At 42.8% G+C, this 69,847-nt stretch overlaps 8 protein-coding genes across 8 annotated transcripts; 3 read left to right on the top strand and 5 right to left on the bottom strand.

Annotated features, from left to right (window-relative positions):
- Positions 1–3,683: 3,683 nt before the first annotated feature.
- LOC115249829 (immunoglobulin lambda-1 light chain-like) lies at positions 3,684–5,841 on the bottom strand. The gene is made up of 4 exons (XM_029836189.1): positions 5,732–5,841; positions 5,317–5,639; positions 4,624–4,657; positions 3,684–4,003 (listed from the first exon to the last, which is right to left on the bottom strand). The coding sequence occupies exons 1-4, from the start codon at positions 5,769–5,771 to the stop codon at positions 3,684–3,686; spliced, it is 717 nt and encodes a 238-aa protein (XP_029692049.1). The 5' UTR covers positions 5,772–5,841.
- Positions 5,842–14,608: 8,767 nt separating this feature from the next.
- LOC115249831 (immunoglobulin lambda-1 light chain-like) lies at positions 14,609–16,908 on the bottom strand. The gene is made up of 4 exons (XM_029836192.1): positions 16,869–16,908; positions 16,454–16,776; positions 15,559–15,595; positions 14,609–14,928 (listed from the first exon to the last, which is right to left on the bottom strand). The coding sequence occupies exons 1-4, from the start codon at positions 16,906–16,908 to the stop codon at positions 14,609–14,611; spliced, it is 720 nt and encodes a 239-aa protein (XP_029692052.1).
- A 4,183-nt stretch (positions 16,909–21,091) lies between these two features.
- On the top strand, positions 21,092–23,731 carry LOC115249830 (immunoglobulin lambda-1 light chain-like). The gene is made up of 4 exons (XM_029836190.1): positions 21,092–21,131; positions 21,224–21,548; positions 22,747–22,781; positions 23,412–23,731. The coding sequence occupies exons 1-4, from the start codon at positions 21,092–21,094 to the stop codon at positions 23,729–23,731; spliced, it is 720 nt and encodes a 239-aa protein (XP_029692050.1).
- Positions 23,732–28,298: 4,567 nt separating this feature from the next.
- Positions 28,299–30,459, bottom strand: LOC115249835 (immunoglobulin lambda-1 light chain). Its single transcript, XM_029836197.1, has 4 exons — positions 30,348–30,459; positions 29,934–30,255; positions 29,253–29,287; positions 28,299–28,618 (listed from the first exon to the last, which is right to left on the bottom strand). The coding sequence occupies exons 1-4, from the start codon at positions 30,385–30,387 to the stop codon at positions 28,299–28,301; spliced, it is 717 nt and encodes a 238-aa protein (XP_029692057.1). The 5' UTR covers positions 30,388–30,459.
- A 10,707-nt stretch (positions 30,460–41,166) lies between these two features.
- LOC115249832 (immunoglobulin lambda-1 light chain-like) lies at positions 41,167–43,498 on the top strand. The gene is made up of 4 exons (XM_029836193.1): positions 41,167–41,206; positions 41,299–41,620; positions 42,508–42,545; positions 43,179–43,498. Exons 1-4 carry the CDS (start codon positions 41,167–41,169, stop codon positions 43,496–43,498), a joined length of 720 nt encoding a protein of 239 aa, XP_029692053.1.
- Positions 43,499–47,717: 4,219 nt separating this feature from the next.
- Positions 47,718–49,757, bottom strand: LOC101079480 (immunoglobulin lambda-1 light chain). The gene is made up of 4 exons (XM_029836195.1): positions 49,718–49,757; positions 49,302–49,625; positions 48,658–48,690; positions 47,718–48,037 (listed from the first exon to the last, which is right to left on the bottom strand). Exons 1-4 carry the CDS (start codon positions 49,755–49,757, stop codon positions 47,718–47,720), a joined length of 717 nt encoding a protein of 238 aa, XP_029692055.1.
- Positions 49,758–55,229: 5,472 nt separating this feature from the next.
- LOC115249833 (immunoglobulin lambda-1 light chain-like) lies at positions 55,230–57,390 on the bottom strand. Its single transcript, XM_029836194.1, has 4 exons — positions 57,351–57,390; positions 56,939–57,258; positions 56,176–56,212; positions 55,230–55,549 (listed from the first exon to the last, which is right to left on the bottom strand). The coding sequence occupies exons 1-4, from the start codon at positions 57,388–57,390 to the stop codon at positions 55,230–55,232; spliced, it is 717 nt and encodes a 238-aa protein (XP_029692054.1).
- A 9,697-nt stretch (positions 57,391–67,087) lies between these two features.
- On the top strand, positions 67,088–69,449 carry LOC115249836 (immunoglobulin lambda-1 light chain-like). Its single transcript, XM_029836199.1, has 4 exons — positions 67,088–67,127; positions 67,220–67,542; positions 68,463–68,499; positions 69,130–69,449. The coding sequence occupies exons 1-4, from the start codon at positions 67,088–67,090 to the stop codon at positions 69,447–69,449; spliced, it is 720 nt and encodes a 239-aa protein (XP_029692059.1).
- The last annotated feature ends 398 nt before the right edge of the window (positions 69,450–69,847 follow it).

Raw genomic sequence — 69,847 nt, forward strand, 5'->3', positions numbered from 1 at the left:
GTCTCTGACTGTCCCAATCTTAATGTTTCTCACGTGTCTCACCTGTGTCTAATTATGTCCTCCAGTATTTAAATCTGCTCCTCCTTCCCTCCTGGGCTGGACTGGTGTTCCTGGAAGCATCAAGTGTCCTCCTCCTCCTCCTCCTCCTCCTCCTCCTCCTCCTCCTGTCTTGTCTTGTTTCAAAGAGAACAGTTTAGACTTTGGAAGAGCGGAGTGTTGGAGGACCAGAGCAGGATGTAGAGTGTTGAGAAGGAAACTCCTCATACACGTGAAGATTTCTTGGTCATAACTATTGAACACATTTAATATTTTGGATTTTTAGGCTGCAACTGATTTTGGAGCCAAATATGGGGACAAATTCCCTCCTGGTACACCTCAGACTACAGGATTATCTTCTAGGATGATCTAGAGACAAGATATTTGGTCGTTCTTCCCTGATAAGGAAGGGAATCCGGGACAAAAACAGCCTGATTATCAATAATATGTGTGAATTACTCATGATAATGTCAATATGTAAACAGGGCAGAGGGTGCAATGCAGACTAGGTGCCTTGCTAATGGGAACACCAACCCATGACCCATCAGAGGATCTGAACCAATGCCCCGCTGGTTGCAAGACCAATTCCTTTCCTCTGAGGGACAAGCTTCCCAGGTCATGGGCTGCTTCAAGCGTGTCCAACATGGTGTCCACCTGCTGAGACCGTGTCCTCCAGAGGTCCAGGACACTGATGTGATCATCTCCTGTGGGAGCACAGGTGCCACCTTCTTTGCTGCAGCTGCTTATGGAAGCAGTGAGAGAGCTGAAGGCTGAGGCCTGAACTGCCTTCTGTTCTCCACTACGGAGGTGGTTGAGTAGAGAATTTAGCTGAGCCAAAGTCCATCATCAACAACCCCCTTCACCCCACGTGCAGGTGTAGCCGTTTGTTGATAACATATAGCACATCTGAGAGGAAAATAGACATCACAACACAAGCAGATTGTGAATTCTGAGAGTCGTTGCAGAGTCTGATGAGTGTGACGAGTCTGACGCTTTAATACCAGCAGGAATTACATGTGGTGGGCCTGGTCACCTGTCACTGTCTTGTCTTAGTGCAGCGTATTTATAGATGATCTCTAGTATCTGTGAGTAGAAATCATGTGCGTAGTTCAACAAAGGGTCGAGTCTGCAGGTTTGATGAAACCAATCAAGACACAGTTTGACCAATCAGCTGTCTGAAGACTCAGATCAGGTGATTAAATGAGTCAAGGCTGCTCTGCTGTTGATGTTACAACACAAACCTGCAGCCACACAAACCTTTGTGGAAGAGTTTGAACGTTCCTGCCCTGAGACATTCACCAACATCAGGAAAAAATATTAAAGCTGCTCTTTAAATGTTTGGAGCTAAAAACACATCAGTCTCAACTCAGTGACTATTTAATTTTCGATGAAGTCAATGTTATTTAGTCTGCTTGTTGTGAAGGATCTGATCTTTATTCAAACTACTGTATATTTGCTATAGTTCATCATTGAGAACTGAAGTCATGGTGAATGAAAAATCAATAAATGCACAAATCTATGTGGTAAAAATACATTTAGATGTCATAGTGGGGACTTGACATATTCTTGGGCTGTAACAAAGCATGTAAAGGAAGGATATTAAAGCTGAGCTTTATTTAGAGAAGAACAGAGACTCTGTGTGGAAGTCGAAAAATTTAAAATGCAAATAATTGGGAGAGAAAAGACACAGTGGCAGGAAACACTGATGGTGAAGCAGCAGATTGAAGAGAAGCTCCTCCTCCTGTCAGTCCCTCTCAGCTCCAGTGGGCTATTAAATTGCTCCTCCAGCACCTCCTCTCCTCATCCTCCAAAGCCTGAATCTGTCAGCAGTAAAGTCACTTTCCAGGTTGATAGTCAGCACACAGTGGCAACATGCTGGAGAGCCTCTGCACTCTCATCACTGCTCTAACATGTGAGGAGGCTGACTTACTGCAGCTCTGAGCTCATGCTGGATTCATCAGTCTGTGTCTTTCTCTTGACTTCATGTCCTCTTGTTGTTTCCAGGTGTGAGTGCTGTGACGGTGCTGACACAGAAGCCCACTGTTGTGTCTCTGAGCAGAGGAGAGTCAGTCACCATGGACTGTAACCTGGGAACTGTGACCAATTATGATGCTAGCTGGTATAAACAGGTTCCAGGAGGAGTTCCTCAGTTTGTACTCAGGTGGTATCACGGCTGGAGTTCTGTCAAATATGGTTCTGGTTTCTCATCTCCAAGATTCACTTCTACTCATCAGTCAACATCAGATTATCGTTTGATGATCAATAATCTGGAGGAGGGAGACTCAGCAGTCTATTACTGTGGAACATGGGACGGCTCTGCTAAAGAGAACGTATCACAGTGATTCAGACTGTGACAAAAACCTCCTCACTCAATACTTCTGCTTTTTAGTGTCTGATACATCAGCTCATGTTGAGTCTCACTAAATTACAAATCAACTCATGTTCACACTCAGTTTCTCAGAGAAACTTTCAGATTGTTGGAAACTTTCTGCTGTTTCATCACTGAAAATAACAAGAACCAAAACCAACTCCCTCACTCATCCTTCATCCTCCATCATCACCATTAAAATACACCTTTAAGTCATCAAAACGACTTTATGGGGAATATGATGAAGAGTTTGTTGATTAAAGTTCTAACAGAGAATCTGTTGTGATGATGATGATGGTGATGATGATGTGATGATGATGATGATGATGGTGATGATGATGTGATGTTGATGATGATGATGATGATGATGGTGATGATAATGATGATAATGATGATGGTGATTGTGATGATGATAACAATTGCTCACTGAGAACTTCCTGCTAGAGCTTCAACATCAGACTCAACAGGGTCTCCTTCTACACAAGGGTGACGTGTCTGAGCTCTAACTACACTGGTTACATCACTCAAGCACATTATCGTCATAACAACGCTCCGTTTAGGCATCAGCAGCCATCGATACATTTATGCACTGTTGCTCAGTGTAACTGCAGAGAATAAAATCAATCCAACCCAGATTGTTGATCGCTGGATCGATGTGTGTTGATCGTATCATCATCGTGGATCACATCATGAATTATCTGGAACATCGAGTCTTTCACCCTTGATGATCCTGTTGTGACATTTAAACACATAAATATCCTCCACATATTAAACAACAAAATCATTGTTCTTCAAATATAATATTTTTTAAAATGATAAAATGGTTCCCTCTGTTTTTAGACAGCTGACATTTGAGCTCCATTTAGATGCAGCTATAAATGAGTGAGGAGGCCTGCAGGTGCATCCTGGGAAAGTACTGAGGCGTCCAGAGGCCACGCTTCACAGATGAAGCATGAAAACTCAGTTTCACTTTATTATAGATCTGATTTTTCTGTTGTCCTGAGACAAGACACTAAAATCACTGAACTTTTATTGATTATTGTTGAAAACAACATTTGGAAGAGTCCAAATAAACAGAAAGAGTTCTTTTTCTTCAACTTGATGAGTTTTTATTGAAAGATTGTAAAAACAGAGCAGCTGCAAAGCTGCTCCAAGAGCAGCAGCTCAGCGTGACAACATTGATTCCAAGCATGCAGACTGGTCTCCTCTGACATGTGAAGCTGCTGATGCAGCACAAAGACTAAAGAAGCAGATGTGAAATGGTGCTGCTGCTCCTCCACTATTCTTCACACTCGGACTTCTTGATGCTTTTCTCTGCAGTCTGGGAGCCCACAGACACTTTACAGGTGTAAACCTTCTGCGCGTCCCAGGCTGACGTCAGGATGGACAGATGGCTGCTGATTTGGAAAGTCTGGTCTGCTTGTTGGACAGGAGTGCTGGTGGAGATCCCGCTGCTCACTGAAGTGTCACCAAGCAACCAGCTCACCTCTGCAAAAGGTGCAGAGAGTCTGGACAGACAGACCAGAGTGGCTTTGTTGGACTGGAGCTCAGCTCTGGACGGAGGGAAGACTGTCAGGACAGGAGGAGGGAGGCTGGAGCCTGAAAATACATGAAGAAGAAATTCACACACTCACACAAAGTTCAACAGGAACTAATGAATTTAGGAGTTTGGTTGAAAACATCACAAACACACTGAGCAAATAAAATCTTCAACCTTCAGCAACAATATGAGGAAAATTTCACTAAAGCAGATATTTTACACCATTTCAGAGTCATTTTGAATATAAACAGCATCAATTCAAAAGTAAAATGATGACCAGCAAATGATACAAAAATATAAAGTTATATAATTATGAGAATTTCAGCAACTGAATTAATTTGGGTGAATTTTCCAAAACCTTTTTCACTCACTTCCATCAAACACGAGCCAAGAAACCAAAGTCAATTTAAAATACATTTAGGTAGAAAATCTGTTCTGCAGTTATTAAAAACAGGTGAAAATGAAGAAAACTCAACAATATTTGGTGAGAAACTGATTGAAATGATGTAATCTTTGGAGATGTTTCCTTTAGCTGACAGATAAAGTATCAAAGCAGGTCAAAGACTAACAGAAGAATATTTCAAATCATTTCCACACTCCACATTTCTATGAAAAAGCTTCTAGTTTGTATCAAAAGCATCAAATCTTTGTTGTTTCTGCTGAGTGTAAAAGTACTTACTGGTGACAATCAGCTTGGTTCCTGGTCCGAATACCACAGTGATTCAGTTTGTACACACAGCTGTACAAAAACCTGCTGAGAGTCACTGATGAGTGGAGACACTGAGACATGAGAACAGCCTTCACTGGTGACACCACCATCATCATCATCATCATCATCACCACCATCATCATCACCATCATCATCATCATCATCACAATCACCACCATCATCATCACCATCATCATCATCACCATCACCATCATCATCACCATCATCATCACCATCATCATCACCATCATCATCACCATCACATCATTATCATCATCATCATCATCATCATCACCACCACCACTATCATCATCATCATTATCATCATCATCATCATCATCACCACATATTCTCTGTTAGAACTTTAATCAACAAACTCTTCATCATATTCCCCATAAAGTCGTTTTGATGACTTAAAGGTGTATTTTAATGGTGATGATGGAGGATGAAGGATGAGTGAGGGAGTTGGTTTTGGTTCTTGTTATTTTCAGTGATGAAACGGCAGAAAGTTTCCAACAATCTGAAAGTTTCTCTGAGAAACTGAGTGTGAACATGAGTTGATTTGTAATTTAGTGAGACTGAACATGAGCTGATGTATCAGACACTAAAAAGCAGAAGTATTGAGTGAGGAGGTTTTTGTCACAGTCTGAATCACTGTGATACATACTCGCCAGCAGAGCTGTCCCATGTTTGACAGTAATAAACTGCTGAGTCTCCCTCCCCCAGATTATTGATCATCAAACGATAATCTGATGTTGACTGATGAGTAGAAGTGAATCTTGGAGATGAGAAACCAGAACCATAATCAACAGAACTCCAGCCGTGATACCAGCTCAGCACATACTGAGGAACTCCTCCTGGAACCTGTTTATACCAGCGACCAGCATCAGTACTAGTTCCCAGGTTACAGTCCATGGTGACTGACTCTCCTCTGCTCAGAGACACAACAGTGGGCTTCTGTGTCAGCACCGTCACAGCACTCACACCTGGAAACAACAAGAGGACATGAAGTCAAGAGAAAGACACAGACTGATGAATCCAGCATGAGCTCAGAGCTGCAGTAAGTCAGCCTCCTCACATGTTAGAGCAGTGATGAGAGTGCAGAGGCTCTCCAGCATGTTGCCACTGTGTGCTGACTATCAACCTGGAAAGTGACTTTACTGCTGACAGATTCAGGCTTTGGAGGATGAGGAGAGGAGGTGCTGGAGGAGCAATTTAATAGCCCACTGGAGCTGAGAGGGACTGACAGGAGGAGGAGCTTCTCTTCAATCTGCAGCTTTTCTCCTGTGTGTGATGTGGAAAAGAGCAGATTGGAGCTCCAACGTTTCATTTACATGAAGTTAAATAAAGACCATCAGAGCTGCAGGTGCTTCCTGCTGATGGAGGAGCTGAGTCAGGTCACAGCTGAAGGAGCTGTTTTCTCTGTTTCTATGGTGATGCAGTGCTCCTCTCTGGTGGATTTGAGCAGAACAACATCCTTCATGCACAAAATGTCTCTGGTGTTTCATATGTTTACACATGTAATCATTTGATCATAAAAATATAAGGGGATAAAACCCAATTGATGTCGAGATGTTTTTCTTTTCTTCTTTCTACCTTGCTTTTCCTCCTCTATTCTTTCCTTCTTTACCCTTTTCTCATCAAATGGAGCCCATACCCACCATATCATCTTGGTCCTGCTCAAGATTTCTTCCATTTTAAAGAACCTTTTGACCTGCCACTGTTGACTCAGTGATCAGCCTCTGGGATCCCGTGAAGCTACTTGACTGAAACTTTTGTTAATGAAATAAATATTGATCTGAATCAGTTTCTCCAGATTAGACTGGGACAGAACTGGTTTAATCTGGATATTGTTGAGAGTCCAATCAGAGGTTGTGATCTTCGATCTGTCAATCATTGAAGGGCAGGTTTAAGTACAAAGATTTCAGCTAAATCAAACGTGAAGCGAGCAGAACTTGTGGTGCTCTCATGTTCCAGAACTACAACATAACCGAAGTGTCCAGAACAGTCCAAAGTGCTCAGAGACATGATGGACGGGCCTGTAACTGGATCAGTACTGGTGTTGGCTGGAGCCAGTAAAGTTCAGTCAGACACCAACTGACATGGAGCAGCACAGCAGTTACAGATTATTAGGTAAACGGGGAATTGAAATAACCCGTTTTATCACATTTTTGTCCCACTGAGCACCACTGACTCAAACTATCACACCGTTACCTACTAGGCTGTTTGTTTATACTTTGTGAAACTTTGAGCTGTTGGGATGAACAAATCTGATATTCTGCAGTAATTTAAGACAGACACATTATTTGCCAACAGAATGGAGTTCAAAAAAGTCTTTAGAGAAATTCTCCAGGAATGACTCCGTCCCTTTGTAGCCGAGTCACTGAACAATAAATTTGGGAAAATAGTCCTCGGTCCTGTGTTACAATCTTTCCAGATTAGACCCAAAATTAAATGTGTCTTTGCTAAATTAGTGCTTGGATATGGTTCAATCTGTGCTGAGCTAGTAAATTTTGGAGCCACGCTGACCATCAACTCACTGATGTCATCCATGCTGTCCATTGTTTACCTCACAATGATCAGGCGCACAAAATGGTGTAATAATAACATCGATGTAATGACAACATTGATGTAATGACTCATGAGATGAGAGGAAACCAGCAGCCACGCCCCTCTCAGCAGGAGGTCACATCCGCTACTGCTGCCAATGTGACAATGCTCAAATGCTGAGCAAAGGTGGGTCCATCTGCTCTACACACGATCCACATTCACACCAGTCCTGTCCCAGTCTGATCTGGAGGGACTGATCCAGGTCAAACCAAGGCAGCTCGGCTCAATTCACCTTTATCTACGAAGCATTAATTACAATCAAGAAGCTTCAAAGGAATTCAGAGGCTGATCATTGAGACAGCAACAGCTGCAGGGCTAAAGTCCAGTTTAACAGGAAGAAACCCTGAGCAGGACCAGACTCATATGAGGGGACCCTCTTGCTGATGACAAAGAAGGTAAGAAGTGGGAGAAGAGCAGGAAAAAGAAAAAAGAACAGATCCATACATCCCCCATGCAAATACGTGTGTAACTAAAATAAAGATTTTTTGTATGTCATAATCAATACATATCAATACGTACACACATACATGTGATCAGAAGAGCCTGTAAGTATTCTTGACATCACTGTACATCTGACCAGTAGCTCAGTTATTGATACTATACAACATTAAAATAAAAGCAAGAAACACTGAAACAAGTAAAAGTGAAGTTAATATAACCAGACTGAATTAAAGAGGTGTCTAATGAGTCTAGATTTGAAGATGAGGAGTGATTCATTGTTACGGAAGATTGACAGACGTGAACTGAGCCCCCAAATGCAGACACAGACGACAAGATCAGCTTCAGCTCTGACTGAAAATGAACAGCGTGTGTGCCAGCAATTCTCAGCAGAGATGAGACCACAGCGAGGCAGGAAGCAGGCTGGGCGAAACAGGCAGGAACAGGTCGCAGTGTTGGAGCACTGCAGGCAAAAGACCGGCAAAATGAGCAGAAAGCAAGTTAGAAAGTTAGGAAGAGAGACACAGGAGGGTGGTGAGAGGGAAACACTCGGGTATGGAGGAGGTGGATGGACATTAATGTGGTGGAGGAGGAGGGTTGGTTATGATGCCAGCAGCAGAGTTCTGGACCTGGAGGAGTTTATTGAGGTGACTTAAGAGGAGAAAGCTGCAATCATCTAAACAGGTGACAAAGATGAGGAAAAGAATGAAAGCAGCAGGAGAGAGATGGAGGGACGGAGATGGTTGAGGTTACACAGGTGAATGTCATGATCCTGTTCATGTCTGTTTTGTAATTGCTGTTTGTCTCCACCAGGGGGAGGCGTTGACTTGTTTCCCGTCTCGTGCTGCCTGCTTCCACAACTGCAGCTGATCAGCTTGATTGGAAGTCTTTTTAAGCAGCTGGCACGAGTCGATCAGAGTCTGGTAGTTTCTTCTGTCCTGTTGGTAACTGAGTGTTTATAGATTTGAAACCTTCCCTGTTCCTGTTTGGATTATCCTTGTGTCTGTTGAAGAGCACCGTTCTGAGTTGGGTTTCTCTGTTCAGAATTCACCAACGCACATTTCGGTGTCACCAGCACTTTAATAAATGTTTCACTTTGAGATTTCCTGCCTCCTGTCTGCATTCTGGGTTCCACCTTCGTGTACCAGTCATAGTGAAAGTATAATGACGAGTGATGTCACCGATTTGTGATTGAAGTTGGAGATAAATTTACAACATTCTTTGTCAAATTGCAAGAACTGAGTGAAGCCTATGAGATATGAATGGAAGCAGTTAGGGGGGCGTGGGGGACACCAATGGAGGAGTCTATTGAGGAGGATGGGCTGTGAGATGGTGTAGAAGTGCCACTTAGATCAAAGATCAAGAAGGTCCAGGAGGGAGAGGAAGCTGGAGCCAGCTGCACAGAGGAGATGCTTGGATATTTAAAATAGAGCGATCTCAGTGCTGTGATGTTGAGGGAGACCAGACTGGAAACATTAATGGGTGTGGAGTTGGAAGACAAATGATTTTTCAAAAATGTTGTAAATTTATGCTAAATTAGAAATGGGGAAAGATGACTGTAATTATTGGGATCAGAACCAGGTTTTTTAGAATGTAACAAAATGCTGTAGTTGGAAAATGGACGGAACAATTCTAGTGGTGAGTGAGGACTTGATGATGGCAATAATCAGAGGGAGCATTAAACTGAGCGATTAGAAAGAGTCTTTAGGGTGGTAAATTCATACTTTTATTTCTCTACATGAGGATAATCAAACCCTTAAAGAGAAATTACATGTATAAACCTGTGACACAGAGACATTTTGTCCATGAAGGATGTTGTTCTATTCAAGTCCACCAGAGAGGAGCACTGCATCACCATAGAAACAGAGAAAGCAGCTCCTTCAGATGTGACCTGACTCAGCTCCTCCATCAGCAGGAAGCACCTGCAGCTCTGATGGTCTTTATTTAACTTCATGTAAATGAAACGTTGGAGCTCCAATCTGCTCTTTTCCACATCACACACAGGAGAAAAGCAGCAGATTGAAGAGAAGCTCCTCCTCCTGTCAGTCCCACTCAGCTCCAGTGGGCTATTAAATTGCTCCTCCAGCACCTCCTCTCCTCATCCTCCAAAGCCTGAATCTGTCAGCAGTAAAGTCACTTTCCAGGTTGATAGTCAGCACACAGTGGCAACATGCTGGAGAGCCTCTGCACTCTCATCACTGCTCTAACATGTGAGGAGGCTGACTTACTGCAGCTCTGAGCTCATGCTGGATTCATCAGTCTGTGTCTTTCTCTTGACTTCATGTCCTCTTGTTGTTTCCAGGTGTGAGTGCTGTGACGGTGCTGACACAGAAGCCCACTGTTGTGTCTCTGAGCAGAGGAGAGTCAGTCACCATGGACTGTAACCTGGGAACTGTTACTAACAGGGCTGCTCGCTGGTATAAACAGGTTCCAGGAGGAGTTCCTCAGTTCGTACTGAGCTGGCAGAGCGGCTGGAGCTCTGTCACGTATGGTTCTGGTTTCTCGTCTCCAAGATTCACTTCTACTCATCAGTCCAAATCAGATTATCGTTTGATGATCAATAATCTGGAGGAGGGAGACTCAGCAGTCTATTACTGTCAAACATGGGACGACTCTGCTGAAGAGCACGTATCACAGTGATTCAGACTGTGACAAAAACCTCCTCACTCAATACTTCTGCTTTCTGCAGCAAACTGACAAGGAGAGGAACCCGTCTCTCGCTCCTACCTGCTTCCGTCAGACTGTCAAATCAAAATGTCTGAGACACTGTATATGGAGATATGTGAATATGTATATTTGGAAACATATGTAGCTACATTGATGGGTGTAGCTGTTTATATATTCCTTTTGTGCTGTATGCGGTCATCTCAATTTTGTTGCAATGACTTTGTCCTCCTCATGTACAGCCCCCTCCCAAATATTTAGTTATATTTTTATATTATACACATTGCATGTGTGTGGTGGTACTATCATTTTACGCTGCTGTAAACAGCACAATTATCCATTGTAAGACTATTAAAGGTTTATTTGACCTTATTTTATATTATGTCCTATAATCTAACACCTCTTTGATAAATCATGAGGAGTAAGCCTGCTATTTAATGAGCTAAACCATCCTGAACTCACTTAGACTGATGATGAACTGCCTGTGGGCTGAGTTAGGACAGGAAATGTGATCCATATGAATGAACAGGTGTTTGAATCGCCAACCCTCCACACACCTTTACACAGTTCCACTGTGAGGCTGCTTCACTTGTCTGTTCACATGTGTCTGTTGAGGTTCACTCCAGTTTCAGCTTTGTCTTTGTCTCGTCCTGTCCTCCCTGTCTCTGACTGTCCCAATCTTAATGTTTCTCACGTGTCTCACCTGTGTCTAATTGTGTCCTCCGGTATTTAAATCTGCTCCTCCTTCCCTCCTGGGCTGGACTGGTGTTCCTGGAAGCATCAAGTGTCCTCCTCCTCCTCCTCCTCCTGTCTTGTCTTGTTTCAAAGAGAACAGTTTAGACTTTGGAAGAGCGGAGTGTTGGAGGACCAGAGCAGGATGTAGAGTGTTGAGAAGGAAACTCCTCATACACGTGAAGATTTCTTGGTCATAACTATTGAACACATTTAATATTTTGGATTTTTAGGCTGCAACTGATTTTGGAGCCAAATATGGGGACAAATTCCCTCCTGGTACACCTCAGACTACAGGATTATCTTCTAGGATGATCTAGAGACAAGATATTTGGTCGTTCTTCCCTGATCAGGAAGGGAATCCGGGACAAAAACAGCCTGATTATCAATAATATATGTGTGAACTACTCATGATCATGTCAATATGTAAACAGGGCAGAGGGTGCAATGAAGACTAGGTGCCTTGCTAATGGGAACACCAACCCGTGACCCATCAGAGGATTTGAACCAATTCCCCGCTGGTTACAAGACCAATTGCGTTCCTCTGAGAGACAAGCTTCCCAGGTCATGGGCTGCTTCAAGCGTGTCCAACATGGTGTCCACCTGCTGAGACCGTGTCCTCCAGAGGTCCAGGACACTGATGTGATCATCTCCTGTGGGAGCACAGGTGCCACCTTCTTTGCTGCAGCTGCTTATGGAAGCAGTGAGAGAGCTGAAGGCTGAGGCCTGAACTGCCTTCTGTTCTCCACTACGGAGGTGGTTGAGTAGAGAATTTAGCTGAGTCAAAGTCCATCATCAACAACCCCCTTCACCCCATGTGCAGGTGGAGCCGTTTGTTGATAACATATAGCACATCTGAGAGGAAAATAGACATCACAACACAAGCAGATTGTGAATTCTGAGAGTCGTTGCAGAGTCTGATGAGTGTGACGAGTCTGACGCTTTAATACCAGCAGGAATTACATGTGGTGGGCCTGGTCACCTGTCACTGTCTTGTCTTAGTGCAGCGTATTTATAGAGGATCTCTAGTATCTGTGGGTAGAAATCATGTGTGTAGTTCAACAAAGGGTCGAGTCTGCAGGTTTGATGAAACCAATCAAGACACAGTTTGACCAATCAGCTGTCTGAAGACTCAGATCAGGTGATTAAATGAGTCAAGGCTGCTCTGCTGTTGATGTTACAACACAAACCTGCAGCCACACAAACCTTTGTGGAAGAGTTTGAACGTTCCTGCTCTGAGACATTCACCAACATCAGGAAAAAATATTAAAGCTGCTCTTTAAATGTTTGGAGCTAAAAACACATCAGTCTCAACTCAGTGACTTTTTTAGTTTTCAATGAAGTCAATGATATTTAGACTGCTTGTTGTGAAGGATCTGATCTTTATTCAAACTACTGTATATTTGCTATAGTTCATCATTGAGAACTGAAGTCACGGTGAATGAAAAATCAATAAATGCACAAATCTATCTGGTAAAAATACATTTAGATGTCATCGTGGGGACTTGACACATTGTTGGGCTGTAACAAAGCATGTAAAGGAAGGATATTAAAGTTGAGCTTTATTTAGAGAACACAGAGACTCTGTGTGGAAGTCGAAAAATTCAAAATGCAAATAATTGGGAGAGAAAAGACACAGTGGCAGGAAACACTGATGGTGAAGCAGCAGATTGAAGAGAAGCTCCTCCTCCTGTCAGTCCCTCTCAGCTCCAGTGGGCTATTAAATTGCTCCTCCAGCACCTCCTCTCCTCATCCTCCAAAGCCTGAATCTGTCAGCAGTAAAGTCACTTTCCAGGTTGATAGTCAGCACACAGTGGCAACATGCTGGAGAGCCTCTGCACTCTCATCACTGCTCTAACATGTGAGGAGGCTGACTTACTGCAGCTCTGAGCTCATGCTGGATTCATCAGTCTGTGTCTTTCTCTTGACTTCATGTCCTCTTGTTGTTTCCAGGTGTGAGTGCTGTGACGGTGCTGACACAGAAGCCCACTGTTGTGTCTCTGAGCAGAGGAGAGTCAGTCACCATGGACTGTAACCTGGGAACTGTTACTGATGACAGTGGTCGCTGGTATAAACAGGTTCCAGGAGGAGTTCCTCAGTTTGTACTCAGCTGGTATCACGTCTGGAGTTCTGTCATATATGGTTCTGGTTTCTCATCTCCAAGATTCACTTCTACTCATCAGTCAACATCAGATTATCGTTTGATGATCAATAATCTGGAGGAGGGAGACTCAGCAGTTTATTACTGTGGAACATGGGACGGCTCTGCTAAAGAGTACGTATCACAGTGATTCAGACTGTGACAAAAACCTCCTCACTCAATACTTCTGCTTTTTAGTGTCTGATACATCAGCTCATGTTCAGTCTCACTAAATTACAAATTAAATCATGTTCACACTCAAGTTTCTCAGAGAAACTTTCAGAATGTTGGAAACTTTCTGCTGTTTCATCACTGAAAATAATAAGAACCAAAACCAACTCCCTCACTCATCCTTCATCCTCCATCATCACCATTAAAATACACCTTTAAGTCATCAAAACGACTTTATGGGGAACATGATGAAGAGTTTGTTGATTAAAGTTCTAACAGAGAATCTGTTGTGATGATGATGATGATAATGATGATGGTCATGATAATGATGACAATGAAGATGATGATGATGGTGATGATGATGATGGTGATGATTATGACAATGACGATGATGATGAAGAAGATGAAGAGGATGATGATGATGGTAATGATGGTGATGATGATGATGGTGATGATGATGGTGATGATGACGATGGTGATGACGATGATAATGATGATGATGGTGATGATGATGATGATAATGATAATGGTAAATGATGATGATGATGATGATGATGATGATGATGATGATGATGATGATGATGGTGATGATGATGGTGATGATGACGATGATGATGATGGTGATGATAATGATGATGATGGTGATGATGGTGATGATGATGATGATGATGATGATGATGGTGATGATGATGATGATAATGATGATGATGGTGATGATGGTGATGATGGTGATGGTGATGATGATGGTGATGGTGTCAGAGACAGCTGACATTTGAGCTCCATTTAGATGCAGCTATAAATGAGTGAGGAGGCCTGCAGGTGCATCCTGGGAAAGTACTGAGGTGTCCAGAGGCCACGCTTCACAGATGAAGCATGAAAACTCAGTTTCACTTTATTATAGATCTGATTTTTCTGTTGTCCTGAGACAAGACACTAAAATCACTGAACTTTTATTGATTATTGTTGAGAACAACACTTGGAAGAGTCCAAATAAACAGAAAGAGTTCTTTTTCTTCAACTTGATGAGTTTTTATTGAAAGACTGTAAAAACAGAGCAGCTGCAAAGCTGCTCCAAGAGCAGCAGCTCAGCGTGACAACATTGATTCCAAGCATGCAGACTGGTCTCCTCTGACATGTGAAGCTGCTGATGCAGCACAAAGACTAAAGAAGCAGATGTGAAATGGTGCTGCTGCTCCTCCACTATTCTTCACACTCGGACTTCTTGATGCTTTTCTCTGCAGTCTGGGAGCCCACAGACACTTTACAGGTGTAAACCTTCTGCGCGTCCCAGTCTGACGTCAGGATGGACAGATGGCTGCTGATTTGGAAAGTCTGGTCTGCTTGTTGGACAGGAGTGCTGGTGGAGATCCCGCTGCTCACTGAAGTGTCACCAAGCAACCAGCTCACCTCTGCAAAAGGTGCAGAGAGTCTGGACAGACAGACCAGAGTGGCTTTGTTGGACTGGAGCTCAGCTCTGGACGGAGGGAAGACTGTCAGGACAGGAGGAGGGAGGCTGGAGCCTGAAAATACATGAAGAAGAAATTTACACACTCACACAAAGTTCAACAGGAACTAATGAATTTAGGAGTTTGGTTGAAAACATCACAAACACACTGAGCAAATAAAACCTTCAATCTTCAGCAACAATATGAGGAAGATCTCACTAAACCAGATATTTTACACCATTTCAGAGTCATTTTGAACATGAACAGCATCAATTAAATATTTGACCAAAGTAAAATTATAACCAGCAAATGATAAAAAAATATGAAGTTACATAATTAAAATGAGAATTTCAGCAGAATTAATTTGGGTGAATTTTACAAAACCTTTTTCACTCACTTCCATCTAACACGAGCCAAGAAACCAAAGTCAATTTAAAATACGTTTAGGTAGAAAATCTGTTCTGCAGTTATTAAAAACAGGTGAAACTGAAGAAAACTCAACAATATTTGGTGAGAAACTGATTGAAATGATGTAATCTTTGGAGATGTTTCCTTTAGCTGACAGATAAAGTATCAAAGCAGGTCAAAGACTAACAGAAGAATATTTCAAATCATTTCCACACTCCACATTTCTATGAAAAAGCTTCTAGTTTGTATCAAAAGCATCAAATCTTTGTTGTTTCTGCTGAGTGTAAAAGTACTTACTGGTGACAATCAGCTTGGTTCCTGGTCCGAATACCACAGTGATTCAGTTTGTACACACAGCTGTACAAAAACCTGCTGAGAGTGACTGATGAGTGGAGACACTGAGACATGAGAACAGCCTTCACTGGTGACACCATCATCACCATCATCATCATTATCATTATCATCATCATCATCACCATCATCATCATCAATATCATCATTATCATCATCATCATCATCATCATCACCATCACCATCATCATCATCATCACCATCATCATCATCACCATCATCAATATCATCAATATCATCACCATCATCATCATCATCACCATCATCATCATCATCATTATCATCATCACCATCATCATCATCACCATCATCATCATCACCATCATCATCACCATCATCATAATCACCATCGACACCATCATCATCACCATCATCATCGTCATCGTCACCTTCATCATCATCATCATTACCATCATCATCATCCTCTTCATCTTCTTCATCATCATCGTCATTGTCATAATCATCACCATCATCACCATCATCACCATCATCATCATCGTCATCATCATCATCATCACAACAGATTCTCTGTTAGAACTTTAATCAACAAACTCTTCATCATATTCCCCATAAAGTCGTTTTGATGACTTAAAGGTGTGTTTTAATGGTGATGATGGAGGATGAAGGATGAGTGAGGGAGTTGGTTTTGGTTCTTGTTATTTTCAGTGATGAAACAGCAGAAAGTTTCCAACAATCTGAATTTTTCTCTGAGAAACTGAGTGTGAACATGAGTTGATTTGTAATTTAGTGAGACTGAACATGAGCTGATGTATCAGACACTAAAAAGCAGAAGTATTGAGTGAGGAGGTTTTTGTCACAGTCTGAATCACTGTGATACGCCCTCGCCAGCAGAGCTGTCCCATGTTAGACAGTAATAGACTGCTGAGTCTCCCTCCTCCAGATTATTGATCATCAAACGATAATCTGTTGTTGACTGATGAGTAGAAGTGAATCTTGGAGATGAGAAACCAGAACCATATTTGACAGAACTCCAGCCGTGATACCAGCTGAGTACAAACTGAGGAACTCCTCCTGGAACCTGTTTATACCAGCTAGCAGGATAATTGGTCACAGTTCCCAGGTTACAGTCCATGGTGACTGACTCTCCTCTGCTCAGAGACACAACAGTGGGCTTCTGTGTCAGCACCGTCACAGCACTCACACCTGGAAACAACAAGAGGACATGAAGTCAAGAGAAAGACACAGACTGATGAATCCAGCATGAGCTCAGAGCTGCAGTAAGTCAGCCTCCTCACATGTTAGAGCAGTGATGAGAGTGCAGAGGCTCTCCAGCATGTTGCCACTGTGTGCTGACTATCAACCTGGAAAGTGACTTTACTGCTGACAGATTCAGGCTTTGGAGGATGAGGAGAGGAGGTGCTGGAGGAGCAATTTAATAGCCCACTGGAGCTGAGAGGGACTGACAGGAGGAGGAGCTTCTCTTCAATCTGCAGCTTTTCTCCTGTGTGTGATGTGGAAAAGAGCAGATTGGAGCTCCAACGTTTCATTTACATGAAGTTAAATAAAGACCATCAGAGCTGCAGGTGCTTCCTGCTGATGGAGGAGCTGAGTCAGGTCACAGCTGAAGGAGCTGCTTTCTCTGTTTCTATGGTGATGCAGTGCTCCTCTCTGGTGGACTTGAATAGAACAACATCCTTCATGGACAAAATGTCTCTGTGTCACAGGTTTATAAATGTAATTTCTCTTTAAGGGTTTGATTATCCTCATGTAGAGAAATAAAAGTATGGATTTACCACCCTAAAGACTCTTTCTAATTGCTCAGTTTAATGCTCCCTCTGATTATTGCCATCATCAAGTCCTCACTCACCACTAGAATTGTTCCATCCATTTTCCAGCTACAGCATTTTGTCACATTTTAAAAAAACCTGGTTCAGATCCCAATAATTACAGTCATCTTTCCCCATTTCTAAATCAGCAACAAAAACAGTCTTGAAAATTCATTTGTCTACCAACTACACACACATTAATGTTTCCAGTCTGGTCTCCCTCAACATCACAGTACTTAGATCGCTCTATTTAAAATATCCAAGCATCTCCTCTGTGCAGCTGGCTCCAGCTTCCTCTCCCTCCTGGACCTTCTTGATCTAAGTGGCACTTCTACACCATCTCACAGCCCATCCTCCTCAATAGACTCCTCCATTGGTGTCCCCCACGCCCCCCTAACTGCTTCCATTTATATCTCATAGGCTTCACTCAGTTCTTGCAATTTGACAAAGAATGTTGTAAATTTATCTCCAATTTCGATCACAAATCGGTGACATCACTCATCATCATACTTTCACTACAACTGGTACACGAAGGTGGAACCCAGAATGCAGACAGGGGGCAGGAAATCTCAAAGTGAAACATTTATTAAAGTGCTGGTGACACCAAAATGTGCGTTGGTGAACCGTGAACAGAGAAACCCAACTCAGAAAGGTGCTCTTCAACAGAGACACCGATAATCCAAACAGGAACAGTGAAGGTTTAAAGTCTATAAACACTCAGTTACCAACAGGACAGAAGAAACTTCCAGACTCCGAAGCGCGTGCCAGCTGCTTAAAAAGACTTCCAATCAAGCTGATCAGCTGCAGGTGTGGAAGCAGGCAGCACGAGCCGGTTAACAGGTCAACCCCGCCCCCTGGTGGAAACAAACAGCAATTACAAAACAGACATGAACAGGATCATGACATTCACCTGTGTAACCTCAACCATCTCCGTCCCTCCATCTCTCTCCTGCTGCTTTCATTCTTTTCCTCATCTTTGTCACCTGTTTAGATGATTGCAGCTTTCTCCTCTTAAGTCACCTCAATAAACTCCTCCAGGTCCAGAACTCTGCTGCTGGCATCATAACCAACCCTCCTCCTCCACCACATTAATGTCCATCCACCTCCTCCATACCCGAGTGTTTCCCTCTCACCACCCTCCTGTGTCTCTCTTCCTAACTTTCTCACTTGCTTTCTGCTCATTTTGCCGGTCTTTTGCCTGCAGTGCTCCAACACTGCGACCTGTTCCTGCCTGTTTCGCCCAGCCTGCTTCCTGCCTCGCTGTGGTCTCATCTCTGCTGAGAATTGCTGGCACACGCTGTTCATTTTCAGTAAGAGCTGAAGCTGATCTTGTCGTCTGTGTCTGCATTTGGGGGCTCAGTTCACGTCTGTCAATCTTCCGTAACAATGAATCACTCCTCATCTTCAAATCTAGACTCATTACACACCTCTTTAATTCAGTCTGGTTATATTAACTTCACTTTTACTTGTTTCAGTGTTTCTTGCTTTTATTTTAATGTTGTATAGTATCAATAACTGAGCTACTGGTCAGATGTACAGTGATGTCAAGAATACTTACAGGCTCTTCTGATCACATGTATGTGTGTAGGTATTGATATGTATTGATTATGACATACAAAAAATCTTTATTTTAGTTCCACATGTATTTGCATGAGGGATGTATGGATCTGTTCTTTTATCTTTTTCCTGCTCTTCTCCCACTTCTTACCTTCTTTGTCATCAGCAAGAGGGTCCCCTCATATGAGCCTGGTCCTGCTCAGGGTTTCTTCCTGTTAAACTGGACTTTAGCCCTGCAGCTGTTGCTGTCTCAATGATCAGCCTCTGAATTCCTCTGAAGCTTCTTGATTTTAATTAATGCTTCGTTGATTAAGTTGAGTTGAGCCGAGCTGCCTTGGTTTGACCTGGATCAGTCCCTCCAGATCAGACTGGGACAGGACTGGTGTGAATGTGGATCGTGTGTAGAGCAGGTGGACCCGCCTTTGCTCAGCATTTGAGCATTGTCACATTGGCAGCAGTAGCAGATGTGACCTCCTGCTGAGAGGGGCGTGGCTGCTGGTTTCCTCTCATCTCATGAGTCGTTACATCAATGTTGTCATTACATCAATGTTGTCATTACATCGATGTTATTATTACACCTTTTTGTGCGCCTGATCATTGTGAGGTAAACAATGGACAGCATGGACGACATCAGTGAGTTGATGGTCAGTGTGGCTCCAAAATTTACTAGCTCAGCACAGATTGAACCATATCCAAGCACTAATTTAGCAAAGACACATTTAACTTTGGGTCTAATCTGGAAAGATTGTAACACAGGACCGAGGACTATTTTCCCAAATTTATTGTTCAGTGACTCGGCTACAAAGGGACGGAGTCATTCCTGGAGAATTTCTCTAAAGACTTTTTTGAACTGGCAAATAATGTGTCTGTCTTAAATTACTGCAGAATATCAGATTTGTTCATCCCAACAGCTCAAGGTTTCACAAAGTATAAACAAACAGCCTATTAGGTAACGGTGTGATAGTTTGAGTCAGTGGTGCTCAGTGGGACAAAGATGTGATAAAACGTTTTATTTCAATTCCCCGTTTACGTGATAATCTGTAACTGCTGTGCTGCTCCATGTCAGTCGGTGTCTGACTGAACTTTACTGGCTCCAGCCAACACCAGTACTGATCCAGTTACAGGCCCGTCCATCATGTCTCTGAGCACTTTGGACTGTACTGGACACTTCAGTTATGTTGGAGTTCTGGAATATGAGAGCACCACAAGATAACGGGTTTCTGCTCGCTTCACGTTTGATTCAGCTGAAATCTTTGTACTTAAATATAAATATTTCTAATATTTCAGCTTCATTGATTTGAACTAATTCACAATGGTTCTTAAAGTGACAGATGTCAATCAAAACCTGCCCTTCAATGATTGACAGATCAAAGATCACAACCTCTGATTGGACTCTCAACAATATCCAGATTAAACCAGTTCTGTCCCAGTCTAATCTGGAGAAACTGATTCAGATCAACATTCATTTCTTAAACAAAAGTTTCAGTCAAGTAGCTTCACGGGATCCCAGAGGCTGATCACTGAGTCAACAGTGGCAGGTCAAAAGGTTCTTTAAAATGGAAGAAATCTTGAGCAGGACCAAGATGATATGGTGGGAATGGGCTCCATTTGATGAGAAAAGGGTAAAGAAGGAAATAATAGAAGAGGAAAAGCAAGGTAGAAAGAAGAGAAGAAAAACATTTGGACATCAATTGGGTTTTATCCCCTTATATTTTTATGATCAAATGATTACATGTGTAAACATGTGACACATCCAGAGACATTTTATCCATGAAGGATGTTGTTCTGTTCAAGTCCACCAGAGAGGAGCACTGCATCACCATAGAAACAGAGAAAGCAGCTCCTTCAGCTGTGACCTGACTCAGCTCCTCCATCAGCAGGAAACACCTGCAGCTCTGATGGTCTTTATTTAACTTCATGTAAATGAAACGTTGGAGCTCCAATCTGCTCTTTTCCACATCACACACAGGAGAAAAGCTGCAGATTGAAGAGAAGCTCCTCCTCCTGTCAGTCCCTCTCAGCTCCAGTGGGCTATTAAATTGCTCCTCCAGCACCTCCTCTCCTCATCCTCCAAAGCCTGAATCTGTCAGCAGTAAAGTCACTTTCCAGGTTGATAGTCAGCACACAGTGGCAACATGCTGGAGAGCCTCTGCACTCTCATCACTGCTCTAACATGTGAGGAGGCTGACTTACTGCAGCTCTGAGCTCATGCTGGATTCATCAGTCTGTGTCTTTCTCTTGACTTCATGTCCTCTTGTTGTTTCCAGGTGTGAGTGCTGTGACGGTGCTGACACAGAAGCCCACTGTTGTGTCTCTGAGCAGAGGAGAGTCAGTCACCATGGACTGTAACCTGGGAACTGTTACTGATTCCAGTGCTCGCTGGTATAAACAGGTTCCAGGAGGAGTTCCTCAGTTTGTACTGAGATTTCATCAAAGCTGGAGTTCTGTCAAATATGGTTCTGGTTTCTCATCTCCAAGATTCACTTCTACTCATCAGTCAACAACAGATTATCGTTTGATGATCAATAATCTGGAGGAGGGAGACTCAGCAGTCTATTACTGTCAAACATGGGACGACTCTGCTAAAGAGTGGGTATCACAGTGATTCAGACTGTGACAAAAACCTCCTCACTCAATACTTCTGCTTTTTAGTGTCTGATACATCAGCTCATGTTCAGTCTCACTAAATTACAAATCAACTCATGTTCACACTCAGATTCTCAGAGAAACTTTCAAATTGTTGGAAACTTTCTGCTGTTTCATCACTGAAAATAACAAGAACCAAAACCAACTCCCTCACTCATCCTTCATCCTCCATCATCACCATTAAAATACACCTTTAAGTCATCAAAACGACTTTATGGGGAATATGATGGAGAGTTTGTTGATTAAAGTTCTAACAGAGAATCTGTTGTGATGATGATAATGATGATGATAATGATGATGATGATGATAATGATGATGAAGATGATGGTAATGATTGTTATGATGACGCTAAAGATGATGATGGTGATGAGGATGATAACAATGATGATTGTGACTATGATGATGAAGATGATGGTGGTGCCAATCAGGATGATGATGATGTTAATGATGACAACGATGATGATGATGAATTGTGATGATGGTGGTGGTACCGATGATGATAATGATGATGAAGATGATGGTAATGATGATGGTGATGAGGATGGTGATGATGATGGTGATGATGATGATGATGATGGTGATGATGATGATGATGATGATGATGATGGTGATGATGATGATAATGGTGATGATGATGATGATGATGATGTGATGGTGATGATGATGATGATGATGGTGATGATGTTGATGATGATGATGATGGTGATGATGATGATGGTGATGATGATGATGATGTGGTGATGATGATGATGATGATGATGATGATGGTGATGATGATGATGATGATGATGATGGTGATGATGGTGATGGTGATGTGATGGTGATGTTGATGGTGATGGTGATGATGATGATGATGATGATGATGATGGTGATGATGATGATGATGGTGATGATGATGATGGTGATGATGGTGATGATGATGATGGTGATGATGATGATGATGGTGATGATGATGATGATGATGATGATGATGGTGATGATGATGGTGATGATGATGATGATGATGATGATGATGATGATGATGATGGTAATGATGGTGATGATGGTGTCACCAGTGAAGGCTGTTCTCATGTCTCAGTGTCTCCACTCATCAGTGACTCTCAGCAGGTTTTTGTACAGCTGTGTGTACAAACTGAATCACTGTGGTATTCGGACCAGGAACCAAGCTGATTGTCACCAGTAAGTACTTTTACACTCAGCAGAAACAACAAAGATTTGATGCTTTTGATACAAACTAGAAGCTTTTTCATAGAAATGTGGAGTGTGGAAATGATTTGAAATATTCTTTTGTTAGTCTTTGACCTGCTTTGATACTTTATCTGTCAGCTAAAGGAAACATCTCCAAAGATTACATCATTTCAATCAGTTTCTCACCAAATATTGTTGAGTTTTCTTCATTTTCACCTGTTTTTAATAACTGCAGGACAGATTTTCTACCTAAACGTATTTTAAATTGACTTTGGTTCCTTGGGTCGTGTTTGATGGAAGTGAGTGAAAAAGGTTTTGTAAAATTCACCCAAATTAATTGAGCTTAAATTATCATTTTAAATGTATAACTTTATATTTTTGTATCATTTGCTGGTTATAATTTTACTTTGGTCAAATATTTAATTGATGCTGTTTATGTTCAAAATGACTCTGAAATGGTGTAAAATATCTGGTTTAGTGAGATTTTCCTCATATTGTTGCTGAAGATTGAAGGTTTTATTTGCTCAGTGTGTTTGTGATGTTTTCAACCAAACTCCTAAATTCATTAGTTCCTGTTGAACTTTGTGTGAGTGTGTGAATTTCTTCTTCATGTATTTTCAGGCTCCAGCCTCCCTCCTCCTGTCCTGACAGTCTTCCCTCCATCCAGAGCTGAGCTCCAGTCCAACAAAGCCACTCTGGTCTGTCTGTCCAGACTCTCTGCACCTTTTGCAGAGGTGAGCTGGTTGCTTGGTGACACTTCAGTGAGCAGCGGGATCTCCACCAGCACTCCTGTCCAACAAGCAGACCAGACTTTCCAAATCAGCAGCCATCTGTCCATCCTGACGTCAGACTGGGACGCGCAGAAGGTTTACACCTGTAAAGTGTCTGTGGGCTCCCAGACTGCAGAGAAAAGCATCAAGAAGTCCGAGTGTGAAGAATAGTGGAGGAGCAGCAGCACCATTTCACATCTGCTTCTTTAGTCTTTGTGCTGCATCAGCAGCTTCACATGTCAGAGGAGACCAGTCTGCATGCTTGGAATCAATGTTGTCACGCTGAGCTGCTGCTCTTGGAGCAGCTTTGCAGCTGCTCTGTTTTTACAATCTTTCAATAAAAACTCATCAAGTTGAAGAAAAAGAACTCTTTCTGTTTATTTGGACTCTTCCAAATGTTGTTTTCAACAATAATCAATAAAAGTTCAGTGATTTTAGTGTCTTGTCTCAGGACAACAGAAAAATCAGATCTATAATAAAGTGAAACTGAGTTTTCATGCTTCATCAGTGAAGCGTGGCCTCTGGACGCCTCAGTACTTTCCCAGGATGCACCTGCAGGCCTCCTCACTCATTTATAGCTGCAAATGGAGCTAAATGGAGCTCAAATGTCAGCTGTGTAAAAACAGAGGGAACCGTCTCATAAAATGAACTCAACTTTAAACTGTTTAAATGAAAAAATGCTTTTCCACTATTTCAGTCTTGCAGAATGTGGAACTAAGAAAATGCTGCATCTGGATCTTAATGCCAGACCAACACCCTCACTGGTTCCTGCAGCCTCTCATCAGTCATACTGAGTCTGTGTTTGAGCCTCCACAGATGGATCTGACCTGGGTTTGTGTCACATGGTGGCTGCTGCAGGTCATTTATCAGCCCATGTTGTCTCCTCTCACTTCAGACACAAACAGCTGCCCAAACTTTCAGCAACAGTTCCAAGTTCCTGGCTGACCTACTGGACATTGTCCACGTTGTTCTTTCCAAAAGTGCTTCAGCCCACCTCTGTGGAGGCTTCAAACCCTCAGCACCTTCCCTTCTCAGGAGTCAACAATCTCCATCCAACTTCTGATTTCAGGATCCTCTGGAATCTTTGCAGTCTATCTTGTGTGTCTGCAGATGTTTCATGTGAGTGATTTTAATGTTTTTGTGTGTCTGACCCCCACGTGACCCTGCTGAGGAATAAAGTGGGAGATGATGTTGGATGAATTTGGAATGAAGTGTTGAGTTGTGCTTTTAATGTCCTCTTGGGAAATCTCTCTATCGAAAAAGAGTTGTTTGATTTTAATGGGAACAACCTGACTCAATGAAAGTTTTAAAAAAAAACTATTTGGAAATAATTTGGTAGCAGTAATTAGAATAGATTAGATTAGATTCAACTTTATTGTTATTGCACATGAACAGTTACAGAGCATCAAAATGCAGTTTAGCATTTAACCAGAAGTGCAAAAAGAGCAGATATAATAATAAGTAATGAATATATTATGTGCCGTTTTTAGTGTTTCAGTAGTTTACAGATTTACAGATTGTCATATGAACATATTTTACAGATGGGTTTGTATATTAAATGCCTTTGACTATAAGTGCAGTAACTCTTGACATAAAGCTAGAGGAAATTTGCAAATGATAAATTAGCAATGTACAGATGTTTAGTTTAACTAAAGTGCATAAATGTGCTTCAATAAGTTTCAGCATTAGCTCTGTTGGATACTAAGCTGCTGCTACTAAGTGTGTTATTGTGTAAATGTAGTGTCGTGAGATGTGAAGTGGGGGTCAGCTGGAGTTCAGCAAGGACACAGCTCTGGAGAAGAAGCTGAAGCACCTACCTGAGGGCAGGAGGGAAAACAGTCTATGGGAGGGGTGGGAGGAGTCCTTAAGGATGCTGCGTGCTCGATGCAGGCAGCGCTTCTTCTGGACTTCCTCAATGGCTGGAAGTGGGGTCCCTGTGATGTGATGGGCAGCTGTCACCACCCGCTGCAGAGCCTCATGCTCAGCGATAGTGCAGCTTCCATATCAGACTGTCACACAGCGATAAAAGTTCACCAGGACGGCTGAAGACAGGTGGTTCTTCCTCAGTGTCTTCATGAAGACGAGAAGCTGGTGAGCTTTCTTGATCAGGCTGGAGGTATTTGTAGTCCAGGACAGGTCCTCCGAGATGTGGGTCCCCAGGAACTTGAAGCTGGAGACACGCTCGACGACCATCCCATTGATGTGGATGGGATCATGTGTGCCTCCTCTCACCTTCCAGAAGTCCATTATCAGCTCCTTGGTCTTGCTGGTGTTGAGGAGCAGGTTATTGTCGGCGCACCATGTGGTCAGGTGTTGCTCCTCTTCTCTATTGGCCGTCTCTTCGTTGTTGCTGATGAGACCAATCACCGTGGTGTCGTCCAAAACTTGATGATGGAGCTGGATCCATGTACAGGTCTGCAGCTGTGGGTGAAGAGAAAGAGAGGAGAGGAATGGGCTCAGCACACAGCCTTGAGGCACACTGGTGCTGAGTTCTGAATTCACTGAGAGGGGGACATTAGCCAGGGCACGTGGAAAGGTAGCCAGGTTAGAAGGTTAGAAGCAGGATTCAAGCTGTTCTCTCATGGTGTGGGTGAGAAGAGAAATCTTAGTTTCAGACAAATTCACTTGGACTTCCTTTTGTTTTTGGAGATGTTTTAGCTCTCATCCAAGAACCTTCTTCAGTTCTAAATTAACTGGTGGGAATCCCACAGTTAGATTTACTCTTCTGGTTTACTGAAATGTTTCTATGCTTTTTGAGATGAAAAGTCCTGCAACTGGTCTGGGAATTTGAAAAGAAACTTTACGATTTTAGAAACCACACCTGCTTTAATCTAAGCTGTGGACAACACAGCATAATTTCCAACTGTTTATGCCTTTAATCCACCCTAAATGGACACAGAGTAATCCTAGTGATCCTCCAGAAGGCTCAGAATCAACTTCTAAATAAAACAATCAGACAGATCAGACCTCCATTAATGTTTCAAAGGGAAGTCATCAACTTTGAGGAGAGCTCCCAACAATCCCGGCACATCAAGGGAAAGAACCGTCAAAGAGATATTCAAAAGGATACAGTCATGGCAGAGCAACAACGGAACAGAACAAGTGACACAGAGAAACAAGAATTTCAACACACCCACACCAGACCAGAAACCTATCATACAGGTCCCTTACCCAGCCAGAAAAGGAAGTTCTGACCACGGGACTGAATTTTGCCATCACACCACCACAAGTCCCAGTGATAGACCTCATCACAGCTACTGAATCAGCCCAGCGACACAACAAACTACCAGAAAGAGAAGCAGAACAACTCAGACTGAAGGTGGCAGCTGCATTGCCAGTGATAAAGCCCCACCACCACCTAAGCTGACAGATCAGGAGAGGAAGGCAACAACAGCCCAGAGTGGTCAGAACATCTCAGTCTTGATTGTTCCGTAGAGGAACCGTGATCTAAACATGGTTGATTACACCAACAAAATATTGAGTCTTCGGTGTTTCGGCCACCTCTGAGACACTAAAGCAGGACCCCACTCACACCTACAAAAAGAAGATAATTTCATGACTTCAACGATGGGAGAAACGTGGTTGTTCTATGATGTCACCTCACTGTTCACCTGCATTCAAGCACATTATCGTCATGACAACGCTCCGTTTAGGCATCAGCAGCCATCTATACATTTATGCACTGTTGCTCAGTGTAACTGCAGAGAGTAAAATCAATCCAGCCCAGATTGTTGATCGCTGGATCGATGTGTGTTGATCGTATCATCATCGTGGATCACATCATGAATTATCTGGAACATCGAGTCTTTCACCCTTGATGATCCTGTTGTGACATTTAAACACAAAAATATCCTCCACATATTAAACAAGGGCTCTCCCTTAGAGACAGGGTGAGAAGCTCTGCCATCCGGGAGGAGCTCGGAGTAGAGCTGCTGCTCCTCCGCGTTGAGAGGAGCCAGATGAGGTGGCTTGGGCATCTAGTTAGAATGCCTCCTGGACACCTCCCTGGTGAGGTGTTCAGGGCATGTCCCTCCGGTAGGAGACCCCCGGGAAGACCCAGGACACGTTGGAGAGACTATGTCTCTCGACTGGTCTGGGAACGCCTGGGAAACCCTCCGCATGAGCTAGAAGAAGTAGCTGGGGAGAGGGAAGTCTGGGCCTCTCTGCTTAGGCTGCTGCCCCCGCGACCCGACCCCGGATAAGCGGTAGAGAATGGATAGATGGATATTAAACAATATAATCATTCTTCTTCAAATATAATATTTTTTTAATGATAAAACGGTTCCCTCTGTTTTTAGACAGCTGACATTTGAGCTCCATTTAGATGCAGCTATAAATGAGTGAGGAGGCCTGCAGGTGCATCCTGGGAAAGTACTGAGGCGGTCCAGAGGCCACGCTTCACAGATGAAGCATGAAAACTCAGTTTCACTTTATTATAGATCTGATTTTTCTGTTGTCCTGAGACAAGACACTAAAATCACTGAACTTTTATTGATTATTGTTGAAAACAACATTTGGAAGAGTCCAAATAAACAGAAAGAGCTCTTTTTCTTCAACTTGATGAGTTTTTATTGAAAGATTGTAAAAACAGAGCAGCTGCAAAGCTGCTCCAAGAGCAGCAGCTCAGCGTGACAACATTGATTCCAAGCATGCAGACTGGTCTCCTCTGACATGTGAAGCTGCTGATGCAGCACAAAGACTAAAGAAGCAGATGTGAAATGGTGCTGCTGCTCCTCCACTATTCTTCACACTCGGACTTCTTGATGCTTTTCTCTGCAGTCTGGGAGCCCACAGACACTTTACAGGTGTAAACCTTCTGCGCGTCCCAGTCTGACGTCAGGATGGACAGATGGCTGCTGATTTGGAAAGTCTGGTCTGCTTGTTGGACAGGAGTGCTGGTGGAGATCCCGCTGCTCACTGAAGTGTCACCAAGCAACCAGCTCACCTCTGCAAAAGGTGCAGAGAGTCTGGACAGACAGACCAGAGTGGCTTTGTTGGACTGGAGCTCAGCTCTGGACGGAGGGAAGACTGTCAGGACAGGAGGAGGGAGGCTGGAGCCTGAAAATACATGAAGAAGAAATTCACACACTCACACAAAGTTCAACAGGAACTAATGAATTTAGGAGTTTGGTTGAAAACATCACAAACACACTGAGCAAATAAAACCTTCAATCTTCAGCAACAATATGAGGAAAATCTCACTAAAGCAGATATTTTACACCATTTCAGAGTCATTTTGAACATAAACAGCATCAATTCAATATTTGACAAAAGTTAAAATTATAACCAGCAAATGATACAAAAATATAAAGTTATATATTTAAAATGTGAATTTAAGCAACTGAATTAATTTGGGTGAATTTTACAAAACCTTTTTCACTCACTTCCATCAAACACGAGCCAAGAAACCAAAGTCAATTTAAAATACGTTTAAGTAGAAATTCTGTTCTGCAGTTATTAAAAACAGGTGAAAATGAAGAAAACTCAACAATATTTGGTGAGAAACTGATTGAAATGATGTAATCTTTGGAGATGTTTCCTTTAGCTGACAGATAAAGTATCAAAGCAGGTCAAAGACTAACAGAAGAATATTTCAAATCATTTCCACACTCCACATTTCTATGAAAAAGCTTCTAGTTTGTATCAAAAGCATCAAATCTTTGTTGTTTCTGCTGAGTGTAAAAGTACTTACTGGTGACAAGCAGCTTGGTTCCTGGTCCGAATACCACAGTGATTCAGTTTGTACACACAGCTGTACAAAAACCTGCTGAGAGTCACTGATGAGTGGAGACACTGAGACATGAGAACAGCCTTCACTGGTGACATCATCATCACCATCATCATCATTATCATCAAAATTATCATCACCATAATCATCATCACCATCATCATCATTGTTATCATTTATCACCATCATCATCATCATCAACATCACATCATCATCATCACATCACCATCACATCATCATCACCATCATCATCGTCGTCATCATCATCATCATCATCATCACCATCATCATCACCACCACTATCATCATCATCATCATAATCACAACAGATTCTCTGTTAGAACTTTAATCAACAAACTCTTCATCATATTCTCCATAAAGTCGTTTTGATGACTTAAAGGTGTATTTTAATGATGATGATGGAGGATGAAGGATGAGTGAGGGAGTTGGTTTTGGTTCTTGTTATTTTCAGTGATGAAACAGCAGAAAGTTTCCAACAATCTGAAAGTTTCTCTGAGAAACTGAGTGTTAACATGAGTTGATTTGTAATTTAGTGAGACTGAACATGAGCTGATGTATCAGACACTAAAAAGCAGAAGTATTGAGTGAGGAGGTTTTTGTCACAGTCTGAATCACTGTGATACGCCCTCGCTAGCAGAGCTGTCCCATGTTAGACAGTAATAGACTGCTGAGTCTCCCTCCTCCAGATTATTGATCATCAAACGATAATGTGATGTTGACTGATGAGTAGAAGTGAATCTTGGAGATGAGAAACCAGAACCATAGTCAACAGAACTCCAGCTGCTACGCCAGCTCAGCACATACTGAGGAACTCCTCCTGGAACCTGTTTATACCAGCCAGCATAGTTAGTACCAGTTCCCAGGTTACAGTCCATGGTGATTGACTCTCCTCTGCTCAGAGACACAACAGTGGGCTTCTGTGTCAGCACCGTCACAGCACTCACACCTGGAAACAACAAGAGGACATGAAGTCAAGAGAAAGACACAGACTGATGAATCCAGCATGAGCTCAGAGCTGCAGTAAGTCAGCCTCCTCACATGTTAGAGCAGTGATGAGAGTGCAGAGGCTCTCCAGCATGTTGCCACTGTGTGCTGACTATCAACCTGGAAAGTGACTTTACTGCTGACAGATTCAGGCTTTGGAGGATGAGGAGAGGAGGTGCTGGAGGAGCAATTTAATAGCCCACTGGAGCTGAGAGGGACTGACAGGAGGAGGAGCTTCTCTTCAATCTGCTGCTTTTCTCCTGTGTGTGATGTGGAAAAGAGCAGATTGGAGCTCCAACGTTTCATTTACATGAAGTTAAATAAAGACCATCAGAGCTGCAGGTGCTTCCTGCTGATGGAGGAGCTGAGTCAGGTCACAGCTGAAGGAGCTGCTTTCTCTGTTTCTATGGTGATGCAGTGCTCCTCTCTGGTGGACTTGAACAGAACAACATCCTTCATGGACAAAATGTCTCTGGATGTTTCAAATGTTTACACATGTAATCATTTGATCATAAAAATATAAGGGGATAAAACCCAATTGATGTCGAGATGTTTTTCTTCTCTTCTTTCTACGTTGCTTTTCCTGCTCTATTCTTTCCTTCTTTACCCTTTTCTCATCAAATGGAGCCCATCCCCACCATATCATCCTGATCCTGCTCAAGATTTCTTCCATTTTAAAGAACCTTTTGACCTGCCACTGTTGACTCAGTGATCAGCCTCTGGGATCCCATGAAGCTACTTGACTGAAACTTTTGTTTAAGAAATAAATGTTGATCTGAAGCAGTTTCTCCAGATTAGACTGGGACAGAACTGGTTTAATCTGGATATTGTTGAGAGTCCAATCAGAGGTTGTGATCTTTGATCCGTCAATCATTGAAGGGCAGGTTTTGATTGACATCTGTCACTTTAAGAACCATTGTGAATTAGTTCAAATCAATGAAGCTGAAATATTAGAAATATTTATATTTAAGGACAAATATTTCAGCTAAATCAAACGTGAAGCGAGCAGAAACCCACCATCTTGTGGTGCTCTCATATTCCAGAACTCCAACATAACTGAAGTGTCCAGTACAGTCCAAAGTGCTCAGAGACATGATGGACGGGCCTGTAACTGGATCAGTACTGGTGTTGGCTGGAGCCAGTAAAGTTCAGTCAGACACCGACTGACATGGAGCAGCACAGCAGTTACAGATTATCAGGTAAACGGGGAATTGAAATAACCCCTTTTATCACATCTTTGTCCCACTGAGCACCACTGACTCAAACTATCACACCATTACCTAATGGGCTGTTTGTTTATATTTTGTGAAACTTTGAGCTGTTGGGATGAACAAATCTGATATTCTGCAGAAACAGACACATTATTTGCCAACAGAATGGAGTTCAAAAAAGTCTTTAGAGAAATTCTTCAGGAATGACTCCGTCCCTTTGTAGCCGAGTCACTGAACAATAAATTTGGGAAAATAGTCCTTGGTCCTGTGTTACAATCTTCCCAGATTAGCCCCAAAATTAAATGTGTCTTTGCTAAATTAGTGCTTGGATATGGTTCAATCTGTGCTGAGCTAGTAAATTTTGGAGCCACACTGACCATCAACTCACTGATGTCGTCCATGCTGTCCATTGTTTACCTCACAATGATCAGGCGCACAAAAAGGTGTAATAATAACATCGATGTAATGACAACATTGATGTAATGACTCAGGAGATGAGAGGAAACCAGCAGCCACGCCCCTCTCAGCAGGAGGTCACATCCGCTACTGCAGCCAATGTGACAATGCTCAAATGCTGAGCAAAGGCGGGTCCACCTGCTCTACACACGATCCACATTCACACCAGTCCTGTCCCAGTCTGATCTGGAGGGACTGATCCAGGTCAAACCAAGGCAGCTCGGCTCAATTCAACTTTATCTACGAAGCATTAATTACAATCAAGAAGCTTCAGAGGAATCCAGAGGCTGATCATTGAGACAGCAACAGCTGCAGGGCTAAAGTCCAGTTTAACAGGAAGAAACCCTGAGCAGGACCAGACTCATATGAGGGGACCCTCTTGCTGATGACAAAGAAGGTAAGAAGTAGGAGAAGAGCAGGAAAAAGATAAAAGAACAGATCCATACATCCCTCATGCAAATACATGTGTAACTAAAATAAAGATTTTTTGTATGTCATAATCAATACATATCAATACCTACACACATACATGTGATCAGAAGAGCCTGTAAGTATTCTTGACACCACTGTACATCTGACCAGTAGCTCAGTTATTGATACTATACAACATTAAAATAAAAGCAAGAAACACTGAAACAAGTAAAAGTGAAGTTAATACAACCAGACTGAATTAAAGAGGTGTCTAATGAGTCTAGATTTGAAGATGAGGAGTGATTCATTGTTACGGAAGATTGACAGACGTGAACTGAGCCCCCAAATGCAGACACAGACGACAAGATCAGCTTCAGCTCTGACTGAAAATGAACAGCGTGTGTGCCAGCAATTCTCAGCAGAGATGAGACCACAGCGAGGCAGGAAGCAGGCTGGGCGAAACAGGCAGGAACAGGTCGCAGTGTTGGAGCACTGCAGGCAAAAGACCGGCAAAATGAGCAGAAAGCAAGTTAGAAAGTTAGAAAGAGAGACACAGGAGGGTGTTGAGAGGGAAACACTCGGGTATGGAGGAGGTGGATGGACATTAATGTGGGGGGGGGGGGGGGCAGTGGAGCTGCTGAAGGGTGGAGGTGATGTGGTGGAGGAGGAGGGTTGGTTATGATGCCAGCAGCAGAGTTCTGGACCTGGAGGAGTTTATTGAGGTGACTTAAGAGGAGAAAGCTGCAATCATCTAAACAGGTGACAAAGATGAGGAAAAGAAAGAAAAAGCAGCAGGAGAGAGATGGAGGGACGGAGATGGTTGAGGTTACACAGGTGAATGTCATGATCCTGTTCATGTCTATTTTGTAATTGCTGTTTGTTTCCACCAGGGGGCGGGGTTGACCTATTAACCGGCTCGTGCTGCCTGCTTCCTCACCTGAAGCTGATCAGCTTGATTGGAAGTCTTTTTCAGCAGCTGGCACGAGTCGATCAGAGTCTGGTAGTTTCTTCTATCCTCTTGGTAACTGAGTGTTTATAGACTTTAAACCTTCACTGTGATGAGACTGCCTACAGGAGGGAGGTGGCTGGACTGGTGTCCTGGTGCGGGCACAACAACCTGCAGCTGAACGCTCAGAAGACAGTGGAGATGATTGTGGACTTCAGGAAAGTCACAGCCCCTTTGCCCCCCCTTGCCCTCATGGACTCCCCCATCACCATCGCGGACTCCTTCCGCTTCCTGGGCACCACCATCACCCGGGACCTTAAGTGGGAGCCAACCATCAGCTCCCTCATCAAGAAGGCCCAGCAAAGGATGTTCTTCCTACGGCAGCTGAGGAAGCTGTAGTATCTGACCCGTTCTATGCAGGCTTTACGTCTGCAAGGCCGTAATGTGTTTATCTGCCAACCTAAGCACAATATCAGGACATCCTCCACATGTGTGTCCGGTGTCTTCTTCCTTTAGGTAATAGGAGCTGCTAAAAGACAACACTGGAGCCTGTGGGCCCCTGGTACCTCTCACTAGGAGGATGTATATCATGAAGCATCTTCAAGTATTACCTTTTTTGGTAATAACTGAACGCTATACCATTGGGTTGGCCATATTGTACAGCGTGAGGTCATCAGTAAAGAATGTGTTTACTCAACTGTATAAGAAGGAGGTATCGATGAAGACACCCCGGAGTTCTTCACCATCGGGACCTCGAGACCTCCCTCGGACAAACTGCAGTGTTCGATTGATGCCTGACTGTTCTCTCCAATAAACATCTTTAATAATCAAGTCGGTGTCTGCGAAGTTTCCTTCCTCATCAACACATCTCGGCAACCACCAGGAGAAGATTCACAACAAATTTGGCATCACGAACAGGATCGGTTGTGGCTGTCGTCTTCTCCATCTGCCTCCTCGGACCAACTCCCGCTCCAAGCCGGCAAGTAAAGTGAACATTTTTCACATATTGGGGTGATAGTTGGTTCAATTAAGCTTTTGGGGAGTAATTTAGACACACCGTAAAGATAATTAGTGTGGATGTACATTTTTGTGTTGATGTTGGGGAATACTTCTTCTAAATTGTTCAATTTGACCTTTTGTTTTGTGTTTTGTGAAAGATTGAAGTAGTGGCTCTGGAGGAGAGACAGGCCATGAGGTTTATTACACGGCTCACTTCAGCTAAAAAGGACAGCTGATTCTGAATTTATTTTATTCGGTCTGTACACTGTGTTATGTACAGGATTGGCAACTGAGCGTGTGGACACTAGGAATGTGTCGGGTTACGGCCAGGAAATGATGTTAAAGTGTTAAAAAGCCGCGGGTTCAGGACCATTTGCCCTAAGTCCTGTGTTTCCTTTCGGAGCACACAGGCCGGTCTCTCTCTCTTGAGTGATTGGAAAACTGGGGTTATCTCCGGGTCGGGGGTGTCCTCTCTGACGTGGCTGACGAGTGCGTTTGAAGACACTCTTTTACGGTCAGGGGCCCACTTTTCAGGGTGGTAAATTTAGTGCGGACAGTCGCGAGAAACAAACTGTGGTTTACGGCAGCGGCGCCGGGGCATGCTTAAATAGGATAAATCTGCATGGACAGATTGTATGTGTGTGTGGCGCCTGTGTGTGCGTGAGTCGATTCTGTGTTCTGTTCGTCTCTCTCTCTCTCTCTCTTTGTTTGAAGTGACTTCTGGGGGATGTTACCATAGTTGTTGCCAAAAAATTGGGTAATTGATTGAAACGAAAAGAAATAAAGGAAAAATCTTTTTGTACCTCAGATAGATTGATTGAGATTTTATCTGAAGCTTGAGGAGGACCTAAGGGTGGTCCTGGTAGTGAAGAATATCATAAAATTCTGTGCTGAGACAAGGAAACTGGGTGTGATCCAGCAGGACCGCAAGGTCCACATACATACACATACACACACACACACACACACTCACATATACATATATGCTGAAGTAGTGGTGAACAAAGAAAAGTTGAGAAATATAGAAGTTTGTTTTTGCGGATTTCTATGTTTATGTAATATCTTTGAAGAACTTTATTTATATTGATTTTGAAAATTATTCATATTCGCTGTTGGTTGATTTGGGTCCTTTGGATCTCAGGGTGTGGCTCACAGTTCGTTTTGCATTTAAATTAAACATTAAAGTGAAATAAACAAAGCATTTACATATTAAGGTTTGAAATTTATATACTGTACTTTCCTAAGACAACTGCTACAGCAAAATGTCAAAAGCGGAGAGTAAAGCAGTTAAACGCATGACCCCAATTGAGGTGGTGCAGAAAAACAATCCCCTTATTAAAGGCCTACCAGAGGCCTCAAAGAAATGGAACAAGCGTTGGCCAGATATTGAACAACCTTGGCCGGTTGAAGGTACCCTCAACCCCGATGTGATTCAAACAATCTGTACACTTGTTACCGCCTATAAAGCAAATGAGAAAAAAGGAAAAAGGGGGAAGTCTCGTGCAGAAAAAAGACAGACTGAACTCGCAATGTTGCAACTTTTTGAACAGGAGGGACAGAAGTTGAGATTGGCTGCAAAAAAGAAAAACAGAATAGCTAAAGAAATTATTGAAAGAACCGCAAAACAAACAGCGGCGCTTGTGGAAAAGATTAACACTCCTTTCTCTCATACGGCTCCTGTAACAACCCCTCCACCGGATGAGACAGAAACTGAATACACTGACATCTATCCACAACTTCCTGTACTCAGCCAGAAAGGCAAGTACAACATTAAAGATGATCACAACCAAACTGAAAAGGGAAAGGCAAAAACAGTCATACACATTTATCCGACAACTCCAAAATCTAAATCAAGAAAAACACGAGATGATGTTTACAACACACTGCTTCTGGAGGATGATGATGAGAGCGGTACAGATGAAGCCATAGGTGGCTATGATCCCGCCATTAAGCGTGTGTTGGCTAAAGCTGAAAAGAGGGGTAACAAATCTAAAAAGAAAGCCAAGTCTGGTCAAGATCTGACCGATGACAGCTCAGGGTCAGACACTGATGAAGACTCAGACGGCAATTGTTCTTCCTCTGAGGAAAGACAACGTTCTTTGAGAAATCTCGAAAGGGGTATCGAACAGTGTCGTTTAGACATTAGCTTGACGGGAACTCCAGGAGCTCAAAAGATGCTAGAAAGACAATTGGAAGATATGGAAAAACGGCGTAAGTCGTTAAAGAAGAGGAGGCTTTCAAGGCTGATCACTTCTGACTACGCCTTGCGCTCAAAGAAAGACGGCTCTGCTAACAAAATGTTCCCTGTTGTTGTTCGTGGTCAAAGTCTTGAGTATAAACCTTGGCAGAACTCCGATATGTCAGATATATTAGAGAAGCTACCTATCCTTCAGGAAGGGGCACACCCCTGGATTTCAAAACTGGAGGAACTTTTGATTGGAACACAACCTGCTGTTGGAGACATTAAAAGGCTCCTAGCTAATCTCATTGGTGTGTCTGCCATGGAAGACCTTTTGCAGAAGGCTGGCATGCCTCGGTTCATGGCAACCGCAGTAAATGATGCTGAACTGTTTTCTGCTCACAGAGGTCAGTTTTGGGGGGCGCTGAAAGACGCGTTTCCAACTAACATACATCCTGATAATATCCTCATTGAACCATTGGGTGAACAAGAAAATCCGAGAGCCTACGTTTCAAGAGCTCTACAAACGTGGCGTAATGTCACAGGCAATGATCCCGATGCTAATCAAATGGAGCAGTCTATCATTCGAGCTAAAATTCAGAAGGGATTGCCACTGCCGGTGCGTAGTAAAATAGCAGAGGTGGTTGGTCTTGGGAATATGATTAAGAGTGTTTACATTGATCACATTGCTCACCAGGTTGAACTATATCGTAGAAAAGAGCAAGAGCTGAAAAACCAAGATCATGAAACTCTCAGAAAACTTACTCAACTGCAGCTGGTGGACAACAAACGCTAAGAGAAAAAGCAAGCAGTAGTGATGGAAAGTCAACCTGATCAGACATCACATATGCAATCAAACCAAACATCATGCCATTCGTATCAATTTCCATCGGTGGCATCTGTTCCACCAGTACCTCAGCAATGTTACTTACACTCTGCAGGGTTTTGCTAATGAAACCATAAAAGGCTTTGAACATCTCTCCAACACTCAGAGAAGTCACAGACTTACGTTGCTGAAACATGACATGGCGCTAGATTACATCTTGGCCAGAGAAGGAGGTTTGTGTGTGTCGTTGAACTTGACAGGAGATGCTTGCTATACTCTGATTCCAGACAATGGTGATAACATAACAAGTGTGATTGACGCTTTGAAGAAGATAAGAGATGCGTTTGGTCCTTCTGAAAGCGCAGGAACATCAGCGACGGCTTGGCTTCAGGACAAATTTGGTCCAATGGGAGCTATGTTGGTACAGGTTCTCAGTGCCGTCGTAGTGTCACTAAGTGTGATGTTTTGTTTTTGTACCTTGTCATTAACTTGTGCCAAGGCGATGATATTGCGTTGGATTGGTGTAGTAATGCCTACCGACCAGGTCCAGATGCCACTCTTAAGTGTCAAAGCTTTGGCTGATTCAGATGAGGAGGACGTTTCTGATGAGATGGTTGATAAATATCCAGTATAATCAATAATTCAGTATCTAGTGTGACCTTCGAGTCATATCCTTATGTTACTTTTGTATTTAATGGTGTTTATGTTTTCCTTTCCTCCGTTGTAGTTCCGGTGACAAAGGGGGGGAAATGGTTACATAATTTACTTAATCGTGACAATCATGTTTTGATATGTTTGTATTGTATTCTCTTTAATGAAACCAATGTTTTTTTTGCAAAGATACTGGCACCTCTGTTTTCTGCTTCCAGGACAGTAGTTGGGGAGCTACGTTGGGGCGACAACTAGGTTGGAATGGAGTCAGAAATTCAAAATGAACTGTGAAAGATGCTGGAGGACCCTGAATGAAGATGGGGAACAACTGAAGATCCTTCATCAGGGGACTGTGAACTACAGATTCGAAAATTACTGTTGATGTGTTTAATGCATATATTTGAAGTTGGTGTTAATAAATTTACTAGGGAAATTCATCAGTAGGCAGATGCTATGAGAACTCAGGTTTTTTCCTTGTTTTGGTATAGGGAAAGGGGTCCTTAGGCAGGGAAAGGTCCAAGATAAGGTCCGATGGGACGACCAGCCTGATCGTGGACATTTTTTGATTTTTTTCCTGAGTATCTCGTATGTGGTTGCCAAACTCTTCCCTAATATAACCTTTTTGCAAATTGGATTGGAGTACTATAGGTGGTCGCCGTCGACAGAGGGACCGTGAGAGAATTTTCCCGTCTAAAGTGTTTTGATGGTTGCAAACTGAAAGATGTCTGTCGGATGGGTTTTTCACTCTCGCACTCCACTAAATTTCACATATTGTTCATGTCTAATTAAACAATCTTTTTCAAATTATACCATTTTATTAGTCACCGTCACTTTTATTAAAACTTGGTTATTCTTTATTTTTCGAGACTGTATTTAGTCTCGAAGGGGGGAAATATGTAGTATCTGACCCGTTCTATGCAGGCTTTACGTCTGCAAGGCCGTAATGTGTTTATCTGCCAACCTAAGCACAATATCAGGACATCCTCCACATGTGTGTCCGGTGTCTTCTTCCTTTAGGTAATAGGAGCTGCTAAAAGACAACACCGGAGCCTGTGGGCCCCTGGTACCTCTCACTAGGAGGATGTATATCATGAAGCATCTTCAAGTATTACCTTTTTTGGTAATAACTGAACGCTATACCATTGGGTTGGCCATATTGTACAGCGTGAGGTCATCAGTAAAGAATGTGTTTACTCGACTGTATAAGAAGGAGGTATCGAGGTAGACACCCCGGAGTTCTTCACCATCGGGACCTCGAGACATCCCTCGGACAAACTGCAGTGTTCGATTGATGCCTGACTGTTCTCTCCAATAAACATCTTTAATAATCAAGTCGGTGTCTGCGAAGTTTCCTTCCTCATCAACACATCTCGGCAACCACCAGGAGAAGATTCACAACAAAGCTCAAACTGCCTCCCAGGATGTTGGCGCAGTTTTATACGGCCGTCATCGAGTCCATCCTCACCTCCTCCATCCTCACCTCCTCCATCACCGTGTGGGATGCTGGCGCCACCGCCAGGGACAGACTGATGCGCGCTGCCGAGAAGGTGATCGGCTGCAGGCTTCCATCCATCCAGGACCTGTATATCTCCAGGACCCGGAAGCGTGTAGGTCGGATCACGGCCGACCCTTCCCACCCTGGTCACGGACTGTTTTCCCCCCGCCCCTCAGGCAGGAGACTACGGTCCATTCGGACCAGAACCTCCCGCTACACGAACAGCTTCTTCCCCTCTGCCATCAGGCTGCTGAACACCAAGTGACTTATCACTTAAGCACCATGTACAGCAGCCAGTCGGACTCACGAACAATACATCACATTACTCCTGCATTGACCTGCACTATTTCTTACTATTTATGTATATACTGTATATATGTCTTATTTTATTTTATTTATCTTATTCTAGTGTTGTCTTCTTTATGTTGAATGTCGCAGCGTCACACCAAGACAAATTCCTAGCTTGTGTAATACTGTGTATTACATGAACAATGGCAATAAATCTGATTCTGATTCCTGTTTGGATTATCTGTGTGTCGAAACCCAACCGTTCTGAGTTGGGTTTCTCTGTTCACGATTCACCAACGCACATTTCGGTGTCACCAGCACTTTCATAAATGTTTCACTTTTAGATTTCCCGCCTCCTGTCTGCATTCTGGGTTCCACCTTCGTGTACCAGTTGTAGTGAAAGTATGATGATGAGTGATGTCACCGATTTGTGATTGAAGTTGGAGATAAATTTACAACATTCTTTGTCAAATTGCAAGAACTGAGTGAAGCCTATGAGATATGAATGGAAGCAGTTAGGGGGCGTGGGGGACACCAATGGAGGAGTCTATTGAGGAGGATGGGCTGTGAGATGGTGTAGAAGTGCCACTTAGATCAAAGATCAAGAAGGTCCAGGAGGGAGAGGAAGCTGGAGCCAGCTGCACAGAGGAGATGCTTGGATATTTTAAATAGAGCGATCTCAGTGCTGTGATGTTGAGGGAGACCAGACTGGAAACATTAATGGGTGTGTAGTTGGTAGAGAAATGAATTTTTAAGAATTTGGGACATTTATGCTGTTAAAAATGGGCAAAGATGACTGTAGTTATTGGGATCAGAACCAGGATTTTTAGAATGTGACAGAATGCTGTAGTTGGAAAATGGATGGAACAATTCTAGTGGTGAGTGAGGACTTGATGATGGCAATAATTAAAGGGAGCATTAAACTGAGCAATTAGAAAGATTGTTTAGGGTGGTAAATCCATATTTTTATTTCTTTACATGAGGATAATCCAAACTTTTACATATGAATTACATGAATAAACCTGTGACACAGAGACATTTTGTCCATGAAGGATGTTGTTCTGTTCAAGTCCACCAGAGAGGAGCACTGCATCACCATAGAAACAGAGAAAGCAGCTCCTTCAGCTGTGACCTGACTCAGCTCCTCCATCAGCAGGAAGCACCTGCAGCTCTGATGGTCTTTATTTAACTTCATGTAAATGAAACGTTGGAGCTCCAATCTGCTCTTTTCCACATCACACACAGGAGAAAAGCTGCAGATTGAAGAGAAGCTCCTCCTCCTGTCAGTCCCTCTCAGCTCCAGTGGGCTATTAAATTGCTCCTCCAGCACCTCCTCTCCTCATCCTCCAAAGCCTGAATCTGTCAGCAGTAAAGTCACTTTCCAGGTTGATAGTCAGCACACAGTGGCAACATGCTGGAGAGCCTCTGCACTCTCATCACTGCTCTAACATGTGAGGAGGCTGACTTACTGCAGCTCTGAGCTCATGCTGGATTCATCAGTCTGTGTCTTTCTCTTGACTTCATGTCCTCTTGTTGTTTCCAGGTGTGAGTGCTGTGACGGTGCTGACACAGAAGCCCACTGTTGTGTCTCTGAGCAGAGGAGAGTCAGTCACCATGGACTGTAACCTGGGAACTGTTACTGGCAGTGCTGCTCGCTGGTATAAACAGGTTCCAGGAGGAGTTCCTCAGTTTGTACTGGTCTGGTATCACGGCTGGAGTTCTGTCACATATGGTTCTGGTTTCTCGTCTCCAAGATTCACTTCTACTCATCAGTCAACATCAGATTATCGTTTGATGATCAATAATGTGGAGGAGGGAGACTCAGCAGTCTATTACTGTCAAACATGGGATGGCAATACTGTCGTATCACAGTGATTCAGACTGTGACAAAAACCTCCTCACTCAATACTTCTGCTTTTTAGTGTCTGATACATCAGCTCATGTTCAGTCTCACTAAATTACAAATCAACTCATGTTTACACTCAGTTTCTCAGAGAAACTTTCAGATTGTTGGAAACTTTCTGCTGTTTCATCACTGAAAATAACAAGAACCAAAACCAACTCCCTCACTCATCCTTCATCCTCCATCATCACCATTAAAATACACCTTTAAGTCATCAAAACGACTTTATGGGGAATATGATGTTTGTTGATTAAAGTTCTAACAGAGAATCTGTTGTGATGATGATGATGATGATGGTGATGATGATGGTGATGATGATAACAATGATGATGATGGTGATGATGATTATGGTGATGTTGATGATGATGATGATGATGATGAGGATGATGGTGATGATGGTGATGGTGACAATGATAATGATGATAAATGGTTATGATGATGATGATGGTGATGTTGATGATGATGGTGATGATGATTATCGTGATGTTGATGATGATGATGGTGATGATGATGATGATGTTGATGATGGTGATGGTGACAATGATAATGATGATAAATGGTTATGATGATGATGATGATGATGATGATGATGATGATGATGGTGATGGTGATGATGATGATGATGATGGTGATGATGATAAATGGTTATGATGATGATGATGATGATGGTGATGGTGATGATGATGATGATGATGACGATGATAAATGGTTATGATGTTGATGGTGGTGATGATGATGATGATGGTGATGATGGTGTCACCAGTGAAGGCTGTTCTCATGTCTCAGTGTCTCCACTCATCAGTGACTCTCAGCAGGTTTTTGTACAGCTGTGTGTACAAACTGAATCACTGTGGTATTCGGACTAGGAACCAAGCTGATTGTCACCAGTAAGTACTTTTACACTCAGCAGAAACAACAAAGATTTGATGCTTTTGATACAAACTAGAAGCTTTTTCATAGAAATGTGGAGTGTGGAAATGATTTGAAATATTCTTCTTTTAGTCTTTGACCTGCTTTGATACTTTATCTGTCAGCTAAAGGAAACATCTCCAAAGATTACATCATTTCAATCAGTTTCTCACCAAATATTGTTGAGTTTTCTTCATTTTCACCTGTTTTTAATAACTGCAGAAAAGATTTTCTACTTAAACGTATTTTAAATTGACTTTGGTTTCTTGGCTCGTGTTTGATGGAAGTGAGTGAAAAAGGTTTTGCAAAATTCATCCAAATTAATTCAGTTGCTGAAATTCTCATTTTAAATATATAACTTTATATTTTTGTATAATTTTCTGGTTATAATTTTACTTTGGTCAAATATTTAATTGATGCTGTTTATATTCAAAATGACTCTGAAATGGTGTAAAATATCTGCTTTAGTGAGATTTTCCTCATATTGTTGCTGAAGATTGAAGGTTTTATTTGCTCAGTGTGTTTGTGATGTTTTCAACCAAACTCCTAAATTCATTAGTTCCTGTTGAACTTTGTGTGAGTGTGTGAATTTCTTCTTCATGTATCTTCAGGCTCCAGCCTCCCTCCTCCTGTCCTGACAGTCTTCCCTCCATCCAGAGCTGAGCTCCAGTCCAACAAAGTCACTCTGGTCTGTCTGTCCAGACTCTCTGCACCTTTAGCAGAGGTGAGCTGGTTGCTTGGTGACACTTCAGTGAGCAGCGGGATCTCCACCAGCACTCCTGTCCAACAAGCAGACCAGACTTTCCAAATCAGCAGCCATCTGTCCATCCTGACGTCAGACTGGGACGCGCAGAAGGTTTACACCTGTAAAGTGTCTGTGGGCTCCCAGACTGCAGAGAAAAGCATCAAGAAGTCCGAGTGTGAAGAATAGTGGAGGAGCAGCAGCACCATTTCACATCTGCTTCTTTAGTCTTTGTGCTGCATCAGCAGCTTCACATGTCAGAGGAGACCAGTCTGCATGATTGGAATCAATGTTGTCACGCTGAGCTGCTGCTCTTGGAGCAGCTTTGCAGCTGCTCTGTTTTTACAATCTTTCAATAAAAACTCATCAAGTTGAAGAAAAAGAACTCTTTCTGTTTATTTGGACTCTTCCAAATCTTGTTTTCAACAATAATCAATAAAAGTTCAGTGATTTTAGTGTCTTGTCTCAGGACAACAGAAAAATCAGATCTATAATAAAGTGAAACTGAGTTTTCATGCTTCATCTGTGAAGCGTGGCCTCTGGACGCCTCAGTACTTTCCCAGGATGCACCTGCAGGCCTCCTCACTCATTTATAGCGGCATCTAAATGGAGTTTAAATGTCAGCTGTGCAAAAACAGATTAAATTAACTGAACTTTAAACTGTTTAAATGAAAAAATGCTTTTCCACTATTTCAGTCTTGCAGAATGTGGATCTAAGAAAATGCTGCATCTGGATCTTAATGCCAGACCAACACCCTCACTGGTTCCTGCAGCCTCTCATCAGTCATACTGAGTCTGTGTTTGAGCCTCCACAGATGGATCTGACCTGGGTTTGTGTCACATGGTGGCTGCTGCAGGTCATTTATCAGCCCATGTTGTCTCCTCTCACTTCAGACACAAACAGCTGCCCAAACTTTCAGCAACAGTTCCAAGTTCCTGGCTGACCTACTGGACATTGTCCACGTTGTTCTTTCCAAAAGTGCTTCAGCCCACCTCTGTGGAGGCTTCAAACCCTCAGCACCTTCCCTTCTCAGGAGTCAACAATCTCCAACCAACTTCTGATTTCAGGATCCTCTGGAATCTTTGCAGTTTATCTTGTGTGTCTGCAGATGTTTCATGTGAGTGATTTTAATGTTTTTGTGTGTCTGACCCCCACGTGACCCTGCTCAGGAATAAAGTGGGAGATGATGTTGGATGAATTTGGAATGAAGTGTTGAGTTGTGCTTTTAATGTCCTCTTGGGAAATCTCTCTATTGAAAAAGAGTTGTTTGATTTTAATGGGAACAACCTGACTCAATGAAATGAAAAAAAAAAAAACAATTTGGAAATAATTTGGCAGCAGTAATTAGAATAGATTAGATTAGATTCAACTTTATTGTTATTGCACATGAACAGTTACAGAGCATCAAAATGCAGTTTAGCATTTAACCAGAAGTGCAAAAAGAGCAGATATAATAAGTAATGAATATATTATGTGCAGTTTGTAATGTTACAGTAGTTTACAAGGATTTACAGATTGTCATAAGAACATATTTTACAGATGGGTTCGTATATTAAATGCCTTTGACTATAAGTGTAGTAACTCTTGACATGAAGCTAGAAGAAATGTGCAAATGATAAATTAGCAATGTACAGATGTTTAGTTTAACTAAAGTGCATAAATGTGCTTCACTAAGTTTCAGCATTAGCTCTGTTGGATACTAAGCTGCTGCTACTAAGTGAGTTATTGTGTAAATGTAGTGTCGTGAGATGTGAAGTGGGGGGGTCAGCTGGAGTTCAGCAAGGACACAGCTCTGGAGAAGAAGCTGTTCCTCAGTCTGCTGGTTCTTGTCCTGAGGGTTCTGAAGCACCTACCTGAGGGCAGGAGGGAAAACAGTCTATGGGAGGGGTGGGAGGAGTCCTTAAGGATGCTGCGTGCTCGATGCAGGCAGCGCTTCTTCTGGACATCCTCAATGGCTGGAAGTGGGGTCCCTGTGATGTGATGGGCAGCTGTCACCACCCGCTGCAGAGCCTCATGCTCAGCGATAGTGCAGCTTCCATATCAGACTGTCACACAGCGATAAAAGTTCACCAGGACGGCTGAAGACAGGTGGTTCTTCCTCAGTGTCTTCATGAAGACGAGAAGCTGGTGAGCTTTCTTGATCAGGCTGGAGGTATTTGTAGTCCAGGACAGGTCCTCCGAGATGTGGGTCCCCAGGAACTTGAAGCTGGAGACACGCTCGACGGCCATCCCATTGATGTAGATGGGATCATGTGTGCCTCCTCTCACCTTCCAGAAGTCCATTATCAGCTCCTTGGTCTTGCTGGTGTTGAGGAGCAGGTTATTGTCGGTGCACCATGTGGTCAGGTGCTGCTCCTCTTCTCTATTGGCCGTCTCTTCGTTGTTGCTGATGAGACCAATCACCGTGGCGTCGTCCAAAACTTGATGATGGAGCTGGATCCATGTACAGGTCTGCAGCTGTGGGTGAAGAGAAAGAGAGGAGAGGAATGGGCTCAGCACACAGCCTTGAGGCACACTGGTGCTGAGTTCTGAATTCACTGAGAGGGGGACATTAGCCAGGGCACGTGGAAAGGTAGCCAGGTTAGAAGGTTAGAAGCAGGATTCAAGCTGTTCTCTCATGGTGTGGGTGAGAAGAGAAATCTTAGTTTCAGACAAATTCACTTGGACTTCCTTTTGTTTTTGGAGATGTTTTAGCTCTCATCCAAGAACCTTCTTCAGTTCTAAATTACCTGGTGGAATCCCACAGTTAGATTTACTCTTCTGGTTTACTGAAATGTTTCTATGCTTTTTGAGACGAAAAGTCCTGCAACTGGTCTGGGAATTTGAAAAGAAACTTTCCGATTTTAGAAACCACACCTGCTTCAATCTAAGCTGTGGACAACACAGCATAATTTCCAACAGTTTATGCCTTTAATCCACCCTAAAAGGACACAGAGTAATCCTAGTGATCCTCCAGAAGGCTCAGAATCAACTTCTAAATAAAAGAATCAGACAGATCAGACCTCCATTAATGTTTCAAAGGGAAGTCATCAACTTTGAGGAGAGCTCCCAACAATCCCGGCACATCAAGGGAAAGAACCGTCAAAGAGACATTCAAAAGGATACAGTCATGGCAGAGCAACAACGGAACAGAACAAGTGACACAGAGAAACAAGAATTACAACACACCCACACCAGACCAGAAACCTATCATACAGGTCCCTTACCCAGCCAGAAAAGGAAGTTCTGACCACGGGACTGAATTTTGCCATCACACCACCACAAGTCCCAGTGATAGACCTCATCACAGCTACTGAATCAGCCCAGCGACACAACAAACTACCAGAAAGAGAAGCAGAACAACTCAGACTGAAGGTGGCAGCTGCATTGCCAGTGATGAAGCCCCACCACCACCTAAGCTGACAGATCAGGAGAGGAAGGCAACAACAGCCCAGAGTGGTCAGAACATCTCAGTCTTGATTGTTCCGTAGAGGAACCGTGATCTAAACATGGTTGATTACACCAACAAAATATTGAGTCTTCAGTGACTCGGCCACCTCTGAGACACTAAAGCAGGACCCCACTCACACCTACAAAAAGAAGATAATTTCATTACCTCAACGATGGGAGAAACTTGGTTGTTCTATGATGTCACCTCACTGTTCACCTGCATTCAAGCATATTATCGTCATGACAACGCTCCGTTTAGGCATCAGCAGCCATCGATACATTTATGCACTGTTGCTCAGTGTAACTGCAGAGAATAAAATCAATCCAGCCCAGATTGTTGATCGCTGGATCGATGTGTGTTGATCGTATCATCATCGTGGATCACATCATGAATTATCTGGAACATCGAGTCTTTCACCCTTGATGATCCTGTTGTGACATTTAAACACATAAATATCCTCCACATATTAAACAACAAAATCATTGTTCTTCAAATATAATATTTTTTAAAATGATAAAATGGTTCCCTCTGTTTTTAGACAGCTGACATTTGAGCTCCATTTAGATGCAGCTATAAATGAGTGAGGAGGCCTGCAGGTGCATCCTGGGAAAGTACTGAGGTGTCCAGAGGCCACGCTTCACAGATGAAGCATGAAAACTCAGTTTCACTTTATTATAGATCTGATTTTTCTGTTGTCCTGAGACAAGACACTAAAATCACTGAACTTTTATTGATTATTGTTGAAAACAAGATTTGGAAGAGTCCAAATAAACAGAAAGAGTTCTTTTTCTTCAACTTGATGAGTTTTTATTGAAAGATTGTAAAAACAGAGCAGCTGCAAAGCTGCTCCAAGAGCAGCAGCTCAGCGTGACAACATTGATTCCAAGCATGCAGACTGGTCTCCTCTGACATGTGAAGCTGCTGATGCAGCACAAAGACTAAAGAAGCAGATGTGAAATGGTGCTGCTGCTCCTCCACTATTCTTCACACTCGGACTTCTTGATGCTTTTCTCTGCAGTCTGGGAGCCCACAGACACTTTACAGGTGTAAACCTTCTGCGCGTCCCAGTCTGACGTCAGGATGGACAGATGGCTGCTGATTTGGAAAGTCTGGTCTGCTTGTTGGACAGGAGTGCTGGTGGAGATCCCGCTGCTCACTGAAGTGTCACCAAGCAACCAGCTCACCTCTGCAAAAGGTGCAGAGAGTCTGGACAGACAGACCAGCGTGGCTTTGTTGGACTGGAGCTCAGCTCTGGACGGAGGGAAGACTGTCAGGACAGGAGGAGGGAGGCTGGAGCCTGAAAATACATGAAGAAGAAATTCACACACTCACACAAAGTTCAACAGGAACTAATAAATTTAGGAGTTTGGTTGAAAACATCACAAACACACTGAGCAAATAAAACCTTCAATCTTCAGCAACAATATGAGGAAAATTTCACTAAAGCAGATATTTTACACCATTTCAGAGTCATTTTGAATATAAACAGCATCAATTCAAAAGTAAAATGATGACCAGCAAATGATACAAAAATATAAAGTTATATAATTATGAGAATTTCAGCAACTGAATTAATTTGGGTGAATTTTACAAAACCTTTTTCACTCACTTCCATCAAACACGAGCCAAGAAACCAAAGTCAATTTAAAATACATTTAGGTAGAAAATCTGTTCTGCAGTTATTAAAAACAGGTGAAAATGAAGAAAACTCAACAATATTTGGTGAGAAACTGATTGAAATGATGTAATCTTTGGAGATGTTTCCTTTAGCTGACAGATAAAGTATCAAAGCAGGTCAAAGACTAACAGAAGAATATTTCAAATCATTTCCACACTCCACATTTCTATGAAAAAGCTTCTAGTTTGTATCAAAAGCATCAAATCTTTGTTGTTTCTGCTGAGTGTAAAAGTACTTACTGGTGACAATCAGCTTGGTTCCTGGTCCGAATATCACAGTGATTCAGTTTGTACACACAGCTGTACAAAAACCTGCTGAGAGTCACTGATGAGTGGAGACACTGAGACATGAGAACAGCCTTCACTGGTGACACCATCATCATCATCATCATCATCACCATCATCATCATCACCATCATCATCATCATCACCACCATCATCATCACCATCATCATCATCATCATCACAATCACCACCATCATCATCACCATCATCATCACCATCACATCATTATCATCATCATCATCACCACCACCACTATCATCATCATCATCATCATCATCACCACATATTCTCTGTTAGAACTTTAATCAACAAACTCTTCATCATATTCCCCATAAAGTCGTTTTGATGACTTAAAGGTGTATTTTAATGGTGATGATGGAGGATGAAGGATGAGTGAGGGAGTTGGTTTTGGTTCTTGTTATTTTCAGTGATGAAACGGCAGAAAGTTTCCAACAATCTGAAAGTTTCTCTGAGAAACTGAGTGTGAACATGAGTTGATTTGTAATTTAGTGAGACTGAACATGAGCTGATGTATCAGACACTAAAAAGCAGAAGTATTGAGTGAGGAGGTTTTTGTCACAGTCTGAATCACTGTGATACGACCTCGCTAGCAGAGCCGTCCCATGTTAGACAGTAATAGACTGCTGAGTCTCCCTCCTCCAGATTATTGATCATCAAACGATAATCTGATGTTGACTGATGAGTAGAAGTGAATCTTGGAGATGAGAAACCAGAACCATAATCAACAGAACTCCAGCCGTGATACCAGCTCAGCACATACTGAGGAACTCCTCCTGGAACCTGTTTATACCAGCGACCAGCATCAGTACTAGTTCCCAGGTTACAGTCCATGGTGACTGACTCTCCTCTGCTCAGAGACACAACAGTGGGCTTCTGTGTCAGCACCGTCACAGCACTCACACCTGGAAACAACAAGAGGACATGAAGTCAAGAGAAAGACACAGACTGATGAATCCAGCATGAGCTCAGAGCTGCAGTAAGTCAGCCTCCTCACATGTTAGAGCAGTGATGAGAGTGCAGAGGCTCTCCAGCATGTTGCCACTGTGTGCTGACTATCAACCTGGAAAGTGACTTTACTGCTGACAGATTCAGGCTTTGGAGGATGAGGAGAGGAGGTGCTGGAGGAGCAATTTAATAGCCCACTGGAGCTGAGAGGGACTGACAGGAGGAGGAGCTTCTCTTCAATCTGCAGCTTTTCTCCTGTGTGTGATGTGGAAAAGAGCAGATTGAAGCTCCAACGTTTCATTTACATGAAGTTAAATAAAGACGATCAGAGCTGCAGGTGCTTCCTGCTGATGGAGGAGCTGAGTCAGGTCACAGCTGAAGGAGCTGTTTTCTCTGTTTCTATGGTGATGCAGTGCTCCTCTCTGGTGGATTTGAGCAGAACAACATCCTTCATGCACAAAATGTCTCTGGTGTTTCATATGTTTACACATGTTATCATTTGATCATAAAAATATAAGGGGATAAAACCCAATTGATGTCGAGATGTTTGTCTTCTCTTCTTTCTACCTTGCTTTTCCTCCTCTATTCTTTCCTTCTTTACCCTTTTCTCATCAAATGGAGCCCATACCCACCATATCATCTTGGTCCTGCTCAAGATTTCTTCCATTTTAAAGAACCTTTTGACCTGCCACTGTTGACTCAGTGATCAGCCTCTGGGATCCCGTGAAGCTACTTGACTGAAACTTTTGTTAATGAAATAAATATTGATCTGAATCAGTTTCTCCAGATTAGACTGGGACAGAAGTGGTTTAATCTGGATATTGTTGAGAGTCCAATCAGAGGTTGTGATCTTCGATCTGTCAATCATTGAAGGGCAGGTTTAAGTACAAAGATTTCAGCTAAATCAAGCGTGAAGCGACCAGAACTTGTGGTGCTCTCATATTCCAGAACTACAACATAACCGAAGTGTCCAGTCCAGTCCAAAGTGCTCAGAGACATGATGGACGGGCCTGTAACTGGATCAGTACTGGTGTTGGCTGGAGCCAGTAAAGTTCAGTCAGACACCGACTGACATGGAGCAGCACAGCAGTTACAGATTATCAGGTAAACGGGAAATTGAAATAACCCGTTTTATCACATTTTTGTCCCACTGAGCACCACTGACTCAAACTATCACACCGTTACCTAATAGGCTGTTTGTTTATACTTTGTGAAACTTTGAGCTGTTGGGATGAACAAATCTGATATTCTGCAGTAATTTAAGACAGACACATTATTTGCCAACAGAATGGAGTTCAAAAAAGTCTTTAGAGAAATTCTCCAGGAATGACTCCATCCCTTTGTAGCCGAGTCACTGAACAATAAATTTGGGAAAATAGTCCTCAGTCCTGTTGTCGCAAGGATGAACGGCGGTGGAGGAGACAGAGGGAGATGGGAGATTCTTTCCTCCAAAAATGTATTTTAATTTACCAAAAATAAAGTGGCGTCAGAAGATGCCAGGCTAAATCCATACAATACATACAGACCCTGCACACTCTTACACCCCACCACTTTAACTTTTTTCCAACAATTTTCTTTTTCCTCCAAAACAATGACCAACCAACTCAACAACCAACAAGAAGCCCTGTCTTGGGCCTACTACAGGGCTTTTATACCTGTAGCCCCTCCCACAGGTTAAACCAATTATCAAAATTATTACGCTCACTAATACATTTACAAACACAAAATTACAACCGAAAAGAAAATACAAAAAGATGCGTAAAACTTCCAAAACAAATTTCCACCACCAACAACCACCCAGTGCACAGTAAAATACATGTTCAATTTACCCCAATAAAACACCCCCGCTAAAATAGATTGTGCTGTAGCACCCCGCGAAACCCCTCCATATATACAATCATGGACCAGTCCTTCGGTTTCCCCAAACGAGGAAGTATGTACTGCTGGTGAGCTATGGTAAAAAGTGGTGTGTCTGAAATGCTTAAACCGAGTAACCCAAGACAGAACAGAATGGAAATGAAATGTTTCTGTGTGCGTATGAAGTGTGTGCGGAAGTGGCACGGCTCACTCCGTGACATTTCCCCCCCCTTCTGAAAATGCCCCCTGTAGCATCCTAGAGAGGAAGTCAGCAGTACAGTTCATCTTCCCTGCTCTGTACAACACATCAAAATCAAATGGCTGTATAGCCAAGAACCACCTTGTGATCCTACCATTCGTGTCCCGCATACACCCCAGCCAGGACAAAGCTTTGTGGTCCGTCTCGAGCACAAATTTACGCCCCAACAAATAATACTTGAAGGAGTCCAGTGCCCATTTTATTGCGAGACACTCTTTTTCGACCGTTGAGTAGTTCTGCTCTCTGGGTAGCAGCTTCCGGCTAATGTAAGCCACTGGTTGCAACTGTCCTTCATCCCCCTGCAAGAGGACCGCACCCTGGCCTCTCTCTGAAGCATCGGTCTGCACCGTAAATGTTCTCTCAAAGTCTGGACTGAGGAGCACTGGCTCTTGACATAAAGAGTCCTTTAAGTCCTGGAACGCGCTCTCGCACTCCTCCGTCCACTCCACCTTGTTGGGTTGGCTCTTGCGGGTCAGCTCTGTCAGTACAGACGCCTTCGCTGAAAAGTTTGGTATAAAGCGCCTGTACCAACCCACAAGACCCAGGAACGACCGCACCTGCTTCTTGGTGGTTGGCCGCTTTGCAGCCATGATGGCTTCCACCTTCCCCACCTGAGGGCGGATCACACCCCGTCCCAGCACATAGCCAAGGTAGGACGTCTCCTCCCTGGCCAAGGCACACTTGTTTGGGTGGATGGCCTCTGGACTCCTCAGTACTTTCCCAGGATGCACCTGCAGGCCTCCTCACTCATTTATAGTTGCATCTGAATGGAGCTCAAATGTCAGCTGTCTAAAAACAGAGGGAACCGTCTCATAAGATGAACTGAACTTTAAACTGTTTAAATGAAAAAATGCTTTTCCACTATTTCAGTCTTGCAGAATGTGGAACTAAGAAAATGCTGCATCTGGATCTTAATGCCAGACCAACACCCTCACTGGTTCCTGCAGCCTCTCATCAGTCATACTGAGTCTGTGTTTGAGCCTCCACAGATGGATCTGACCTGGGTTTGTGTCACATGGTGGCTGCTGCAGGTCATTTATCAGCCCATGTTGTCTCCTCTCACTTCAGACACAAACAGCTGCCCAATCTTTCAGCAACAGTTCCAAGTTCCTGGCTGACCTACTGGACATTGTCCACGTTGTTCTTTCCAAAAGTGCTTCAGCCCACCTCTGTGGAGGCTTCAAACCCTCCAATTCGAGTCAGACGGAACCATGGTTGTTCTATGATGTCACCTGACTGTTCACCTGCATGGCAGCTTCAGATGCAGTGAGGAGGCGCCCGGTCCAGGACAACACACTGACAGAACACATTTGCTCTCTGCTCAGCCTCTCTTACCACCACCTACTTCCAATTCAGAGAAAGCTTCCACAGACAGAAACATGGCTGCACCGTGGGCTCACTGGTGTCTCCTGTTGTGGAACAAACATCTGTATGGAAGATGTGGAAACCAAGACACTGACCTCTTTCTCAGGAACGACTCAGCCACTGGTTTATGGATTGAAGGGTTATAAAATTCAACCCTCAAGATAAAACAGAGTTAAGGCTCCGTGTGTGAATTAACAATGTTTTAGCTTTGACTCCTCATATATTCACCCAAAGTAGTCAACATTAATAATCACAGATAGGTGTCACAGCTGCGGGCAATCATGCCCGTGAGCCGCCTCGCCCCGCACACCTGTTGTGCATCAGGACTCTAATGAGCACTCTTCTTAATCCCCGGAGGCACACCTGCTCCCTGCCAGGTCGTTATTCGTTCCTGATGACTTTCCAGCGTATTCCTGTTTGCCTGCCTGCCCGATCTCGACCTTGCCTGTCCCCAACTATTCTGTTCTGCTCGCTCCCCAGTGAATCCTGTCTGTTGTCTGTGTCCGACAATAAAGCGGTGTTCAGCCAGACTCGTGTGTCGCATTTGGGTTCTTATTTGGTTCCTGACAGATAGGATCCATGTAGGCCTGCACTGGTGTATTGTCCCTTAGTTTAGACACTGAATGTTCTCCTTATTCAGTCATCATCTGACAGCTCATGCTGAGTTTTGAACAACACTTGTGCATTTTGCACAACAGACTCCAAAACTCCTTTTTGATCTTCAATAAATACTGGGCAACCTTTTAAAAAGAACAATCTTCTGGTACTCTGTGTCCTGTTTTTTGGACACAAGCATGCAGACAGGTGCCTTCTGAGTGGAACGGCCTTTCCTCCTCCTCCTCTTCCTCCCTGACATCGAGGCTCCGAAGAGGAGGCTGGAAAATTCCTCCTGAAGATGTCAGGGACCATGTTTTGTCCTCCCTGGAGTGTGTAGGACACATTGCAGCTGACAGAAGCCTCAAAGTGGTGATGGGTTTGAAGCTCAACAGTAAGGTGTGATGTAAGGGTGAGGGAGTGAGTCTCTGGGTGGAGTTCCCACCATTTTCACCTCCATGTGCTGTGTTGTGTTTGTAGCACTCTAGTTCTGTTGTCAATATTCTCCCATTTGTTTCCAATCCTTGAACCAAACCTGGACAAACGTCCATAATTCCAGTTCCGTATTCAGAGAGGTGCCTGCAGCAGCCGAGAGGAGAGAACAACACAAGCATGGATTCATTCATCTTCATGCTCGCTGAGAACTTCCTGCTAGAGCTTCAACATCAGACTCAACAGGGTCTCCTTCTACACAAGGGTGACGTGTCTGAGCTCTAACTACACTGGTTACATCACTCAAGCACATTATCGTCATGACAACGCTCCGTTTAGGCATCAGCAGCCATCGGTACATTTATGCACTGTTGCTCAGTGTAACTGCAGAGAGTAAAATCAATCCAGCCCAGATTGTTGATCGCTGGATCGATGTGTGTTGATCGTATCATCATCGTGGATCACATCATGAATTATCTGGAACATCGAGTCTTTCACCCTTGATGATCCTGTTGTGACATTTAACCACAAAAATATCCTCCACATATTAAACAATAAAATCATTATTCAAATATAATATTTTTTTAATGATGAGACGGTTCCCTCTGTTTTTACACAGCTGACATTTGAGCTCCATTTAGATGCAGCTATAAATGAGTGAGGAGGCCTGCAGGTGCATCCTGGGAAAGTACTGAGGCGTCCAGAGGCCACGCTTCACAGATGAAGCATGAAAACTCAGTTTCACTTTATTATAGATCTGATTTTTCTGTTGTCCTGAGACAAGACACTAAAATCACTGAACTTGTATTGATTATTGTTGAAAACAACATTTGGAAGAGTCCAAATAAACAGAAAGAGTTCTTTTTCTTCAACTTGATGAGTTTTTATTGAAAGATTGTAAAAACAGAGCAGCTGCAAAGCTGCTCCAAGAGCAGCAGCTCAGCGTGACAACATTGATTCCAAGCATGCAGACTGGTCTCCTCTGACATGTGAAGCTGCTGATGCAGCACAAAGACTAAAGAAGCAGATGTGAAATGGTGCTGCTGCTCCTCCACTATTCTTCACACTCGGACTTCTTGAGGCTTTTCTCTGCAGTCTGGGAGCCCACAGACACTTTACAGGTGTAAACCTTCTGCGCGTCCCAGTCTGACGTCAGGATGGACAGATGGCTGCTGATTTGGAAAGTCTGGTCTGCTTGTTGGACAGGAGTGCTGGTGGAGATCCCGCTGCTCACTGAAGTGTCACCAAGCAACCAGCTCACCTCTGCAAAAGGTGCAGAGAGTCTGGACAGACAGACCAGCGTGGCTTTGTTGGACTGGAGCTCAGCTCTGGACGGAGGGAAGACTGTCAGGACAGGAGGAGGGAGGCTGGAGCCTGAAAATACATGAAGAAGAAATTCACACACTCACACAAAGTTCAACAGGAACTAATGAATTTAGGAGTTTGGTTGAAAACATCACAAACACACTGAGCAAATAAAACCTTCAATCTTCAGCAACAATATGAGGAAAATCTCACTAAACCAGATATTTTACACCATTTCAGAGTCATTTTGAATATTAAAAGCATCAATTAAATATTTGAACAAAGTAAAATTATGACCAGCAAATGATACAAAAATATAAAGTTATATATTTAAAATGAGAATTTCAGCTGAATAAATTTGGATGAATTTTCTAAAACCTTGTTCACTTCCATCAAACACAAGCCAAGAAACCAAAGTCAATTTAAAATACGTTTAAGTAGAAAATCTGTCCTGCAGTTATTAAAAACAGGTGAAAATGAAGAAAACTCAACAATATTTGGTGAGAAACTGATTGAAATGATGTAATCTTTGGAGATGTTTCCTTTAGCTGACAGATAAAGTATCAAAGCAGGTCAAAGACTAACAGAAGAATATTTCAAATCATTTCCACACTCCACATTTCTATGAAAAAGCTTCTAGTTTGTATCAAAAGCATCAAATCTTTGTTGTTTCTGCTGAGTGTAAAAGTACTTACTGGTGACAATCAGCTTGGTTCCTGGTCCGAATACCACAGTGATTCAGTTTGTACACACAGCTGTACAAAAACCTGCTGAGAGTCACTGATGAGTGGAGACACTGAGACATGAGAACAGCCTTCACTGGTGACACCATCATCACCATCATCACCATCATCATCATCATCATCATCATAATCACCATCATCATCATTATTATTATTAACACCATCATCATAATCATCATCATCTCCACTACCATCATCATCATCATCTCCACCATCATCATCACCATCATCATAATCACCATCATCATCATCATCATCATCACCACCATCATCATCATTATCATCACCATCATCTTAATCATCATTATCACCATCACCACCACATTCACCATCATCATCATCATCATCATCATCACCATCATCATCATCATTATCATCATCATCATCATTACAACAGATTCTCTGTTAGAACTTTAATCAACAAACTCTTCATCATATTCCCCATAAAGTTGTTTTGATGACTTAAAGGTGTATTTTAATGGTGATGATGGAGGATGAAGGATGAGTGAGGGAGTTGCTTTTGGTTCTTGTTATTTTCAGTGATGAAACAGCAGAAAGTTTCCAACAATCTGAAAGTTTCTCTGAGAAACTGAGTGTGAACATGAGTTGATTTGTAATTTAGTGAGACTGAACATGAGCTGATGTATCAGACACTAAAAAGCAGAAGTATTGAGTGAGGAGGTTTTTGTCACAGTCTGAATCACTGTGATACGCCCTCGCCAGCAGAGCCGTCCCATGTTCCACAGTAATAGACTGCTGAGTCTCCCTCCTCCAGATTATTGATCATCAAACGATAATCTGATGTTGACTGATGAGTAGAAGTGAATCTTGGAGATGAGAAACCAGAACCATATTTGACAGAACTCCAGCTGCTACGCCAGCTCAGCACATACTGAGGAACTCCTCCTGGAACCTGTTTATACCAGGCAGCATAGTTAGTACTAGTTCCCAGGTTACAGTCCATGGTGACTGACTCTCCTCTGCTCAGAGACACAACAGTGGGCTTCTGTGTCAGCACCGTCACAGCACTCACACCTGGAAACAACAAGAGGACATGAAGTCAAGAGAAAGACACAGACTGATGAATCCAGCATGAGCTCAGAGCTGCAGTAAGTCAGCCTCCTCACATGTTAGAGCAGTGATGAGAGTGCAGAGGCTCTCCAGCATGTTGCCACTGTGTGCTGACTATCAACCTGGAAAGTGACTTTACTGCTGACAGATTCAGGCTTTGGAGGATGAGGAGAGGAGGTGCTGGAGGAGCAATTTAATAGCCCACTGGAGCTGAGAGGGACTGACAGGAGGAGGAGCTTCTCTTAGATCTGCAGCTTCACCATCAGTGTTTCCTGCCACTGTGTCTTTTCTCTCCCAATTATTTGCATTTTAAATTTTTTGACTTCCACACAGAGTCTCTGTGGTTCTCTAAATAAAGCTCAGCTTTAATATTCTTCCTTTACATGCTTTGTTACAGTCCAAGAATGTGTCAAGTCCCCACGATGACATCTAAATGTATTTTTAACAGATAGATTTGTGCATTTATTGATTTTTCATTCACCGTGACTTCAGTTCTCAATGATGAACTATAGCAAATATACAGTAGTTTGAATAAAGATCAGATCCTTCACAACAAGCAGTCTAAATATCATTGACTTCATTGAAAATTAAAAAAGTCACTGAGTTGAGACTGATGTGTTTTTAGCTCCAAACATTTAAAGAGCAGCTTTAATATTTTTTCCTGATGTTGGTGAATGTCTCAGAGCAGGAACGTTCAAACTCTTCCACAAAGGTTTGTGTGGCTGCAGGTTTGTGTTGTAACGTCAACAGCAGAGCAGCCTTGACTCATTTAATCACCTGATCTGAGTCTTCAGACAGCTGATTGGTCAAACTGTGTCTTGATTGGTTTCATCAAACCTGCAGACTCGACCCTTTGTTGAACTACGCAAATGATTTCTACCCACAGATACTAGAGATCATCTATAAATACGCTGCACTAAGACAAGACAGTGACAGGTGACCAGGCCCACCATATGTAATTCCTGCTGGTATTAAAGCGTCAGACTCGTCACACTCATCAGACTCTGCAACGATTCTCAGAATTCACAATCTGCTTGTGTTGTGATGTCTATTTTCCTCTCAGATGTGCTATATGTTATCAACAAACGGCTCCACCTGCACGTGGGGTGAAGGGGGTTGTTGATGATGGACTTTAGCTCAGCTAAATTCTCTACTCAACCACCTCCATAGTGGAGAACAGAAGGCAGTTCAGGCCTCAGCCTTCAGCTCTCTCACTGCTTCCATAAGCAGCTGCAGCAAAGAAGGTGGCACCTGTGCTCCCACAGGAGATGATCACATCAGTGTCCTGGACCTCTGGAGGACACGGTCTCAGCAGGTGGACACCATGTTGGACACGCTTGAAGCACCCCATGACCTGGGAAGCTTGTCCATCAAAGGAAAGGAATTGGTCTTGTAACCAGCGGGGCATTGGTTCAAATCCTCTGATGGGTCATGGGTGTGGGGTTCCCATTAGCAAGGCACCTAGTCTTCATTGCACCCTCTGCCCTGTTTACATATTGACATGATCATTAGTAGTTCACACATATTATTGATAATCAAGCTGTTTTTGTCCCGAATTCCCTTCCTGATCAGGGAAGGACGACCAAACATCTTGTCTCTAGATCATCCTAGAAGATAATCCTGTAGTCTGAGGTGTACCAGGAGGGAATTTGTCCCCATATTTGGCTCCAAAATCAGTTGCAGCCTAAAAATCCAAAATATTAAATGTGTTCAATAGTTATGACCAAGAAATCTTCACGTGTGTGAGGAGTTTCCTTCTCAACACTCTACATAAAACAAGACAAGACAGGAGGAGGAGGAGGAGGACACTTGATGCTTCCAGGAACACCAGTCCAGCCCAGGAGGGAAGGAGGAGCAGATTTAAATACCGGAGGACACAATTAGACACAGATGAGACACATGAGGAACATTAAGATTGGGACAGTCAGAGACAGGGGGGACAAGACAAAGAGACAAAGACAAAACTTAAACTGGAGTGAACCTCAACAGACACATGTGAACAGACAAGTGAACAAGTGAAGAAGCCTCACAGTGGAACTGTGACAGCAGCTCTGACAGAGTGGCTCAGCTCTGGATGGAGGGAAGACTGTCAGGACAGGAGGAGGGAGGCTGGAGCCTGAAAATACATGAAGAGGAAATTCACACACTCACACAAAGTTCAACAGTTACTAATGAATTTAGCAGTGGTGGGCCGTCAGGGCCTGCAAGGCCTTCTCTGCTGGCCTAAAAATATCTGAATCACAGACTGATGTTAATTGTATTTTCAAAATATAATTAACATCAGTCAAATAATATTTTGTCCATGAATATGTATTAAATAATTCTAAATGGTCTGTCTGCTTCCTTTCATTGCTAGCCCCCTGGTTGCGCTGCTTCCAGACGTGTATTTTCATATTTAAGCATTTAACCAATCACATTTCAGCCACTATTTGTTGCCAGGGTCAGAGAAATCTGCCTTCACAATCAGTTCTGCGGACCCTGTAGCATAAAAAAAATGTCGATCAAACTGTTGCTTCAACCAATCAGATTGTGAGTTGGCGACCCCAAGGCCTTCTAGCAGGCGTAGGAAACGTCAGCGTATTCACGCGCTTTGATTGGACAGTCAGAGAGTGCACGAGCCAGAGCTAGCAAACTGCATCTGTAGCGAGCTGCACAAGCAAAGATATTGTTGTGTTGATTTAATAGCTGTTTTGTCAACCCACAATGGCTGAAGTAGGAGAAGAAATGGATTTGGTTACAGATTTACTGTCAAAGCCATTTTCAAGACCGACTTTTCAAGAAAAGCTGGACATCGTTAAGCAAGGTCGGGCAACTCCGAAGCTAGCAAGCCTGTCACAACCGGGAAAAGGATTTGTCCGCCACTTTCAGTCCGCTAACTACGAGCGGTACTCCGGGCTCACAGGCTCCGAGGAACGCTGCTAATTGTATTGCTGGGAGTGCTTGTTATTGATCGACATGGTGTTTGGAGCCACACTGGATTTGTAAATTTGGCTTGCCTAACCAAGGCAGCAACGAGGCATCAAAGCACTGCCGGACACTTACAAGCAACGGTGCTTTCCAAAACTTTTGGGGAAACCAGAGTGGATCTACAGCGGAGCGAGCAAATGCGCAGGGAAACGGAGCTCCGCAACGAAAAGGTGGAGAAAAATAGGGAAATCTTAAAAAGACTGATAGACTGTGTTTGGCGGTGAGCATCCCCGTGTCTACTGCTTCTGTTGAACGGACATTCTCAGCCCTAAAGCGAATTAAAACTTATGCCAGAAATACGACAGGGCAGGCTCGACCTTCAGCATTAGCTGCGATGGCGATAGAAAAGGACTTCTTGATGGAACTGAAACGCACGGATAATCTGCACAACAGAGTCATTGAAATCTTCTTGAGGAAAGAAAGGAGGATGGATTTTGTGTACAAATAATCAGGATTTTTGGTGAGTAAAATCAAAAATCCAGATTATTATACTAAAATGTTGCTATACTGTATTCCTAAATAATTTAGCGTGTTGGGGAGGGTCAGTGTGGGAATTTCCCAGCATGCTTTGTGGCAGTGTGTCTGTGGGTTCAGGTTTTTGTTAACCCTGTTTTTGTTCGTTGTAAATGTTATCTTTTGCAACTTTAAATGTTAGTGTTCTATTTATTTAGTTCTGGTTGTTGATGTATTTAATTACTGTTTTAATTACTGTTCACTTGCACATCATAAGCCAGGTTATGTGTGTGATTGAAGACCTCCCTTCGTTCATGCGTCTTTAGTTCCGTGTTTAATAAAGTAAAGCTTTTCTGCAGTTGAACTGTATAATAGGCTGGCAGAAGTCTGTATCCGACTTCTTCCGCAACCTAAAACCCTAGCTTGTCACAATAATATTGCAATTTTGTCAAGTATTTTTGATGCTTTTTTTATGTGTGTCGCAGCTGTACCTGCAGTGGAAGTTTTATAGCCATAAAATGGTTATTGATGGTTGGATTGATTCAGACGGAGCACTACTGAAGGCCTAGGTGTGAAATGCACACCCGCCACTGGAATTTAGGAGTTTGGTTGAAAACATCACAAACACACTGAGCAAATAAAACCTTCAATCTTCAGCAACAATATGAGGAAAATCTCACTAAACCAGATATTTTACACCATTTCAGAGTCGTTTTGAATATAAACAGCATCAATTAAATATTTGACCAAAGTAAAATTATGACCAGCAAATGATACAAAAATATAAAGTTACATAATTAAAATGAGAATTTCAGCAACTGAATTAATTTGGATGAATTTTCTAAAACCTTTTTCACTCACTTCCATCAAACACGAGCCATGAAACCAAAGTCAATTTAAAATACGTTTAGGTAGAAAATCTGTTCTGCAGTTATTAAAAACAGGTGAAAATGAAGAAAACTCAACAATATTTGGTGAGAAACTGATTGAAATGATGTAATCTTTGGAGATGTTTCCTTTAGCTGACAGATAAAGTATCAAAGCAGGTCAAAGACTAACAGAAGAATATTTCAAATCATTTCCACACTCCACATTTCTATGAAAAAGCTTCTAGTTTGTATCAAAAGCATCAAATCTTTGTTGTTTCTGCTGAGTGTAAAAGTACTTACTGGTGACAATCAGCTTGGTTCCTGGTCCGAATACCACAGTGATTCAGTTTGTACACACAGCTGTACAAAAACCTGCTGAGAGTCACTGATGAGTGGAGACACTGAGACATGAGAACAGCCTTCACTGGTGACACCATCATCATCATCATCATCATCATCACCATCATTATCCTCATCATCATCATCACCATCATTACCATCATCATCCTCTTCATCTTCTTGATCATCATTGTCATTGTCATAATCATCACCATCATCATCATCACCATCATCATCATCACCATCATCATAATCACCATCATCATCTTCATCATCATCATTATCATCACAACAGATTCTCTGTTAGAACTTTAATCAACAAACTCTTCATCATATTCCCCATAAAGTCGTTTTGATAACTTAAAGGTGTATTTTAATGGTGATGATGGAGGATGAAGGATGAGTGAGGGAGTTGGTTTTGGTTCTTGTTATTTTTAGTGATGAAACAGCAGAAAGTTTCCAACAATCTGAAAGTTTCTCTGAGAAACTGAGTGTGAACATGAGTTGATTTGTAATTTAGTGAGACTGAACATGAGCTGATGTATCAGACACTAAAAAGCAGAAGTGTTGAGTGAGGAGGTTTTTGTCACAGTCTGAATCACTGTGATACGACAGTATTGCCATCCCATGTTTGACAGTAATAGACTGCTGAGTCTCCCTCCTCCAGATTATTGATCATCAAACGATAATCTGTTGTTGACTGATGAGTAGAAGTGAATCTTGGAGATGAGAAACCAGAACCATATGTGACAGAACTCAGGCTCCTATGCCAGTACAGTACAAACTGAGGAACTCCTCCTGGAACCTGTTTATACCAGAGAGCAGCCCTGTTAGTAACAGTTCCCAGGTTACAGTCCATGGTGACTGACTCTCCTCTGCTCAGAGACACAACAGTGGGCTTCTGTGTCAGCACCGTCACAGCACTCACACCTGGAAACAACAAGAGGACATGAAGTCAAGAGAAAGACACAGACTGATGAATCCAGCATGAGCTCAGAGCTGCAGTAAGTCAGCCTCCTCACATGTTAGAGCAGTGATGAGAGTGCAGAGGCTCTCCAGCATGGTGCCACTGTGTGCTGACTATCAACCTGGAAAGGGACTTTACTGCTGACAGATTCAGGCTTTGGAGGATGAGGACAGGAGGTGCTGGAGGAGCAATTTAATAGCCCACTGGAGCTGAGAGGGACTGACAGGAGGAGGAGCTTCTCTTCAATCTGCAGCTTTTCTCCTGTGTGTGATGTGGAAAAGAGCAGATTGGAGCTCCAACGTTTCATTTACATGAAGTTAAATAAAGACCATCAGAGCTGCAGGTGCTTCCTGCTGATGGAGGAGCTGAGTCAGGTCACAGCTGAAGGAGCTGCTTTCTCTGTTTCTATGGTGATGCAGTGCTCCTCTCTGGTGGACTTGAACAGAACAACATCCTTAATGGACAAAATGTCTCTGTGTCACAGGTTTATAAATGTAATTTCTCTTTAAGAGTTTGATCATCCTCGTGTAGAGAAATAAAAGTATGGATTTTCCACCCTAAAGACTCTTTCTAATTGCTCAGTTTAATGCTCCCTCTTATTATTGCCATCATCAAGTCCTCACTCACCACTAGAATTGTTCCATCCATTTTCCAGCTACAGCATTTTGTCACATTTTAAAAAACCTGGTTCAGATCCCAATAATTACAGTCATCTTTCCCCATTTCTAAATCAGCAACAAAAACAGTCTTGAAAATTCATTTGTCTTCCAACTACACACACATTAATGTTTCCAGTCTGGTCTCCCTCAACATCACAGCACTGAGATCGCTCTATTTAAAATATCCAAGCATCTCCTCTGTGCAGCTGGCTCCAGCTTCCTCTCCCTCCTGGACCTTCTTGATCTTTGATCTAAGTGGCACTTCTACACCATCTCACAGCCCATCCTCCTCAATAGACTCCTCCATTGGTGTCCCCCACGCCCCCCTAACTGCTTCCATTTATATCTCATAGGCTTCACTCAGTTCTTGCAATTTGACAAAGAATGTTGTAAATTTATCTCCAATTTCGATCACAAATCGGTGACATCACTCGTCATCATACTTTCACTACAACTGGTACACGAAGGTGGAACCCAGAATGCAGACAGGAGGCAGGAAATCTCAAAGTGAAACATTTATTAAAGTGCAGGTGAGACCCAAATGTGCGTTGGTGAATCGTGAACAGAGAAACCCAACTCAGAACGGTGCTCTTCAACAGACACAAGGATAATCCAAACAGGAACAGTGAAGGTTTAAAGTCTATAAACACTCAGTTAACAACAGGACAGAAGAAACTACCAGAATCTGATCGGCTCGTGCCAGCTGCTGAAAAAGACTTCCAATCAAGCTGATCAGCTGCAGTTGTGGAAGCAGGCAGCACGAGCCGGGAAACAGGTCAACCCCGCCCCCTGGTGGAAACAAACTGCAATTACAAAACAGACATGAACAGGATCATGACATTCACCTGTGTAACCTCAACCATCTCCGTCCCTCCATCTCTCTCCTGCTGCTTTCATTCTTTTCCTCATCTTTGTCACCTGTTTAGATGATTGCAGCTTTCTCCTCTTAAGTCACCTCAATAAACTCCTCCAGGTCCAGAACTCTGCTGCTGGCATCATAACCAACCCTCCTCCTCCACCACATTAATGTCCATCCACCTCCTCCATACCCGAGTGTTTCCCTCTCACCACCCTCCTGTGTCTCTCTTCCTAACTTTCTAACTTGCTTTCTGCTCATTTTGCCGGTCTTTTGCCTGCAGTGCTCCAACACTGCGACCTGTTCCTGCCTGTTTCGCCCAGCCTGCTTCCTGCCTCGCTGTGGTCTCATCTCTGCTGAGAATTGCTGGCACACACGCTGTTCATTTTCAGTCAGAGCTGAAGCTGATCTTGTCGTCTGTGTCTGCATTTGGGGGCTCAGTTCACGTCTGTCAATCTTCCGTAACAATGAATCACTCCTCATCTTCAAATCTAGACTCATTAGACACCTCTTTAATTCAGTCTGGTTGTATTAACTTCACTTTTACTTGTTTCAGTGTTTCTTGCTTTTATTTTAATGTTGTATAGTATCAATAACTGAGCTACTGGTCAGATGTACAGTGATGTCAAGAATACTTACAGGCTCTTCTGATCACATGTATGTTTGTAGGTATTGATATGTATTGATTATGACATACAAAAAATCTTTATTTTAGTTCCACATGTAATTGCATGAGGGTTGTATGGATCTGTTCTTTTTTCTTTTTCCTGCTCTCCTCCCACTTCTTACCTTCTTTGTCATCAGCAAGAGGGTCCCCTCATATGAGTCTGGTCCTGCTCAGGGTTTCTTCATGTTAAACTGGACTTTAGCCCTGCAGCTGTTGCTGTCTCAATGATCAGCCTCTGAATTCCTTTGAAGCTTCTTGATTTTAATTAATGCTTCGTTGATAAAGTTGAGTTGAGCCGAGCTGCCTTGGTTTGACCTGGATCAGTCCCTCCAGATCAGACAGGGACAGGACTGGTGTGAATGTGGATCGTGTGTAGAGCAGGTGGACCCGCCTTTGCTCAGCATTTGAGCATTGTCACATTGGCAGCAGTAGCGGATGTGACCTCCTGCTGAGAGGGGCGTGGCTGCTGGTTTCCTCTCATCTCATGAGTCGTTACATCAATGTTGTCATTACATCGATGTTATTATTACAAATTTACTAGCTCACCACAGATTGAACCATATCCAAGCACTAATTTAGCAAAGACACATTTAATTTTGGGGCTAATCTGGGAAGATTGTAACACAGGACCGAGGACTATTTTCCCAAATTTATTGTTCAGTGACTCGGCTACAAAGGGACGGAGTCATTCCTGGAGAATTTCTCTAAAGACTTTTTTGAACTCCATTCTGTTGGCAAATAATGTGTCTGTCTTAAATTACTGCAGAATATCAGATTTGTTCATCCCAACAGCTCAAGGTTTCACAAAGTATAAACAAACAGCCTATTAGGTAACGGTGTGATAGTTTGAGTCAGTGGTGCTCAGTGGGCCAAAAATGTGATAAAACGGGTTATTTCAATTCCCCGTTTACGTGATAATCTGTAACTGCTGTGCTGCTCCATGTCAGTCGGTGTCTGACTGAACTTTACTGGCTCCAGCCAACACCAGTACTGATCCAGTTACAGGCCCGTCCATCATGTCTCTGAGCACTTTGGACTGTACTGGACACTTCAGTTATGTTGGAGTTCTGGAATATGACAGCACCACAAGATGGTGGGTTTCTGCTCGCTTCACGTTTGATTTAGCTGAAATCTTTGTACTTAAATATAAATATTTCTAATATTTCAGCTTCATTGATTTGAACTAATTCACAATGGTTCTTAAAGTGACAGATGTCAATCAAAACCTGCCCTTCAATGATTGACAGATCAAAGATCACAACCTCTGATTGGACTCTCAACAATATCCAGATTAAACCAGTTCTGTCCCAGTCTAATCTGGAGAAACTGATTCAGATCAACATTTATTTCTTAAACAAAAGTTTCAGTCAAGTAGCTTCACGGGATCCCAGAGGCTGATCACTGAGTCAACAGTGGCAGGTCAAAAGGTTCTTTAAAATGGAAGAAATCTTGAGCAGGACCAAGATGATATGGTGGGAATGGGCTCCATTTGATGAGAAAAGGGTAAAGAAGGAAATAATAGAAGAGGAAAAGCAAGGTAGAAAGAAGAGAAGAAAAACATTTGGACATCAATTGGGTTTTATCCCCTTATACTTTTATGATCAAATGATTACATGTGTAAACATGTGACACATCCAGAGACATTTTATCCATGAAGGATGTTGTTCTGTTCAAGTCCACCAGAGAGGAGCACTGCATCACCATAGAAACAGAGAAAGCAGCTCCTTCAGCTGTGACCTGACTCAGCTCCTCCATCAGCAGGAAGCACCTGCAGCTCTGATGGTCTTTATTTAACTTCATGTAAATGAAACGTTGGAGCTCCAATCTGCTCTTTTCCACATCACACACAGGAGAAAAGCTGCAGATTGAAGAGAAGCTCCTCCTCCTGTCAGTCCCTCTCAGCTCCAGTGGGCTATTAAATTGCTCCTCCAGCACCTCCTCTCCTCATCCTCCAAAGCCTGAATCTGTCAGCAGTAAAGTCACTTTCCAGGTTGATAGTCAGCACACAGTGGCAACATGCTGGAGAGCCTCTGCACTCTCATCACTGCTCTAACATGTGAGGAGGCTGACTTACTGCAGCTCTGAGCTCATGCTGGATTCATCAGTCTGTGTCTTTCTCTTGACTTCATGTCCTCTTGTTGTTTCCAGGTGTGAGTGCTGTGACGGTGCTGACACAGAAGCCCACTGTTGTGTCTCTGAGCAGAGGAGAGTCAATCACCATGGACTGTAACCTGGGAACTGGTACTAACAGGGCTGCTCTCTGGTATAAACAGGTTCCAGGAGGAGTTCCTCAGTATGTGCTGAGCTGGCGTAGCAGCTGGAGTTCTGTTGACTATGGTTCTGGTTTCTCATCTCCAAGATTCACTTCTACTCATCAGTCAACATCAGATTATCGTTTGATGATCAATAATCTGGAGGAGGGAGACTCAGCAGTCTATTACTGTATAACATGGGACGACTCTGCTAAAGAGAACGTATCACAGTGATTCAGACTGTGACAAAAACCTCCTCACTCACTACTTCTGCTTTTTAGTGTCTGATACATCAGCTCATGTTCAGTCTCACTAAATTACAAATCAACTCATGTTCACACTCAAGTTTCTCAAAGAAACTTTCAGATTGTTGGAAACTTTCTGCTGTTTCATCACTGAACATAACAAGAACCAAAACCAACTCCCTCACTCGTCCTTCATCCTCCATCATCACCATTAAAATACACCTTTAAGTCATCAAAACGACTTTATGGGGAATATGATGAAGAGTTTGTTGATTAAAGTTCTAACAGAGAATCTGTTGTGGTGATGATAATGATGAAGATGATGAAGATGATGATAATGATGGTGGTGATGATGATTATGATGATGATAGTGGTGGTGATGATGATGGTGGTGATGATGATGATGATGGTGATAATGATAATGACAATGATGATGGTGATGATGGTGATAATGATGATAATGATGATGCTGATGGTGATGATGATGACGATGATGACGATGATGATAGTGATGATGGTGACAATGATGATGGTGATGGCGATGATGATGATGGTGATGATGGTGATGATGATGATATTGATGATGATGATGGTAAAGATGATGGTGATTGTGATGATGATGGTGATGGTGATGATGATGATGGTGATGATGATGGTGATGATGTGATGAAGATGATGGCGATGATGATGATGATGATGGTGTTGATAATATTGATGATGTGGTGATGATGATGATGATAATGATGATGATGGTGATGATGGTGATGATGATGATGATAATGACGATGATGATGATGGTGTCACCAGTGAAGGCTGTTCTCATGTCTCAGTGTCTCCACTCATCAGTGACTCTCAGCAGGTTTTTGTACAGCTGTGTGTACAAACTGAATCACTGTGGTATTCGGACCAGGAACCAAGCTGATTGTCACCAGTAAGTACTTTTACACTCAGCAGAAACAACAAAGATTTGATGCTTTTGATACAAACTAGAAGCTTTTTCATAGAAATGTGGAGTGTGGAAATGATTTGAAATATTCTTCTGTTAGTCTTTGACCTGCTTTGATACTTTATCTGTCAGCTAAAGGAAACATCTCCAAAGATTACATCATTTCAATCAGTTTCTCACCAAATATTGTTGAGTTTTCTTCATTTTCACCTGTTTTTAATAACTGCAGAACAGATTTTCTACCTAAAAGTCTTTTAAATTGACTTTGGTTTCTTGGCTCGTGTTTGATGGAAGTGAGTGAAAAAGGTTTTGTAAAATTCACCCAAATTAATTCAGCTGAAATTCACATTTTAATTTTTTTACTTTATATTTTTGTATCATTTGCTGGTTATAATTTTACTTTGGTCAAATATTGAATTGATGCTGTTTATATTCAAAATGACTCTGAAATGGTGTAAAATATCTGGTTTAGTGAGATTTTCCTCAAATTGTTGCTGAAGATTGAAGGTTTTATTTGCTGAGTGTGTTTGTGATGTTTTCAACCAAACTCCTAAATTCATTAGTTCCTGTTGAACTTTATGTGAGTGTGTGAATTTCTTCTTCATGTATTTTCAGGCTCCAGCCTCCCTCCTCCTGTCCTGACAGTCTTCCCTCCGTCCAGAGCTGAGCTCCAGTCCAACAAAGTCACTCTGGTCTGTCTGTCCAGACTCTCTGCACCTTTTGCAGAGGTGAGCTGGTTGCTTGGTGACACTTCAGTGAGCAGCGGGATCTCCACCAGCACTCCTGTCCAACAAGCAGACCAGACTTTCCAAATCAGCAGCCATCTGTCCATCCTGACGTCAGACTGGGACGCGCAGAAGGTTTACACCTGTAAAGTGTCTGTGGGCTCCCAGACTGCAGAGAAAAGCATCAAGAAGTCCGAGTGTGAAGAATAGTGGAGGAGCAGCAGCACCATTTCACATCTGCTTCTTTAGTCTTTGTGCTGCATCAGCAGCTTCACATGTCAGAGGAGACCAGTCTGCATGCTTGGAATCAATGTTGTCACGCTGAGCTGCTGCTCTTGGAGCAGCTTTGCAGCTGCTCTGTTTTTACAATCTTTCAATAAAAACTCATCAAGTTGAAGAAAAAGAACTCTTTCTGTTTATTTGGACTCTTCCAAATGTTGTTTTCAACAATAATCAATAAAAGTTCAGTGATTTTAGTGTTTGGTGACAACAGAAAAATCAGATCTATAATAAAGTGAAACTGAGTTTTCATGCTTCATCTGTGAAGCGTGGCCTCTGGACGCCTCAGTACTTTCCCAGGATGCACCTGCAGGCCTCCTCACTCATTT

Source organism: Takifugu rubripes, chromosome 5, assembly GCF_901000725.2.
Source record: "Takifugu rubripes chromosome 5, fTakRub1.2, whole genome shotgun sequence".
NCBI classification, from domain to species: domain Eukaryota; kingdom Metazoa; phylum Chordata; class Actinopteri; order Tetraodontiformes; family Tetraodontidae; genus Takifugu; species Takifugu rubripes.

Excerpts from the sequence above, each read along its gene's own strand:
- LOC115249829 (XM_029836189.1), bottom strand. The coding sequence starts at position 5,771 with ATGCTGGAGAGCCTCTGCACTCTCATCACTGCTCTAACAT. Across the intron at positions 5,640-5,731 it reads TCTCATCACTGCTCTAACAT|GTGTGAGTGCTGTGACGGTG; the intron begins GTGAGGAGGCTG and ends TGTTGTTTCCAG. Across the intron at positions 4,004-4,623 it reads AACCAAGCTGATTGTCACCA|GCTCCAGCCTCCCTCCTCCT; the intron begins GTAAGTACTTTT and ends ATGTATTTTCAG.
- LOC115249831 (XM_029836192.1), bottom strand. The coding sequence starts at position 16,908 with ATGCTGGAGAGCCTCTGCACTCTCATCACTGCTCTAACAT. Across the intron at positions 16,777-16,868 it reads TCTCATCACTGCTCTAACAT|GTGTGAGTGCTGTGACGGTG; the intron begins GTGAGGAGGCTG and ends TGTTGTTTCCAG. Across the intron at positions 14,929-15,558 it reads AACCAAGCTGATTGTCACCA|GCTCCAGCCTCCCTCCTCCT; the intron begins GTAAGTACTTTT and ends ATGTATTTTCAG.
- LOC115249830 (XM_029836190.1), top strand. The coding sequence starts at position 21,092 with ATGCTGGAGAGCCTCTGCACTCTCATCACTGCTCTAACAT. Across the intron at positions 21,132-21,223 it reads TCTCATCACTGCTCTAACAT|GTGTGAGTGCTGTGACGGTG; the intron begins GTGAGGAGGCTG and ends TGTTGTTTCCAG. Across the intron at positions 22,782-23,411 it reads AACCAAGCTGATTGTCACCA|GCTCCAGCCTCCCTCCTCCT; the intron begins GTAAGTACTTTT and ends ATGTATTTTCAG.
- LOC115249835 (XM_029836197.1), bottom strand. The coding sequence starts at position 30,387 with ATGCTGGAGAGCCTCTGCACTCTCATCACTGCTCTAACAT. Across the intron at positions 30,256-30,347 it reads TCTCATCACTGCTCTAACAT|GTGTGAGTGCTGTGACGGTG; the intron begins GTGAGGAGGCTG and ends TGTTGTTTCCAG. Across the intron at positions 28,619-29,252 it reads AACCAAGCTGCTTGTCACCA|GCTCCAGCCTCCCTCCTCCT; the intron begins GTAAGTACTTTT and ends ATGTATTTTCAG.
- LOC115249832 (XM_029836193.1), top strand. The coding sequence starts at position 41,167 with ATGCTGGAGAGCCTCTGCACTCTCATCACTGCTCTAACAT. Across the intron at positions 41,207-41,298 it reads TCTCATCACTGCTCTAACAT|GTGTGAGTGCTGTGACGGTG; the intron begins GTGAGGAGGCTG and ends TGTTGTTTCCAG. Across the intron at positions 42,546-43,178 it reads AACCAAGCTGATTGTCACCA|GCTCCAGCCTCCCTCCTCCT; the intron begins GTAAGTACTTTT and ends ATGTATCTTCAG.
- LOC101079480 (XM_029836195.1), bottom strand. The coding sequence starts at position 49,757 with ATGCTGGAGAGCCTCTGCACTCTCATCACTGCTCTAACAT. Across the intron at positions 49,626-49,717 it reads TCTCATCACTGCTCTAACAT|GTGTGAGTGCTGTGACGGTG; the intron begins GTGAGGAGGCTG and ends TGTTGTTTCCAG. Across the intron at positions 48,038-48,657 it reads AACCAAGCTGATTGTCACCA|GCTCCAGCCTCCCTCCTCCT; the intron begins GTAAGTACTTTT and ends ATGTATTTTCAG.
- LOC115249833 (XM_029836194.1), bottom strand. The coding sequence starts at position 57,390 with ATGCTGGAGAGCCTCTGCACTCTCATCACTGCTCTAACAT. Across the intron at positions 57,259-57,350 it reads TCTCATCACTGCTCTAACAT|GTGTGAGTGCTGTGACGGTG; the intron begins GTGAGGAGGCTG and ends TGTTGTTTCCAG. Across the intron at positions 55,550-56,175 it reads AACCAAGCTGATTGTCACCA|GCTCCAGCCTCCCTCCTCCT; the intron begins GTAAGTACTTTT and ends ATGTATTTTCAG.
- LOC115249836 (XM_029836199.1), top strand. The coding sequence starts at position 67,088 with ATGCTGGAGAGCCTCTGCACTCTCATCACTGCTCTAACAT. Across the intron at positions 67,128-67,219 it reads TCTCATCACTGCTCTAACAT|GTGTGAGTGCTGTGACGGTG; the intron begins GTGAGGAGGCTG and ends TGTTGTTTCCAG. Across the intron at positions 68,500-69,129 it reads AACCAAGCTGATTGTCACCA|GCTCCAGCCTCCCTCCTCCT; the intron begins GTAAGTACTTTT and ends ATGTATTTTCAG.